The sequence below is a fragment of the Myotis myotis genome, unplaced genomic scaffold (assembly GCF_014108235.1).
Source record: "Myotis myotis isolate mMyoMyo1 unplaced genomic scaffold, mMyoMyo1.p scaffold_m19_p_8, whole genome shotgun sequence".
NCBI lineage: Eukaryota > Metazoa > Chordata > Mammalia > Chiroptera > Vespertilionidae > Myotis > Myotis myotis.
This window is the reverse complement of record NW_023416390.1, coordinates 42,306,885-42,378,973: the sequence shown is the minus strand read 5'-3', so window position 1 is coordinate 42,378,973 and position 72,089 is coordinate 42,306,885.

The window sequence follows — 72,089 nt, the reverse complement described above, 5'->3', positions numbered from 1 at the left end:
AGCTGGAGCCCTCCATTGTTCAGCTGTTACTCTAACATGTTTCAATCTTTAACCCCTTTCTGCCCACTTTGCTGGTTGCAGTGTTTGGACCCACATCTCCCCTGAGCATATATGCGGAGATCATGCTGTGAACTCTCTGGCTCTGCAGAATGAACTCAAAGAACTTCAGAGATGGAAGGAAATGTGAAGGAGTTAGATTTTTATTTGCAGATGAAAAATCAAGACCTACAGAAAGAGGATATCTTGTCCAAGACCATACAACTGCTTACTGGCAGATCTAAGATTACAGCCCAAGTTGCTTGCTTCCTTCAGAAAGGACCTTCAGAGCAGACAACAGCAGCTCTTGTCCTCATCAGCCCTTCCCTGTTCTGTTGGGGACACAGAAACCTTCTCCAGTAGAGCCATTGGTCCCTAAAAGTCGACAGTTTAGTATTTAAGAAACATCACTATTATTAGAGGTTCTCTGTAACTTAGTATAGTTATTTTCCTGAATAGATCTATAACATTAATATTCATATAGTAACCAGAGCTTTAAGTAAGGTTGATGCAGACAAAAGGTTACTTTAAAAAAAAATGACACCAATTCCTTCTCCTCATTTTAGTCTCTAAAAATCTTGAGAGGTAATGGTTCTTACCCTTTCAGTAGTCAGTTTCCTTTTCTGAAAATAAAGCTATGTGAGATGATGTCTAAGATCATCTTAGAACCTGGAAAACGGGTTTAGATTTTCTGAAGAGTTAAAATTTGGGAACTTTACCTTAGTTTTGAATACTTCATAATGAAGCCTTTCTAAAATGTATTATTCCTGGCCTGCTGTTATAAACAGTAGAGACAGAACACTCTGACTCTCCCCTCGCCAAGCCAGGATCAGGTGTGCAAACACAGCCCTGTGGCTGACATATATACCAACAGCAATATCTTAGGGCCTAAAACAACTGTCAGAACACTGGCATTTTGAGGGTTTTTTTTTGTTTGTTTGTTTTGTTTTATTTTGTTTTTTTGTCAGATGTGATACAATTTCAGAAGAAGAAGAAAAACAAAAGGAAGAGAAAAGAAGAAGGCTCAAAAGCCACTAATGAATGAGGAAATTGGCCAATGGCAGAAAGCCAAGTGCCTTTTTATAACCAAAATGTCTTCATTATTTTTTCTGTCTTTGGCATCACGACACTTAGCACCTGGGCAATTGCCTCACAGCCTGGTCTTAGTCTACATTTGACTGGTTTAGCCACAAAGAACAAAATAAAGCAGACACATGTGAAGCTTTTGGAATAGGGGCGATCAAGAGAATTGGGAGTTCTACAGGGTTAAGAAGAGGCACCTAAAAGTGAACAGCTTGTTATCCAGTTGTGTTGTCATCTGGGTTTTTGACTGCTTAGTTCTTTTATGTAGAATTGAATACATGATATTATTAGTAGGAAGGACTCTAAGTTCATAAATATCCTTTGACACAAAGAATAGAACCTAATCTATTCCATTGTAGGAGGTGCATGACCTTCTTCCGTCATTTCTGATGTCACTTGCATGAGGAAATGACTTAAATGTGCCCTCTGATTAGCCAAGGGGAGGGGAGGAAGGTAGGAGAAAACTGAGGACCAGGACAGCCAGAGATTGTCCTCTAGAATGTCAAAAACCTATCCAGGGCACAGTCAACCCATTCGTTCTAGTTACTGTCACAGTTGACATGGGCTCCAGTCATAGAAGCTTGAAAATATTAAAATATTCTTGACACTCAAGATTAGATATGCATAAAGGTAAAAGTAGATACAGATTCAAGAAGAACTACTTATTTTATATAGTAAAAATGGTTGGGAAGGATTAAGAAGGAGGGAAGGGCACAGAGGGTGGAGAAACATTTGATAGAAGTTTTAGAGAGAGAGGAGAATTTGGAGAAACTTCCATAGGTTGGGAGCCTTTGAGGCAACAAATGAGTGAGGGGAGGTAGAGGAAGTTTGGCAGTGTATTGCTCCATGTATCACCTTTTCCCTATTCCTCACAAATAACAATCTATATATCAACATGACTTGTCCTTGTTTTTGGAGTCAGAATTTAGAGACCCTCGCATGGGGAGGCTAACCTTAAGCTGAGCAGTTGTTATTGCGGCTGCTGATATTTTTATTAACAAGAACATAAAGGTACCCCACGTTTAACAACTGTTCTTTACTTTGCCCCTACCTGCCTTATGGCAATCATCTCTGTGACCACGGTACAATCTTCATAAGCGAACGAGTTTACTTAATAGCTGTAAAACCAGTCAAGTTGGTGCTGAATGCGAGGGCACGTCAAAGAAGAAAAGCCTAGAGAGAAAAGCAGAAGCGTTCTAGCCAGCTGTCTAATTTTGGAAAATCATTTAAGCTCTCTGGATCTTGTTCTCTGTGTCCGTAAAAGAAGGAGCTTAACATTTCTATGATTCTCAGCAGCTGAGCGGTAAGCTTATCAACTACCACATCTGTAGCAAAAATGCATTTTTGGAATCATAGTGGATTCTGGGTTTGTCAGAAATTGTTTGAATAAGAAATTGATAGATAAGGCAACTTCTGCTCGGCAACCCACAAAAGGTGTGTTGACCTCAGTCACTTCCGGAACCTGATTAGTGGATCAGAAACCAAGCATGCCATCCTGGCTTCGCCCTGGAATTTATCCTGTTCTGGGGCACAGTCCAGATTATCCCACGGAAATGGTAAGGGAGTAGGGCAACACGTTTGCCAAGGGAACCCAGAGCACGTCTGTGCTTCCCTGACTGGGGAGGTGGAAAATTCCATTCCCATGAGCAAGACTGTCCCATGGCTCAGGATGCTCCTTGCCTGTTAAATGTAAGACTTCCAGTTAACCCTCCTTTGTTTGACTCTGGGTTCATTAAGGAGCCCCTTCCTTATGATTTGGCTGGCTGGTTAGATCTGCCTACGGGGAGAGGATAAGCTGGAGTATTTTGGTTCCTGTGACAGTTATAGCTCATGATAAATGTTTTAAAAAGAGTAGGCAGTACTAATGTGAGAGGGAATTTAAAGGGATAGGACATACCAGAGAAACAGTGAAGGGAGGGGCAGGGAGATGGATCAAAAGGGCATCATTCTGTGGCCCTTAGAGACATGTAGTTGGAGGTTATGGATATGTCTGTGCTACTGGCCTGTTAGTTCACACGGTGCAAATATCAGGAGTGGATTTGCTTTATAATTAAGGTGGCATTTTGCAGTTCATCTCTAATAATGTGAATTGTTTATCAAAGGCTGATTTGCATTGTGAATGGTTCATTATAAATAAGTAGCATAGTGGTCACAGAATCAATGGGTAAGGATTAATTGTAACATTGCTCTAGCATGATATTGCTGGAAACATACCTTACCTTGCTTGAGCATTACAAAGTTTCTTCTATTTGGAAATAGCTTTGTGTTCACAGATTTATATAATTTCATATACTTCTAGTTAGACGAATATTAATGACAAAAAATGTGAACATTTAAAATAAAGATTTCTGTCAAGGTATGAAGTATTACTAATTTATGGGGATGTATACTTCTTATATGTCATTTGAAATGTATTACAACTATTAAATAAGTATTCAGATTTATATTTGTCTCTTAAACCTCAAACTAAAAAATCTTCAAGAAGCATAATCACAAATGGCCTCAATAAAAAAAAGGGGTGCTTAGCAGCCTAAGAAGAATATAATTAAAGAAGCCCATTTTAGGCATCTATGCAATTATTTTAAGATATGTTTAGAATTTGCATTTAGTGGTAGGATTGGGTTGTTAACCATACAGCTTATCACCCTTAGTAATTATATTAACAGAAACAAAATGTCCAGAAACTTTAGAAGTTGATTAGCAATCTATATTTTATACTAATTATGGAAGGCAGATTATAGATTATAAATAGATAAAAATCTCAGGTTACTGAGTGCAAAAACATAAACTTGCACATATTTTGACAAGCATTGCCTGGTCTGAACTATTTATAAGACTTTGGAGTGTACTAGCACTTTTTTTGTAATATAAAAAGTAATAGCATCTTAGTAATATGAGGTCCCACTAGAGATATTTGCCATTAAATTGTTGCTGAGTGTGCTGAGGCTTGGGGCAGAATTATTGAGTTTGCAGATTAGCAAAGCAGGTCCTGGCAATGTTTTAAAATTGAGTCAGTGGTGCTTTAAAGTGAGGCATATTGTCAGGATTCACAATCAGAATTTTAAACTAGATGAAAAGATTGGTTTGTTATCCTCAAGCCGTATATGTTAATCACTGTTTTTATGTAAACTAATTTTATGGTTGTTTACAGCTTTAAACATATACGACAGAGGTGTGGGAGTGAGGCAAAGTTCACAAGAGACTAATTAAAAATGAGGCATGACATTAATTTTAGATAAGTATTTTTACATTGTACTTCTGCTTTCTTCTTATTTATATTTTAAATCTTTCCCCTTTCAGTCATTGTAAGTGCTGCAAAGCCAGGATGGGCCATTGAAAGTAGTCTTTTGCTTCTGTCTCTAATTCCAAATTGGATAAACTTTAAATTCCACCCTGAATGTTGCCCCCTGGGAGTCCTCTTCTCTCCCGAGCACTGTCGGGTTTGAGGGACATTAGAGGGAAGAATACACTGCACTCATCTCTCTACCACTTGACATAGGGAAGCTTGCCTTTGTGTCCTTATAGGATTTCTTTTTGCTGTGAGCAAAATTGCCCAACATGATAAAGCTGCTTGGAGATGCCAGAACCGCTAAATCTACTCTCTTCTCCCTGTCCACCAGTCTAAGAATGAAAAGGTCGGCAGAATGGCCAGAAAGGAGTCCTTCATAGTTGCCAAATCGCTGATTTAATTATTTTTAAATGACTGAATGCCCCCCTAGAATTACCAATGGTGAGGAGGCAGTGACTGGCAGTTTAGAAGGAAATCCCAGTGGTTTGACAGCAGTACTTATCAACGGTCATCTTCACTTTTTTGAAACAATTATTTCAGCCAGAATTAGTTCTTAAGTCACATATAAGGTAGTTAACTTGCATGATATGGGGAGTCCAAGGACTTTGTAATTAACTACTGTGCAATAGCTGCACTAGACAAACAAGTCCTTTATAAATGTTACTAATTTTCATGCTCCTGCTAATAAGTATACCTATTAAAGGTGGAGCCTTAATTTACTATTAACTTTAATTTCTGTTAATAAATTCTATTCTTGGAATTCCAAGGATCCTGAGAAGTTATCCCATCCAGCTTCTTATCTTCAGAGAAGATTAGGCAAAAGCTCTGAGTCTTCCTTGAAAATGATTCATTCTGCCCCAATTCTTGGCGAAGCTTCCTTCCTTTGAATTCTGGGTAGTATCTGTGCTGGCCAGTTGGTGCTTAGCATGGGTTGCCCTCTATTGCAATTTACACATGTGTTCTATCTCCTGAACCAGAGTGTCAGACCATTCCAAAGCAGACTGATTTAAACCCTTGGGCCCACTTCCCCCAGATGTAGGGCTATGGTCTAGCATAGAAGGTAGTTATTATGCACTGAGGAGGAGGATGTAAATTTACCTTGAAAACCATGCTAGTCCTTAATAATAATCTCTTGATACTTGATCAGCAACTTGAATTAGAAAATGTTAGAGATGCTTGGAGGTATTCTACTCTAATCTTTGTGGTACATATATTGAAACTGAGTATGGCCCAAAGAGGCAAAATCACTTGCCTAAGACCTATTGCTAGTTAATGACAGAATTTGGATCAGAATTCCCATTTCATTAACTCCAGGTCCAGGGCTCTCTTTTTTAGCATGCCATCTGATGTTAACATCAGTGTATATGCCCCTCCTTAGGTTTGTTCGTGTGAGGTAGCAGCCTTGAGTTCTTTCCCTGTATTCATAGACTGGTGGCACTTTATGATGCCACCAATGTGTTCTGATGTCAGCCAGTGGTTCTGGAACTTAATTTATAAGATCCGGGTATTCTACATTCCCCTGAACACGTGATTTTAGGTTTCTTATAGAAGATCAAAGTGTATGGTTCGGGAAAGAAGTCTTTACCATTCTCTGCGACTCTAAAATGGGAAACCAGGTCAATGAATTGTGCATCTGTATCAGCCAGTTTGGAAGGACCATTTTAAGCATTCTCAGACACATCGTCAAGCAAGACTGGAGCCCTCTGACACGATCTAATGTTTCTGCTAAACCAAAGCTCTCATTGAGTTTGCTATAACAGCATGTGGTGTTGGGCTAGGGGTATATTGGCTCAAAGCTCAGTTGCATCGTTTGTCCGGCTCAGAATATTTCCCCAGATAGGGAAGCTGCCTTCCAGGCCTGACTGTTTTTTCTGAGCCTGCTGGGAGAGTTTGCAGTGAGCAAGTACAATATACAGTTTTCATTTGTGACAGATGTTATCTTTCTAATTTTTGTTCAAGTTATTTTAAGGAAAATCACCACTCATTTTTCTCTGAGCAACTTACAAAAAAAAAAAAAAAGATGAAACGATCCCCTCAGCACGAATAATAGCAAAAAGCACATGACAATCAAAGCTTTTGAACTCTGGGACAGCTGGGGTTCCCAGAATTGGCCTGATTTTTCTTTAATGACTTCAGAGCCCCATGTGTGCGCGATCGATCAGAAGAGACTGTGTGATCTTAAACAGTGCTGGTGTCACATGGGGAGTTTCCATTTCTTGGCTAACTCAACTTTCTGGTTTGAAATTAGCATCCCATCATGAAAAGCAGGACCCTGTATGGGAGGTTGGGGAGGCCTTTGCTGTCCTTTGAAACAATGTTGCTTCTGCTTCTCCTGACCGTGCATTGAACTGTTATTTGTAACTGGGGACAAGTGATTCTGAAATCACTTCAGAACACACCCAGAAAGAGTCAGACACCAGAAGGTGAGGGGTCGAGCACTGTGGTCTGGGTTTCACCACCTTTATTGCAGGCAGTCATGAGAGTGGTAGATGGTCATTGTGACTGTGGTCAGTTTCTATGTACCTCCACGAAAGTGGTCAGAGAGGCAAAGTTCTGTGGTCCATTGGTTAGCTTACCTTGGCATTTCATGAACTAGCAAAATTTCCAAAAATAATTCAAAGACTGACAGAATTGCTGACTTCCTGCCGCCCCCAGTCCACATTGAATACACCCAGTCTCCTTGTATTTTTGTTTCATACAAAAGGGAAATTTTAATACTACAATATGAGAAGACTATGATCTAAGAATGAAGTCCTTCAAATTAAATAAACTTAATTTTAGGAAAGAGTCCTTATATTGTCTTTACTTTTTTTAAGTCGCTCTCATTTTGCTGTGGACATCTGTCTGTGCACAGACCTGCCTCTGAGAAACCACTGTTGCCCTCTGAGCAACATCACGAAGCTCTCGCGGTTTATGACCATAGCATCGCTCTGTTCCTAGCTCAGGCTGGCTTTCTGTGTGCTTGATGGTCTTCTAAAAATCCCGAAGCCTTGTTCACTCGTTTTGGTGGGTGCTTCAGGTAGTAGACTTCATTCAGTCACAAATATATATGACTGTTCCCATTCAGAGAAATGCTTGCAAAGACCCAACTTCTGATTTGACACCCAAAGCCATATCACAAGAGTGGAATCCTGACTAGCTTGAAAGTTCCCACCTTCCGTTCAGTGCACAAGCGCTGAGCTTCTAAAGGCCGACATCTAGGCTGGCAAACTGGGGTGTCACAAAATGCTCTCTACAAAGAATTGGGTACGTGGGCTGGAATTGGATGTTCTGCCACTAACCAGCTGGGCAATTCTGAGACACTGATTCAAACTCTCTGGGTCTCAGTTTTCTGGTATGTAAAATGGAGACAACACCACCAGCCACATTCTGGAAACTGTAATTTACTGGGTACTCTTGGAGCCTCAGTGTTCTTACTCTGTGAATTGACTGAATGGGTGTGACTAAATGATAAAAGTCTTTTTTTGGTTTACAAAGGTTGCTGGCATTTGCCGTTGGAATTCACCACATTGAAAGTATAATGTGGGTCAAGCACTGTTCTGTGTCTCAAGACACAAGAAAACTACTACATTGTTATTATTTAAGTTGTGTTTAGAAGGTCATGCATTTTGTAGTTCCTGTGTTCATTCATTCATTCACCCATTTTTTTATTTAGCAAACACAAACAGACTAAGGCCATGTGTTAAAAGACAAAATAAACTCACTACTTTTAATGAGTTTAAACTCCATTTCAAGTGTCTGTTATTAAATATGTGTCATGAGGCACAAAAGGTACATTATATAGAACACAAACAGTTATGAATGGATATTTGTCTATAGATGCTGAATATAGGAGCCTTATTGGAGAACAGTTCTCTCTCTGCTCATCATCTCTCTGCCTCTCTTTTGTCCTCTATACTATTCAAAGAAACAGTTTTTGATAAAGTTGGGTAGAAGTTATTTAATTAGATAAAATCCTGACAATAAAACTCAAATAATGGAATCTATTCATTTGATCAATGCAGTTCACAAAAATGATTATTCAATACCCCTCCTCTCAAAGTACCCCACCCACTAAAAACAACAATAAATAAAAAGAACAGAAGAAGAGAAGCTATACGCATAAGTTACTCTATTTCACTGCAGATAGTAATGACAAAATTAAGTAAACACTTAACAAATAACTACATTACTTTGCACTTTGCTGACCCAGCCTTTCATTGCTAGGTAAAATTTCTTGCAACTGTTGAGGCTAAGAAATCACTCCTGCTTTGAATAAAATTGTATATATTCTAAGTCTTACTCAGTTAAGTTCAATTGTTTGCAAATATAAAATGGAAAGGCTTTACCTGTTATCCTTTTTATTTAGGAACAATTTCAAAGGTATATCACTCACTGGATAAGTTACTGTATACAGTTCTAAACCAAAAATCCACAGGGGTCTTTAGGCAGCTCTGGCATTATTTAACACAGCATAGTACTGCACCATGATGGACACTAAATAAGCATTTGTGTAATGGATGGATGTATGAATTCAGTTCATGAATTAAATAGGTGGTCTCATCATCTTGCATTTGTACATTGCCTTACAATTTGTAAAGTGCTGTCACATTTGTCTTCGCAATAACACTTTGAATAAAGAATAAATTAATTCAGCATGCTGTTTTCTACTTCAAAGCTTCGAAGTCACCAAGTATGTCCTTGACTTAAAATGAAAACTACAGTAGAAATGTGGTAGGAAGTGTGAATAATTAGCAAGAAAACAAAATAAAACAGAAACAATAAAGCATATGCAAAAAGCTCCATAAACAAAATAAAAATAAACTAGGAAGGAAAACTAATTTAAAAGATGATGCTACTATTATTTTTATACAATCTGGGACAGAGTTGACCCTTAAACAGAATTCCATCACCAAGTAATGTTTACTGTCATGTGGATGAGTATGGGTGAGAGCATTCACGTGCACAGGCATATATTTTGTAGCTTTTTCTTTCACCTTAGAAATATAACCAGAAAAACTAGAGAGTCGCCAATACTCTTGCCAGCAGGTAGCCAAGATGGCAGCCTTTCATGCAGCTGTACAGGAGAATCTTTTATTTTTTCCCCCTTGAAATCATGGCCTTGACCCAGCTGAATGTCAGTAAAAGTAGTGGTAGGCAATGCTCCCAGATCATCTATCAAGGAACCCAAACTTGCCCTTTTATGCAACCCTCCTTCCTTGCTAACCCTATGGAGGATAGAAAGTCTTCCTTGAGGAAAGAGAGGCAAAAAACACAGATGGCAGCTCACCTCAAGTTCCCAGGCCCTCTAGCACTCAATTTTGTCCCGAGAGCTCCGACATCAGCTCTGATTGTAGACTGCTGTGTGTTCTAATACATCCGTGGAGGAGAGCACTTCAGCTACGGGAGCTGATAGATGTTACTTGAGGAACGGTTAATGTTAAGTTAGTAGTAAGTGAATTGCTGAATTCCTTGTTTGTCTTTTGTCGCTGTTCTTATTTATTTGTTCTCTTGGACAGTTTTAGTTAATAAACAAAGTGAATTGAGATTAAAATTAATTCACAGGCAGGTAAAAAATAAAAGTGTGTGCATCAAGTGCCTAAGTCCCTGAAAATGTGTGCTTCTCACTCGTATGCGTGCACCTTGCCAGTCCTGCCTCAGGTTCCCCGAGTGTGGGCTTCCCAGCTCACAATCCTGAAGTGTCCTCAGGCCACAGACGAGCTCCTCAGGATCTTAATCTCTCAAAATTAAATGCAAAAGAGATTTCAAAGAGGAGACTAAAGGGAACTAGAAGCCAGGTGGTAGTTGGGGGGGGGGGGAGGGGAAAAGAACATTTGGGCTTCCCGGAGACCTGAGTTTATCAAGATGCTTGAAAAGTTCCGAAGAAAACCATTCTAAAGCTCACATCAAGGGGACTATGATTAAGTAGGAGAAACATTTAGAATCAGAGGACTTAGGTTTCAGGTTTCTGTTTTGCCGCTTAGTAGTGGCTGGGTATCTTTAAGCAAATCATTTCATCCCTCAGCCTCCTTTTCCTCATCTGAAAAACAGAGATACTAATACGATGTCACAGCTTTTGCGAGGGTATGATGAACAACAACCTGAAAGATCTTTATATTCTCAAGAATGTCAAAACAGATGGCATTATCAGTAGTAATATTTTTATAACATGTAGTATTTTTATTATAAAAATAATACACGTTCGGCGCAGCACGTTTGGCAATTCTGTGAGCTGCAATGTGCTGACAGCATGTCTGCTGGATTCTGGAATCGTGCAGATCCTGGTGAGTTGGAAGCATCTGCCTCGCATTATTGGGGTTTGCCTTCCTGCCTGTTGAGAAACTGCTTTGGAGCTCTGGGTGACTACAGGCTGCCCGTAACTCCTCAATTCTCAGGGCCACTTAATGAGTTTCCACCAGAAGACTCCTCAGAAGTAACCAACCAGCAAAACTGTAGGTGCCCATGGAAACTGTGGGGTGGCCTGTGTCCTGAAAAGAGACCCCTGGGATGGAAATCAGGGGCCAGAGCTCTAGCCCCAGTCCTCTGTTAACGCCTGCTTTCCTGGGCCGCAGTTCCTCACATGCCACATGACCTGGTTAACGAGCGATTCCTTGAGGTAGATTCCAGATATGGTCTTTATGAGTCTTTGCGCAATGTATTATTTTGGTGGTCCCTTCAGACACCAATCGGGACCAGTCAGGAAGGTGAGACCTGCGCGACGTCAGCTCAGGAGGGCACGACCCGCAATGTTTCCGGGTGGCTTCGGGAATCCTGACCACCACTGTCACTCCATGTCCCGCAGCAGATGGAGCAAGGGCTCCCAGTCTGTAAAGATGACGAGGAACGGTTTGTGGCCCACTTTAAAATCTCTCCATTTCCCTTTTGTTTTCTTCGGGAATGGGTAAAACCTCAACTAAGGCTAGAAAGCCTAGGAAGCCAAAAACGTGAATCGATTATGGATTCTTCCCCAGGGGAATAAGAAGCAGATAGAGTAAATGGAAAAAATGGGACTCAATGAGAGGAGGAAACAGAAGCAACTGCTGAGGAGGACCCGGATTCCTTTGGCCTTGAAAGAAAACAATAATACCTTGCACGGCACTTAAATGTTGCTCTAGAGTCAGTGGAGTTCAGCCTGGATGGGGCCTTCGGAGCGTTCTGGAATGGAAAGTTCTTAAAGAGAGTGTTTGAAGGCTAACATCCAGATTTCGTGTTGGGCTCTTTGACCGAAAATCAGCACCAGCCTCTGCCCTGATTAAAGCAGCTTCTATAGGGGACTTGGACCTCACCAGCGTTTGCCCATTCAAGGCAATTTACTGAAAATTTGGGTCAGATCTTATAAGAAGGACACAGTAAAGAATAGAGCGCTAGTCATCCTTTTAGGCCTGTCATCAAGAATATGGGCTGTCAGGAGGCTGTGTTAAATATTAAAATGCGGTTCGCCCATAAAATGGTTTTGCTTTCACTTTAGTGCAAGAACAGTCTACCTTAAGCTCTGAAGGAACTGGGGGCCAAAAAAACAAGCAATAATTAAAGATGAATTATTAAAAGCATAAGAGATATAAAAAGCAGGTTTCTTGAGCATAATGAAATATACGTTGACAAGGTAACTTGCCAAAGCGACACTGCCCTTGTAATATTCCTGGAATATTCCTGATTGAATCAGTAATATACCACTTTAAAAAAAATAGAGGGAGGCTGAGGTACTGACATTAAATTCTACATAAATATTCTGATTCTTTAACAGTAATTTATTGTACTTTTACTGGAAAATTTCTCCTGTTAGTTCTTAAAAGGTTTTACAGCTCCAATTAGCACTTTTACTCCTGATAATCAATACTGACTTGACTGGATTCGTGTTAGATTTTAAAATTTTTACCTAGAACTCAAATCTTAACTGTTTTTAAAGTAACAAATCTCATTTAAAAAAATCAGATTTATTGGGTAGACCTCCATTGCCATCTGGAAAATGATACATTTCCATTTACTTGAGGTAGGTTCTTTATTCAGAAAAGAAATAGTTCTGGATAATATGGATTTGGAATTGTGGACAAAATGTTCAGTAAGAACGTGTGCACTGTGTTCTATCTAATCCCTTCTCAAAATTCGGCAGCGGCGGTTATTTTTAATCATGCCGTGTGTTTTTTCAGCCTGGGTATTTGTCTCTGTATGAATGCATGACGTGTCCAGGCGTGGATTCTTCTGCTACAACTTACAGTAATTACAGGGCACGTTGCCCGACTGGAGCCAGCGAGGTGGCCCCCAGTGTGTTATGAGATGCCCTTGGGGGAACGGTGGACAGTTAGGGACGATTCCTGTCCACTCTGTTGTGACAGTGAACGGGAATTACTTGTTTGTTACGTGAATAGCTTTCCCCCCTCAGATCCAGGCTTTTTTTCTGATAACATGCCACACATTACATCTGGAACACAAACACCGCATGAAAGACCTTCCATTAAATCCTGCAAATTGTTTTGTTTAAATATGTCCTGTGACCTTCTTTGTGTTGTTCAATTTAACCTTCTTTCGGAAATTTAAAAGGCCAGGGTTTTGGTTGTGTTTAGCATCAGTGATGCTGGTAGAAAATAAGAAGGGTTTCTAAGGGTTCCCTTTTCCAGTCACACATTTCACAAACATTTGAGCTGCCTCGGGTTGGCCTGGAAATGTCTGCTGCCACAGTAGTGATGCGATAATGGGCTTCACATATCACCTGGACGTTAATAGGATGAAGTCACTTACTGCCCCTGAAAGCAGCTTTGTTCTCAGCCGGTGTCCTGAAGGCGCTGTGTGAGCACAATGGACATTCTATCACAGAGGTGAAAGTCAGAATTAAACCAAAGTCATCTTTATCGCTGGTGTGTGTGTGTGTGTGTGTGTGTGTGTGTGTGTGTGTGTGTGTGTTTCATCGTTTAACGGGTCCACTGATATTTGAAGGAAATGACCAAAATTGAGCTAGTTGCGTGAAGTATTTCTGGGTCTCCAATCTGCTCTGCTCTGTGACATGCAACACTTCTAATGACTGGGGACCTCTAACTCAGCTGCAATAGCCCATCAAAGGTGCAACTTTATTCTCTCATAACAGCCTTGCAATGTGATCAGCAGACATATCTGCAAACTTTTCCCTGAGCTGTGCAGATGTGGCCGTAAAAGAGGCACGTATGCCATCGTGTATTTCCTCCGAAAATGAATTTGGTTTGTGACTATAGCAATGCGGCTGCTGCCATATAAAACTTTCTACAGGTGCACAGACTCTTAAGCCCAATCTATGAAAATCAGGAACTAAAACTGCAAATGATTCAGGGCTATTATTAATTTTATAAAGCGCCCTTTGCTTTGTAAAGGCATTTACCATAGATGTCCAGAAATAATCAGCTTCTCTAGTGCATTCATGATATTCTTCAATTAATCCAAAGCAGATATATATGTGTTTTTCAGATAGACACTTGACACATACATTTAAACATGCACACAATTTAATAATCAGCTTTGTGAACTCTTTGTTGGGAAAAACTGCAAACCAGTAATTGATTAGCTGTGTGATATGTTTATTTAAAAATTGGGCACATATATTTTACCTGAAAAAAATCAGGCCTTGAATAATTGTTCCCTAAAATAAAAGACATGGTTTCTGAAACTTAATTTTGAGTGTTTAACCTATTTCTCCTCTGAGGAATATGGGCTTGTGAACAGCCTACATTCTTCATATCACATTCAAAATCTAATCTGGTTGTTCTAGCAATCACATGGATAGGTGTAGATAAATAGTCACCATATACCATTGACTGTCAGGGCTCATTTTTCATCTTTTGAAATAAAAGCCCAAGAGAATTTTTATCAAGATAAATTGGAGATAAAAAAAAGTTCTCTTGTGAAGTGTATGCTTTGAACGTGGCAGATTTGTAGGGAATTTTCTTTTGCCTTTGACTTCTTTTAAGATTTAGAAAGCTCTACAAAATTAGAATTTTGGTTACTACAAGCAGCGTTCATCTCAGCCTAAATTAAAGAATGGCTTTTCAGCTAGAACTGGAGTTGGTTTTGCTTTCTGTAATTTCAGATATATTATCAGGTTCAACATTAAATTTAAACATTATAAATTAGTTGAGTTTTCCCTTAATTAGTCACAGCTACATTCCTACATAAGAAATATGAATACTTACATTTCCCTCCAAGGGAGTCTAATTTCATTATCATCTGAAATAATATCTCCTGAGTGATTCTTTGAACAATGCTGCCTGTGTTTTCTTCCTCCATGCAGACCTCTCGTAAATAACAGTCTACATCAAGACAAACAGTACATTCAGCATGTTTTGCGATATGGAAAAAGGCAAGTTGGAAAAAGGAAATGAACCAAACCTCTGTATTTGTAACAAGTTTCTAGACTGCTTTAATGTAGAATTCACAGCAGATACGTACATTGTTCATTGGAATATTTTTTAAAAAAATTTTCATACAATGCCATCCATCAAATATCCAAAGAAGGCAAATTACTCACAGAAAAGAACCTGAAAAAGCCCAGAAAGGCTGAGCAATGTACAGTGACATCATGGGAATAAAAAACTCAGTGAATAATAACAATACTACGAATAAAGGAGACACAGTAGCTAACTTAGTGGTCATACTAAAAATGGCTTTGTTATTTAGGGTGAAAAAATACCCTATCAACTCCGATCCATCTTTCTTATTTAACACAAAATAAAACAACACTTCTAGCCATCCCTTAAGGCATCGTAAATCCCACATAAGATACGTGGGGATAAAAGAGCATTTCCAGGACTTTTGAATGACACTGCAGAATTATTATCCATTGAGTTATAAGGAACGGCCTCCCTTCTAGTTTAGAGTTTGTTTCTCCCCCCCCACCCCACACAGTCAGTTTTTAACCCATCTTAACAGTTTAGTAAGGCCAGATGCGTCAGTTTTACCTTTCCAAAGGAATTCTGTTTAGAGAATTTTGTTGCAGCGTGGCGGCACACATTGCTCTTTAATGCAAGGTTCTCTCTTTCCCAGAATCCAATTCCATGCTATATTTATTCATTTCTTGAGGGACTCCTTGTGTTCCCTAAAATAAATAAATAAATAAATAGAAAACCCTTATACGTGCTCCATGCCATGGGCCCACGGGCATAAATAACATGATGTGAATTCAAATACACATCCTTTTCCCATTCGTTTCCATTCTCAGTGCCAACTTTGCCTCAATAAACAATGACCTTCAGCTAAGTATGAAGGAAGCATCCAGTACATAATGCACAGAGCGGTGCCCCTTCAAAGAATGAAACCGTTCAGAATGGCCAAGCAAGGGCGAGAACAAAACAGAAACTTGTGCGAGCAGAATTCCAAAGGAGGACATTTCAGATTCACCTGTGATGGCAACAACGGTGGCTGAATCAGGGACAGTGTTGCTGATCACTTTAAAAAAAAAAAAAAAGACCCAGGAATAAGCCTAGAAGATAGTCATGAAACGAGGAGTTGACATGGTCACAGAATTGAAGAGGGTCTGATTCATTCCTTATTGCCCAAGTTCCTCAGCTTCTCCAGCAGGAAAGTGAAGGCATTAATCCCCTCCACATTTCTCAAAAGCAGGTTTCAAGGATTAAAGAACGCAAGGTGGCACCGGATCAAATTGCTATTCATCTAGGACCCTTTCTAACCAGTGGGCCATCACGCATCCACTGAGAGAGCTTATTTATTGAATCCCCAATTGAATTGGCCTGAGAGAGTTAATATAACATCACGGTGACAAATTTACTCACTACCTCACTAGGAATGAATTGCATTAGTTCCATTATTTGTAAAGCAGTTTCCCATCTGGGAAGAACGTTACAGCATAAATCCCATTCTTTTCAGTAGCAGGGCTAGAAGGTATCAGCCCTTTTATGAGGTAGGAGAGTCAGGATGTTCTTTTATTAAGTTGCTAAGCATTCTCTGCCTCATGAAGTTCAACACATCGAACACACGGCAGGTGCCAGAGGATGAGGAGAAGGGAAAGAGGTGGACTTCTGTCCACTGGGCTGCGTCACCTTTTTAATTCTATGGAAGCCGGTGTCACAGGATTTGGTGTTGACTTTGGCTCAAAAGAGGGGCCCTGAGTTTACAACCAGGAGAATCACTTTAGCTGAGACTTACTTTCAAATAAGTCTTAAAAATTTGAGCAGCTCAAAATTTTACTAGATTCAGCATGGTCTCAGGGGTTCCGAAATCTCAGGTTCCATTTCCCTACGCATTTCCACGAGGGCAGCTGTATATAATGTCAGGTATATATACTTGGGAGCCCAAGGATCTGAGTTCAAGGCCCTACTGCTATGATTGTTCGCTGCTTGAATTTAGTCAAGTTAATTTCACCTCTGTGAGTCTCAGTGACATCCTTTATAAAATGGGAATAGACTTGTAGCAAGTTAGAGAGCTATGATAAGATGAAATATGATAATGCACGTAAGGCTCCCAGCATGGTGGTTGGTACAATGTAAACGTTGCTAAATGTTTGCTCTTATTGTTGTCATTGGATGGGACTTTTCAGATGTGCTACCCAGAGTTCCTGTTGGCTCAGTCTGGTGCTTTCAGCGGTCTGGGAGAGTCTAACTAACATGTAAACATGGACTGTAGGCATTTTTTTCTCACCCCTGCTGACACATCCTGACAATTAATTCTGAAGCTCCTGTCCTGGATGTGTCCTGGGTGCTAATTTGGGTTCATTCGCCCGTTCATTCAGTTACGGCCTCTGTGGGCAGCTTGTGCCAGTCCCTTGAAGAACAAAAAGGGGAGAGCACCTCTCTTTTGGAAAGGCAAAAATACATGGAATTTCTTGAAAAACTATATGCAGCGTATTTGTACTACAGATGACCTAGTTTTGAGTCTTATACAATTTGTTTCTTTGATAATTGCTAACAATTATTGAAGGACCACCAAGGGAAAGTATTGTGCTAAGGACTTTCTGTAAATTTTCCTCAGATGGATCCTAAAAGGCACTATTATTATTCTAAACTTGAAACCAAGGATTCTAACTCTGTAGGCTAGACCTTTAATGACTACCCATCAGCATCTTAAGATAGTATTGATAGCTAGTCAATTAAAAAAAATACTAGATATTCTCCTAGTACAGCCTTTCCTCTTTGGAGACTGAATCTTTATACCTTGCCACCATGCTGTGTTGAATCACAGTTGCAATTGCATATATCAGCAGTCATAATCCACTTTTATTTGCAATTTATAGAGGTGTGTTAAATACTTTGTAATTACCAAAAGGACTGTAGGGTTCTCATAGAATCATTTATGTGATCCTCTCTGGGAGGGAGGGTCATGGTTATCTCCATTTTGCTGCGAAGGAAGCTGAACTTTGGATAGAGCCCATGACTAGGCCACTGCCACTCCATTATGTATTAATTGTGATGAGCACACTTAGTACATAAGGAGATCATTGTTAGCCATTTAAAATTGAAATAATGCATTTTACATGTCCAAAAGGAAAAGTGACTTTTAACTTGGTGAGTGAACCATTGCGTCATACCTCTATAGCCAGCTCCTTTCTAGCTCATTCAATCAACCTCACCGAGTTCCTCCCAAATGCTAGGCGTAGTCAGACTTCAACAAACATATTTGAAAGAGGAAATTAGAATCTTCAATCAAAGGTTAAACAATGATATAATATTGGCCATAAAAGAGGGATCAGAGTCAGGGGATTGAGGGGTTTTTGCAGATGGGCTTGCAATCCTATCAAAGGAGAGGGCTGTGTGGGAAGGGGAGGGAGTTCACGTCAAAGAAGTGCTGAGCTGGTGTACCCAGTAAAGAGCTGGCTAGATAACTGGGAGGTTAAAAAGCTGAATTTGGCACCAAAATGAAATAATGTTTTTCTCTGTCAATTTTTATCTTTTCTACCAATTGTTTTGCTCCCACAGATACAGTATGAAATGTTTTATGAGCTCATAAGAAAGAGATCACACACCAAATAAAAAAATTTGAAGTTAAAATTCAAAAAATGTTCAGTTATTTCATATTTTGCATTTTATGCCTTTTAATGGTATTCAGTGCTGTTCAACTCCTGACGTCTCCAACTCTGACACAATTTTCCTTTAAGAAAAGATTCTGGTCCTATTTTTTCAGATGGTCATTCAGTGATACAAACCTGTAGGACGGAGATAAATGGCTCCTGGAAACATTTTCCTCTTGGAAAATCACAGATGAGACTAAATGAGACATTTTATATATATAGTAGCAAACAGTCATAGGTACATTTCATTTTGAAAGTCCCATCTGTCTTGCAACCCAAACAGGTTTTGACATCACAGAGTGATTGCAGCACTTCGGGACGTGGGAAGAGCCGGGGATACATAACAGGACACGGAGGAAGTTGTTATATTTGTCCTGTTTGGGTCCTTTAAAAGAGCAGAGCTATAATTAGATCTGTAATTATGTCTCTTGATCTATGTGACCACTGTATTTTGCAAAGCATAACCTGCATATTCCAGCTCAGCATATAAATATAACTGCAGCTTTCATATAACGAAGGAGAACCAGGGAGGCTTTTGGCTGGGATTGGGGTTTTAATTGACATCATTGTAGCTCAAGTTTGCACATGATGGGAAGAGTGACTCTGGTGTTTTTCAGCACCTTTTTATTCATCTAGCGTCTTTATGTAAGCTATGTGCTCGAATCCGCAGAGTCCGTAATAGTTAAATTAATAATGTAAATTTAACTGTTGCCATTAAAGCAAAGAGCTAATTAGGTTCCCGCTTGCTGACTGGCGGTATGATGCAGTGAGTAAAATGGTGTGAATGGATAGCTAACACTGCCACGGGAAATATGAATTGAGTTCACTTGAGATTGAACACCCTCTAAGATTGCAAAGGAGGGGAAAATAAAAAGCGTCTCATCTCATTTTTCTAAAAAAAAAAAATCCTTGAAGAGACACAAATAGCTCATCAAGCAGCTCAAAGTAAGGTTTCCGATGTTACGTGACTATTTTGTGCCTTCCATTCCAGGGCTTTGCTTTCAAGCACCTGGAGATGCAATTTTTCTCTGGCATCAGTTATAACGTTGGCCTTTTCCCATCGTTTTTGCATTCTAAGCCAGAGAGGCCAACATGCTGAACTTTACCTGTTTTATATACACCTCTTCCAAACAAGCTGTAGCATAAGTGGGGGTGTGGTGGGGGGAGAGAGCAAATGAAGGGGAGAAGCAAAATAATGCTTATGTCAAATTCAGGTAAGGAGAGTCTGTCTCGGAACTTGTAAAAGTAGAAAGATGGTGCAGAAAGGCATAAGCACATACTCCATTTCATCCAGTCAAAGCCTTTATGATTGTCAGAAACAAAGCAAGAGCTTCCTCCCGCTGGGCTTTCCTCTGGAAATGCGTGTCGCGGGCTCTGCTGCAGACTGGCGCTGAGGGAGCTGCTTCCAGAACCCTGGGCAGCCCAGCCTCTCCCTCCTCTCTCTGGGCTCCAACACAACCCGTGGGCTTTCAAACAACTAATGGGAATAAGGCAGTCCTGCCTGAAAGTACAATGCAACAATCACTGCAGGTGAGGCAGAAAAAGAGGACTTGGCTCAACACACTTTTTAAAAATAAGCTTTGAAGGTAATAAAAGATGAATGTGATGTTCGTCGAAGGATAGCTCCATTATGCGGTGTGCAAAGACTGTTTTTAAGAACAATGCTCTTACTCCTAGAAAGCCAATTGTTTAATTGGATTGCTGCAGCCTAACATCATCATACATTTGCCTCATTTAGTTCCATCAAATGACAATTTATACATCTGTGCTGATGAATTCATTTGTTAAGAGTACTTTCTCATAGCAAATTTACTCTTGCGCTTCTGTATTCTCAACCTCTCTCTCCTTCCTCCCAGTTACTAAAGTGTCATAGCATGAGTCCCCAAGAATAACTCGTTCTGGTTGTCCATCGTCGCAGAAGGCTCTCTCATGACCAATAGTGAAGAAATCCATTTCCTGGAAGCCGAGTGTTCACCTTTACCTCCAGGTTGGCAAGAGACTGGCATTAAAGGGACAGACGGAATAGGAGTTTTCATTACTAAAAGGCTATGCCAGCTAACGGTATTGGCCAAATGATTCTTCTGGAACTTGTCCACGTAGCATCAGTGGTTTCTGCTTCAGACTAAAAATGACTTTTCAATTTTTTTAAAAAAAAATTGGAGTGTTTAACATTGCTAAGAGGCAATGTTGCATAGCTGTTTATAAAACTAACAGCTGCTACGCATTGATCTCATCCTCGGGACAATTTCATCACTGGCTTTCAAGTCAGACAGACTGGCCGCATTGCTTTGGAATTTAGGTTCCTTCTCTGTAATGATACCTGGTGGGATTCTTATGAGGATACAATGGATTCATACATGTAAGTGGAGTAGAAGCACAGTTCGTAGCCTTCAGGAAACAATGCCATTATAACCACTTCTCAGGAAGTATGAGGTTGTCATCCCTGTGCTGCTAGGGTTTGGTAGCTACATGCAAAAAGACACCACCCATTACGCTCACATTTGAAGAGCGAATTGGCTGGCCATTTTGAAAATAACCCCTTTCCAAAGGGGGCTCTATTAGAAAGGGCCCATTAAGTTAGTTCTTTGGAGCCTTCCTCCCAGGTGAATGTCACTGTAGAATCCTTCTGAAAGTTCCCAGAGATCCTCAGAATTGAGTAGTTAATATTCCATTGATTGGATACACCAATAGGAATTTAACCACAACTTTATGGATAGGTATTTGGCTGTTGCCAGTTTCAAAATACATTAAACAGTACTGTGGTTAATCAATTTATATTCATACTTTCCCCCTACATTCTGGATGATTTCCTCAGAAATGATTCCCAGAAATAAGATAGATGATTGAATTTAAAAAGCGAGCACATTTAAATAGATCTTAATATATATTGCCAAACTGCTTTCCAATTGACAATGCATCGTGTGGATAGAGTTTTACCAATCTCAGGCAGAGCTTGAGTTCTTTTCTCTTACAGAAAATCTCCAATTTGAAAATATTTGCTGAAAGATAACACTCTACTGAATGATACAAGTGCATGTTGGAGGATATAATAACGAAATATGTACTCAAACTCCCAAGCGTCCTTGGAAGTTGGCAGACAAGGAAGAGTTGCCATGTTCAACACAGGACCCTTAGACTAGCAAAACCAGGGGAAACTAGCAAAACCAGGCTGGCTCACAGGAACCCCGAGAAGACAAGTAGCAGCTAACATTTAAGGCCTTGTGATAAGCCAGGTCTATGCTCAGCTCTTTCCATGGACTGTGTCATCCGTTATTCCCCAATTCTCCATTTTACGGTTGAGAAAACATTACTAGCATCTAAAAGCAACATCTCCAAGGGTGAAGAGACAGTCCATAGCAATCAGCCCAATTTTCCTGTCTTGCATCCAGACTAGTAATCACAGTACTGTCCTCAAAAGCCATGTGAGATACAGGGGGTAGGGGAAGACTCCCTCTGTGGTTAAGCAAAAAAGAAAGGGAGGAAGAAGAAAGGCAGTTGACCTGGTCCCTTCCCATAAACCTGCAGAGGTGTTTATGCCACCACAGCCTGTGATCCTTTGGGCAAGCAAGTCCCCTTGAAGCTTTGTAGGATGGAAATAGCCAAGACTCTGCAACTATTGTCTGGCATCACAAAAGGCCAACAGTCTGGCCTTTCATGAAGCATTTCTCCACCTCTGATCCACGAACACATACACATTCCTGCCCAGATCAGCTTTCCAGTTCACTGCTTCTTTCCTGAACAATCATATTTATCATAGCCAATGTGTGAGAATTTCCATTTTTTGGTGAAGTTTCCATCTGTCCCTCTTCCCATGTCGTAGTCCATCCAAAAAGCACAAGACTCTGTGACATTTTGTAGGATCTACCTCTGAGACTGGTATCACAAAAACAGTTGGGAGTATGACTATGACCTGGTACTAGTCAGTGTCCTGGGGTCTTTCATTGATTTTTATTTTTATTGATTTCAGAGAGGAAGGGAGAGGGAGAGAAATAGAAACATCAATGATGACAGAGAAACATTGGCTGCCTCTTGCACGCCCCCTACTGGGGATCGAGCCCAGAACCCAGGAATGTGCCCTCAAGATCTCAGGACCCTTCAGTCCGCAGGCCGACGCTCTATCCACTGAGCCAAACAGGCTAGGACTCATTGATTTTCTTCTGAGTTCTCAGGAAGAACCAGTGTGCTTACTTTGGCTCAATGCTGAGAGGTAGCTTTTCTAAGATAGTCTGTGTGGGGGTAGGCTAGCTTCAAAAGTACTAGTATGAGGTGCTGAGCTGAAATATCTTACCTGCTGAATTTCAGAATAGAAACACTCCTATCCCATTAAAATACTTTGTGAAGCCCCATTGCTCTCAGGACAAAGCCCAAGCTCCTTAATGTGGTGCGCACAGCCCTTCAGGACCCTCCTTCTTCCTTTAGTGGCTGCTCTTTGTCTCTCAGGAGGGACAAATAGTCTTACTGGTCCATTTTCAGTTCCAGGATTGTGTAGCTCTCTCACCTGGAGGGCTCTGTACCTACTGATTCCTCTGCCTTTAGGGACTTTCTCCTCCTTCTTCCCTGGCTTGGTTACCTTAAATACTACCTCTTCCATGAAGCACTCCCTGACCACTGAGGCCTGGCCCTGCCCCTCTCCTTTGAGCGCCTATAAATACGCCTGTGTACTCTGTTCTTATCCAAGTGCTTTTCCTGCCGATTGAAATTCCCTTTTATCTATTTCCCCACTAGGCTGCAAGATGCTGGAGGATACACACTATGTCTTATTCAGTGTTTTCATGACTAGTCAGTGTTAGACTCAGAGAAGGCCTTTCATGAGTGTTTGTTATGGTGGCAGTCCTGACTTACCAGGAGGCTGCTTCTTTAGATGGACTGACCTGTGCTTACACTGAGGTGCACAACTGCGTAGAGATCAGTATCCCATTCCTATGTCCCTCCCACTGAATTGTAGGCTTTCTGAATACCTATGGCCACCACACAGCTCTCACTCTCTCTCTGTCTCCTCTCTCTTTCTCACAGGGTTGTTAAGCGACATTGTTGAGTTGGAATCTTGCCTGCAACATTGCTCTCTATCCACACTCCATTTGTTCAGAAAACACAGCTACTTACTCTACTAACTGTTCTACACAACCTTGTGAAGAACCGGTACAAGCTCAAAGGTGGGTGATCCTGCTCCATCCTCCTTCCATTCTTAACAGCTAGGTTTGGGTTCCCAACCTGGGCGTGGGAGCCAATGGAATGGCTCTTCACAACCACCTAGTTGGCTGGGGGCAGGTGCACATTTTTGTTGCACTTGTTGTTTCTAAAATTCGGCTAATGCCTGAATAGCGGTACACAAAATGTATTCTAGAAGCAGCCGAGTATTCTTGAAGTTCCTGCGATCACCTCGAGGACCTTGCAAATCGTGAATGAAAAACACGACATTCTTTCAAAGAATGGAAATGGCCGAACTTCAAAGAGTGGCTTCATTTAGAGCCGCCTGGTGATATTTCCTCAGTCCTCCCAGGATGGAGAGCGGGAGCCACTACTTATCACCCAGCTGCTACCCTCCTAGCCCATAGCTTGTTACATTAAGGTAAGAAAGTTTTATGTGCATAATTTGTGAAGTTCTCTTAAGCAGACAGTGCTATATAAATGTGAAATGCTGTTATTAATAATAAAGTTTGGCTCACCTAAGAATACTGTAGAATTAAAGTAATGAGATTCTATTTTTAGGCAGACTTGCCAATAACATGCAAGTATGATAAGGCTGTGATTTAAAGCTCACTTTAACCTTCCACTGCTCTAAAGAGTACATTTTCTGGGCCGCCTACACAGCAGCCCGCCGCCCAGAGCTCTATTAACGCTAATGGTGGAGCTACACTCGAATCCCAGCATGCCCTGCTAAAAATAGGCTCTGGTCTTTCAGACGTGGCAGCATATCTCAGACAACTGGCTTTCACAAATTATAGATGGGCCTCTTTAGTCACCTCACATACCCTGACCACTGCCTTCGAAACCATAAAAAAGCTCCTAGAGTATGTTTTGAAATTTGTGTACAATTATAATTACACAAAGATATAAAATGTGTACGGGGGCCTCAGATGTAAAAAGACATTTAATAAAGATCCAGGTTCAAAGTGATTCACAACTAGAAAAGAAGTCTCACTCCTCAGGAGAAAAAAAAATAATTAGCTCTTCCTCCACTAATGTTCAGGTCAATGCTTTGTCAATAACAGTAACTCTTCTCCACCAATTATTTAGTGCAGCCTATAAAGATCGTTATGACTCATAATTACACATGCAGATTTATGTCAAAATGCATGTATAAATCTCCAATTCTGGCTATGGGTCACCTCTTATCAGAAAAAAGATTTGTGTAAGGAGACACTCTCCTTGATCCCTGTGGGCATTTTTCCCTTTCTGATTTGGGGGTAGAATTATAAGGGTTTGCTACCAATGACACAAATATGACCCAAGGCACATTACAGATTCACAGCCAGAGGGAGTGAGGAGCTGGCTGGCTTTGGCGGGAGTGGATAGTGGAGGGAGGGGGAGGTGGCTGTGGAAATATACTTTCTGGGATTATTGCTCTCCGGCTAAATGAAGACCACCTTTTCAACACCTGCAGACCAACCACTATAAATCTGAGGAAAGATGATTATCTGAACAGGGGGAGATGGGATTTAAAATGACTGAGACTTCCTGAGGTTGAAGTCTTCTGCTTGATTCAAGGACCTAGGAAAGTCTTAGACCTGATGGGTTATCAAATTCTGTGGTAGCCTGAGTAGTCAGATGAGATGTCAGGTTGAACTTAGGCAGGATTCTCACATGCTAGGATTTGTTTTGTGATGTATTTCCTGCTAGGAAATCTGAATTATGAGATATCACCTATTCTCCAGAGAACAATTTCCCTGATTATCAAAGGGCAGAATTTCCTCAGCACCCATGAAGGAGGTGAAAGGTGCATGTACCCTCTGTGTGAATAGGTAAGTACTGAAAAATTGCTGGAACTTCTGTTTAGTAACTATCTGAATGCCTGATCTGGGAGATTGCTGAGCATGCCCAGAAATTCTATCTTTATACCTGCAGATCTCAACTATGTATACTTAGGTAATTTAAGATGGCAACTCTCAGACAATGTTCATAAAAATAGTAGAAAGTTAAATGCATACCTACCAAGTCAAATCTACTTCAGGATATACACCTAAAAGAAGCAAGTGCTTATGTCCCCAAGAAGACTTGCATAAGCATAGTCATCACATCTTTATTCATAAAAGCCCAGTTCTTGAGATAATTAAAAAATCTATCAACAGGTGAATGGATAAACAAACTGTCCTATACCCCTTCATTTGGCAATAAAAAGTGAATAAACTACTAATACCTACACAACATATGTTACATTAAGTGAAAAAAAAAGCCAGACACAAGTCCCTAGTGCGGGATTCCATTTATATGAATTGCAAGGACAGGCAGAACTAGTCTGCGAAAGTAGAAATCATAATATCAGCTACTTCAGTGGGGAAAGGATGCTATTGACTAGAAAGGGGCACAAGGGAATTCGCTGGGTGATGAAAATGTTTTATATCCTAATCTGGGCAGTGGTTAACATGGTACATAATATGTAAAAAATTCAATGGGCTGTATACTTTTGTGCATTTTACTGTTTGTCTATTATAGCTTAATAAATACAATATTTAAAAAGCTACCTGAAAGAAATACATGAAGAAACGTTCACTTTGTAAAAAATCATGAACAAAGATAAAATCTGAAGATATTCTAAAAAGTAACTGAAAAAAAGATGTGTGAAAAACATGAACCTTTCACCTCTTCTCACTTTTGTCATAAGACATAAAAATGCTGGGACTTAGGAAACGCACATCACTGTATGAGATGCTTAGGAATTCACAGACGTTCTTTTAAGGGTTTATTTTCAGAATGTTCCTTTTAAATGAGAAAGTGCTTCATTTGCAGGTTTCTCATTAGGAAATGGTGCTATTCAAACATAAACAGTCAGGAAATAGATATTTGGGGTTGATTCATCACTTGTCTTAGCCAGAGATCAGCTAGTTAATGCTTGTGTTGGCCTCAAGCATACATCAGTAAAATGTATTTCATTCTCTTGAATATTTAGATTAGTTTAGGTATGAGTCTACCAGTTCAGTGTTTTTATGACCAAAAAATTGATATTAAATACACATTTCCCATTTTTCATACAATACACCTCAGTTCTTTTTGCATTTGTCTTATGATGAAGACTTTCAAGTTGTAAAAGAAAGTCTTTGGAGTGCTTGTCTTCTGTGTTGCTAATGAAACAAAGAAGACTTATTTTTCAAGAATGATCGTGGCAGAACTTCCACATGGCGTCTGCTACTCATTCTTCAGTTGACATTTCCACTTCTGGAATTCTAAAGTTTGTCTGAAATTGTGAGTGACATTTATAAAATGCTTGCATAATTTTAAAAATGGCCCTAGAGATCACCAAATTCTTCCCCCTCATTTGAAATGAGGAAACTGAGATCAAGGAAGGTTAAGTGACTTGCCCGGGGTTCAACTTCTTTGGCTGACTTCTTGTGTAGAATTTGGACGCGTTCCTTGAACTCTGTGATAATATCAGATTCTATGATCAAAGAGATATCACCATTGCGCTGGTTGTGAGCACATGCTCATTTTATGGAATGCGGAATGCATTAAAGATCATCTTCAGGACCTAGAAGATTTCACAATCCCGGAAATCCTGTTTCCAATCTGTAGAGTTTCCCCACAGTGAAGCTTGCATCACTAACATTAGGCTAAGCCTGCCTATCTCCCTTTCCAGAAATACTGTATTTAGAACCATATACATCACTGTGATGTATAAAATGTGGCTTTGGAGCTGCACTGTCTGGGTTCACTTCTGATTTCACTACTGACGAGCTGTGTAGCAGTTACTTGCTCTCTAACTCTCAGGTTCCTAATCTGGAAGATCGGGATAATAATAGTACCTTACCTCATTTTTTTAAAGATATAACTTTAATGATGTAAGTCAAGGAAGCCTGGTCCTTAATAAATATTTAATAAATTTTAGCTAATATATCACTTTGGGCCCTAACCAGTTTGGCTCAGTGGATAGAGCGTCGGCCTGTGGACTCAAGGGTCCCAGGTTCGATTCCGGTCAAGGGCATGTACCTTGGTTGTGGGCACATCCCCGGTGGGGAGTGTGCAGGAGGCAGCTGATCCATGTTTCTCTTTCATTGATGTTTCTAACTCTCTATCCCTCTCCCTTCCTCTCTGTAAAAAAATCAATAAAAAATATAAAAAAATATATCACTTTGGAATTTCAAAAAAAACTATACTTCATTTTATTTTGATTTTCCCATGTCCACATTTTTGCATATACAACCAGTGCCCTGTATTCTCCTCTCTCCTCATCTTTCAGGCCCCATCTCAACTCCATCCCTCTTCATCATTATGTACTCTGTCCTGCACACACTCTCATCCAATGATATTTATTTCTTATAATGATATTTATTTAATCTGATGTAAACTTTCAGAAGACAAGGGCTACATAATGTATTTCTTTTACATCTTTAATAGGGCCTAGCACAGTTAGGGGTGTGTAGCAAATACTTGAAAATCATTGTATCAAAAATTTAAAGTAAAGAACATCATGTCCAGCCAGTGTAGCTCAGTGGTTGAGCATCAACCTATTAGCCAGGAGATCATAGTTCAATTCCAAGTCAGAGCACATGCCCAGGCTGTTGGCTAGATCCCCAGTGTGGGGCATGCAGGAGGCAGATGATCAATGATTCTCTCTCATCATTGATGTTACGATCTTTCTCTCTCTTTACCTTCCTCTCTGAAACCAGTAAAAATATATATTTTTTGAAAAAGAAACTTCAAAACACTAAGCCTTTATTCCAATAATGGCTGTTGAACTATGGAGATATTGTATAAAATCATATTTTAAAAATATTTTATATAGTAGGAGCACTGTAGACAAAACAAAACAAAGAAAAACAAAACAAGAAACAAAACAAAAACAAACAAACAAAAAAACCCTTGCCTGGAGAGGAATTACAACCTTCACTATGATCCAAATTTTGAAAATCTGGTGTTTCCTTTCAGTTCTGTTACAAGGCATGCAAAATAGTATCAAGACCCAAATCCTGTTTTTGCTTTATGTATCAAATAATTATCCAAGGCCAAGAAGAATATATGAAACTATATCTCTAACTCATGTTAATAATCATACATTTCTTTTTAAATTACAGCAAGTTATAGAGCCATCAAGAATATACAACAGTGCCCAGCCAGCGTGGCTCAGTGGTTGAATATCTATCTATAAACCAGGAGGTCACTGTTGGATTCCTGGTCAGAGCACATGCCCAGGTTGCAGGCTTGATCCCCAGTGTGGGGGGGGGGGGGTGCAGGAGGCAGGAGATCAATGATTCTCTCTCATTGATGTTTCTATCTCTTCCTCCCTCGCCCTTCCTCTCTGAAAGCAATTAAAATTTTTTTCTTAAAAATAAAAAAGGATACACAATAGCAATCATAACACTTACCATGAACATTTTACTTATTTATAAATGTGTATTTTGTATCTCTCAGAATAGTGATTGCTTTATCAAAAGCTTTCAGGAAAGCATCCCCAAATACTTGAGCTTTATGGAGAAACTGTATGGGAATCCTTTCATTTCCTTTTTGATGTTGTGATTCTCTTGTACCCATTTCATAAAAGATCTTTCTCAAGTACACTGAAGAATGGAGAATTATTTGGACAGTTGCCATTAGCACTGAAAATTCAGCCTGTTCAAGGCCTTAGCCCAATTTTGTGATTTATTTAAATAATAAATATTTTTTCCTGTTTACATAAATTCATTGCTAACTTAGGCATTAGAAATGTACTTTTTGTGTTAATTCCTAGGTTGTGGCCAAGATACCCGAAGTGCCAGAAGAAACAAAGCCAAGGAATACGTAGAACCTTCTGTTTCTGTTGCTAGTGATAGTGTTGGCAGAAATAAGACTTGGGATTCCACGCTTCAAAGAGTTTTGCTTCCCAAGTTTGCTAACTCAGGGGGCCAGTCTTCACCTGCAGTTGCTAGGAAAGTGCATGACTCACATAACTACACAAGTATAAGTAATATACAGGATGTTTATGGTATTATCTACCCATTTTTCTTCATTCATCCACCCTTCAACAAATATTGAATACCTACTATGTATCACATGGGACACAGCGGAAAACATTAGCACCCCTGCCCTGGTGGAGCCCAATTCCAAGAATAACTTTTCCTTGAGTCTCTTGGACCTTGGTAGGTTGCTCCTTTGCCTCTGTTTTGTCATTAGGTTTTTTTTTTGGTTTTTTTGGGTTTTTTTAATATATTTTATTGATTTTTTACAGAGAGGAAGGGAGAGAGATAGAGAGTTAGAAACATCAATGAGAGAGAAACATCGATCAGCTGCCTCCTGCACATCTCCTACTGGGGATGTGCACGCAACCCAGGTACGTGCCCTTGACCGGAATCAAACCTGGGACCTTTCAGTCCGCAGGCCTACGCTCCATCCACTGAGCCAAACCGGTTTTGGCATTGTCATTAGGTTTTAACAACAGTAGCAAATAACTCCCTGCATTCTTGTGGCTAGTAAGAGTTTTGCTTTTAACATTACTTGTTTTATGTTTTCATATTTTAGTAATCATGTTTAGTAATCATGTTTTATTTTGGATTTCACTTAAAATGTTAAGGTACAATGCATATTTCTATATGTATTGACTATATATATATCTTATCCTTAAAATATAGACCAAACATACAATAATTACTTTTAAAAATCTAATATCATTTCTTTCTTTAAAGCCTTTTCAGGAGAGGTGTTTTCTCAATAAAGTGTGTAATGAGAGCACTTTTTTGAATTAAGAAAATTGGAATTATTTCAGTGCAACTTATGTGCCTGAGCGACTGCAATACTAGAACAATTAGTTAATGGATTAATGGGAGCATTAATGTTTTGCAGAGGCTAGTTTTGTTCGTGCTAAATTGTCTTTTACTTTTCTCATGTTCAAAAATTGAATCTATTAATTGTGTTATTGGGCCCATTGATGCTTCTCTTTGCTGTTATCCTGTGAGCTCATAATAGTATTTGGAGTCTAACAGCCATGGCGTGGACTTACATGTGTAAGTGTGAGTGATGAGGGATGGGCATAATGTGAAGATCGCAGCTTCATTTTTGACCGTCAGCAAGGTAGTTAACAGGGTGTAGGGTTTAGTTTGCACAACAAAATTGTATCAGCTTATACTGTGCTCAGTGGAGCACAGCTCAGGACATCCTGAGGTGCTAATTGTTCCTTAGGCAATGGTGATTTGATGAAGTATTGGGAAAGGTGGGTATAGTGATTAAGATTAAGTAGGATTTCTCTGCCACCTAGAAGCTATTTTCAGAAATGTTAATGAATGATATGTTCATCCCTGTGACCACAGTGAGATGAACAGGAAATGGAAAAATCTTTGCTAATTGACTAGGTTCAAAAAATCGGGGAACACACAAGCTCTTTTCTGTTTTAAAGGGCAGTTTTTTTAAAGCCTGACTTATGACTGCCCCGCATTATCCCACTCTAAAGAGATAGTCAGTTGTTTCTACGATGTGGATGCATTCCAGGATAGAGAACTATGCAGGAATGTATTTTGAAGCAAAGAGGAGTTCCGAAGTTATGAATGACAATTATGAATGGAAGCTATGAATCACAGCCAAAAATCAGTTGGGTTCATATCTATGAATCTGAAATAGTTTTTGGATTATGCTTCTGTTTTCAAAACATTTCCAGAGAATTTCTTTTATTTCTTGGAAGTCATAACAAGACAAGTCCCTTCATTGATTATGGGACTGAATTAAATGAAAATAATACAATAAAAAATTTCAAAAGTAGAAACAGGAACATTTATAGATTTGTTTTCCATTTGTCAAAAGTAGGCAAAGTACAGACATTATTTTATTTAAGTTTTATTTAACCCTACAATTAGCACATTTTAATATCCTTTAACAGCTGAAGAAACTGAGGCAAAGAATGATCAAAAGCTTTCCCAAGCTCACGGAGCTAGTAGTATTTGGGCGGGAGCTCCATAGCCCATGTCCCTGATCCTCTTTTTACAAGGCCTATCAGGTTTTAGCAAGGGAAAATGAAATTCTGTATTTTTTTTTTCATCTCATGCTGTTTATTCAAAGGTCAAATTCACATCTCTTCTATATGGGCATTTTGTGGTTCTATCTAGAAAATTGTTCATGATTCTTTTCAAAGACCTCTTTGACTTAAGGGACTTATGTCCAATTTTATCAGTTGCGTGGTTTGAACAGCTTAAAATTATCTGGTGCTTACTTGCAACCTTTTTAGTAAATGCCCTTCTGGCTTGGGGTGGCTTTGGTATTTCATATTTAGTAAAAGTGTCTGCCACCTGCCCTTGGAAAATATCTTGGTTTTATGTCTCCCAGACTGCTTGTTGCTGAAGGCAAAATGTGGAATGGAGAGTGGTGGAATTTTACTGTGCTATAGAAATTAGGTGCAACCACTATATTAAAAAGGAACAGCAGGTGCTATAAATCTGAACTTTGTTTGGGGGAAGAAAGAGAATAAAAGTAAAACATGTGAATGGATAGGCTGCTAACTTGCCAAGTTAAAGACAGTTTTCCTAGAGAAACAATTAAGACTTTCTACAAAGAAATCATGTTTTATTTTGGATTTCACTTAAAATGTTAAGGTACAATGCATATTTCTAAATTATTAATCACTCAGTCAAATTCTATGAAGCTATTCCATTCATCTCCTTCAGAGCACTTCTATTTTCACAATATTTTAAAAATATGTTCTTGTTATTAAAGTAATTCATATTTATTCTAGAACATCTAGAAGTACACGAATAACCCAAAATATCACAACACAGAAATATATACTGCTAACATTTTAGTATAGCTCTTCCCAATATTTATTATAGATACACATAGTTCTTAATGTATTCTGTTATCATCTCTTATCAATATGTCACAGTTTTCCATCTTATTAAATATTCTTTTATAGCATCATTTTAATAGTGATTATATCATATCTTAACTAAACCATTATGCTAGAGATTAAAATTATTTCCAGTTTTATACTGTTATAAATAATGCTGCAATGAATAATTTGTAGCTAACTCTTGGCATACATTCATGATTATTTTTTCTTAGGATAAATTCTTATATCTGGACACGCTGACCCCAAATGTTTAGAAAATATACTGCCCAACTGCTCTTCCAGAAAGGCACCAGTTTGCATTCACAAACATGGAATTTCTTATCTTTCTTTTGAGTAGTTTTGGTGAGCTCTTATTTCTATACTAGAGGCCCAGTGCATGAAATTCATGCACGGAGGGGAGGGTTCCCTCAGCCCAGCCTGCACCCACTCCAATCGGGGAATCCTCGGGGGATGTCCAACTGCCGGGGTTGGGCCTAAACCAGTGGTCAGACAACCCTCTCACAATCTGGGACTGCTGGCTCCTAACAACTCACCTGCCTGCCTGCCTGCCTGATCACCCCTAACCTCTCTGTCTGCCTGCCTGATAGCCCCTAACTGCCCTCTCCTGCTGGCCTGATCCTACCCCAAACTGCCCTCCTCTGCCAGCCTGGTTGCCCCTAACTGCTCTCCCCTGTCAGCCTGATCGCCCCTAAATGTCTCTGCCTGCCTGATCGCCCCTAACTGCCCTCCTGCCAGTCTGATCTCGCCCCCAACTGCCCTCCCCTGCTGGCCTGATCGCACCCCTAACTGCTCTTCCCTGCTGGCCTGATCACCCCTGACTGCCTCTGCCTGCCTGATCACCTATAACTGCCCTCCCCTGCCGGCCTGATCTTGTTCCCAACTGTCCTCCCCTGCAGGCCTGATTTCACCCCCAACTGTCCTCTGCCGGCCAATTTGGTTCTGATTGGTCAGTTTCTATACCAGTCAGCGTCAAAAGCTCTGCCTCCGAGGCAGCCATTGGCTCCTTACATTCACCCAGATTTGGTTCTGATTGGTCAGTTTCTATACCAGTCAGCGTCTCTGGGCCTATCAACGGGGCCTGATCAGAAAGGCAGGGTTGAGCAGCAGCCCTCGTGGAGGCCTGGAGAGAAATGGAGGCACGGCTGTTGGCCAGGCCAGGAAAGAAAGAGAGGCAAGTTCTGATCAACAGCTGCCACAGATGCTATGGATCAGACCCTGCCTCTCTCTCTGCAGCCCTCTCTCTGGACCTGATCCGCAGCCCCCTAAGCAGTCAGTGCTGGGTCAGGGCACCTGCTTCCAGTCTGGTCGAGCCTTCGGTCAAAATGGTCTTTGCAACCCTGACTCTTTATTATATAGACACGAAAAGCAGCCCTCCTTTGATTTGTATGTCCAGTGGACACTGGATGAACTGAGATAGTTCATCAGTCACCTTTCCATTCATTTGCACTGCTACCACAGGCTTTATATTTTTCTCCACTGCATTTTGGTAGAGTTGCCATAAAGGAGAGAGAGATTGTGGAGCAGATGGGTGAGGAAAGAAGTCAACACACTCTCCTAAACTGGACTCTTTGGGGTATAGTGCTTTCCTGTGACAGATTTATGATAACAGGCAACAAGATGCTCCTTACTTTTTCATTTTATGCAGTAAACAACATTTGGAACACTATATTATAGTGTGTGAAAGAAAACTAACACATTAAAAAATCCTCTTGTGTTGTTTCATAATTCTGTCCTGCTCAGTGTGTCCTGCACACAGTGGTGGATTCCCCCTGTGATATTCTGCTCCTCATCTGTGGTCGCAAGTGGCTTGCTCCAATAATCTAGAATGACTCTGGTCCTTAAAGCCACAGAGAGTGTCTTTAGAGAGTGAGGTAGACTCCTGGAAGGATGATATCTGCCTTCCACTCTTGCAGGACTACTTCATTTTTAAACAGAAGTTTGGAAAAAAATAAAATTTCAGCTTTTTATTTCTTGGAAGGATCAATTATTATTTTCTTTTCCACATATATAATCTATAAGTAAAGTAGGAAAACATAAACTTACAGGGGTCTATCTCAAGTATGCTAAAAATAAAAAAAATCATTTATTCAAATAAAATGAGTCTATTATAGAAAAACTAGTGTTGTTTTAAACAAACAAAAAACTCATAGACACAGACATCAGTATGATGGTTACCGGAGGGAAGGGAGGTAGGACAGAGGGAGAAGAGAGTAAACAGGGTCAAATGGATGGTGACAAAAGGTGACTTGACTTTGGGTGGTGAACACACAGTGCAATATACAGATAGTGTATTACAGAATTGTATACTTGAAACCGGTATAATCTTATTAAGCAATGTCATCCCAATAAATTTAATAATTTTTTTTAAATAGTGTAATTTTATAGCACCAGCCCTTCATTATCCAATTATGTCTATGTAACTAACCACAGGGCAAACTGTTTTAATTCTACATAGTTTACTTGTAGAGTCATATGGAGCAGAAATTCTGTTTTCCTTTCTTTTCTTCTTATGAACAGGCAAAATAAGTGATTTAGTGTGAAAATTCCAGGGGATTAGATCATTTGAAGCTGATATGGCTCTTTAACCATAAAAAGGAGAGTGAAGCTCTGATAATAAAATGGGGATAGTTATAGTAAAAAATATATTTCATAACCCAAACATGAACCTAAATGTTGGCTATATGCCTTCAAAGTAGTTGGCAAAAATGGGCTTAGACTAAGGCATGTGTAAGCCGAAGTTGTCATTCATTAATCCTAGAGACAACTGGAAGTCATTTAGCCTACGGATTGAGTGTAAATGTACACACAGTGGATTGGTTGGATAAGCATTCCAAACTGAGTGATTCAAAGGAAGATTTTCTTCTATTACATCCATTCTTTATAAAAGAAATTGTTGCCACTAAATCATACTGTGTTCTAAAGGTAACCTTTTGCCCAAACTCCTCAATTCAAAATAGTCACTTTACTGCATGTCATATACCTCTTCTTAACCTAGACAAATAAAACTGTTCCAGCTTTCATAAGAAGATTTATTAATAAGTATTTTTAGTATTTGACTTGCTCACCATAATTAGCCTGGGTGTGTTCCCAATTCAATAGTCTTCACTGATGGCATATTTTTAGTGATGGAAGAGCTTTATCAAAACATCAAACTCACCACCCACACTCCTGGGAGATACAAAGACTTTGGAGCTGCAAAATACACTCTGGCAATGAGTTTGTTAATATCACTGGAACATGATTGCAGACTATAACCAGGCCATTGAACAACCTCACTCACCTGGAGTTAAGATAGTCTTAACAAGCCTGTGTATTTGAGAATGGTAGCCATTCAGGCCAAAGCAACATGGAGACCCAAAAGAAGCATCTTCCCCAACAAGGAAATGCAAGTTCGCATCCATTGTATCTCAAGGAAGCAGGCACAGTTATGGAAAGAAAGCAGTTTAAACTTTTTTTGGCTGAACTAAGCTTCTGTGGTGCCTTGAAATAATAGTAAATACTTCTACACTCTATCCAGAGATGAAACCCCTGATTAAGTGGAGTCCAAGAAAGAGAATCATGGTCCTCAAGCTCTGATACCATTAAAGCTCCAGGAGTTTGGCTGAGGTGACTTAGAGGTCTGGGTTGGGGTCCTCTCGCCTCATCCAGAGCTCTACCTTGGACCTCCTTCTAAGAGCCCACTTAAAGAAAGAACACCTTTGAAATAATAACAGTGATCACAGTTACAAAAACAGAAAAGTACCAGGATAACTATAAAACTGTGGTCTAGTAATGATTACATTATGACCAGCATATTGACTTGGCCATTGACATCAGCAATTGAAAGATGTTCTAATACTCTTAGACTAATTTTTGAAAAAAAGATAGGGACTAGCACAAAATAGATACTCAATAAATGTTTGTAGAATAAATAAATTAGTGAATAACAGACAGAGAAGAGTGTTGTATCAGAAGTTTATAGAGCTAGATTCAAATCTTGACTTCTTGAGGGCTGTTGGCTTCCTCTCTGGGCCTCTGTTTCTCAAACTGATGAACTTTGAGATGCCTTCCAAGTCAGCCTGGAATTATGATCTGAAAAATATGTGCTATGTTGGAAAGGAATTTGCAATGAAAAGAGGAAGTTACAAATGCTGAAGGTCAGAGAGGCCAATAAGGATTAAACCACCAGCAGCATCTGCAATCTCCAGCACAGCCTGCCTGGAAAGCTGTATATCACTGCTATTCCCAAGTCATTTCATACACCTTCGCAGAACATCTTCAGCCCACTTTATAACTGGCAACACGGAGGTGTGGCAGGGCAAGTAATTTCCTTAATGTTACCCAATGGAAGCTAAGTCTTAAGACTCTGTCACCTCAGGGACTCAAATATATAAAAAACTTTTATAACCTGATCACCCAGGTGGGAGGGAAACATAAAGTGGCAGAAGGATTCTGAAGAATTGGGGTGGCCTAGTTCTCTCCTGAGAAGGAAGCCTATAACCTAAATCTTGTAATTTCCGATCCAGAGTTTCATGCATGAAACTTTATGGCCTCTTGAAAGGTGAATGAGTAGGTTTGATTCATTGGAAGTCAGAACAGTTTTTTTAAACATTTGAGAATCAAGATAGGTAGTTAGTCTGCCTTATAAAATTTTCTTATGGATGTTGCCATCAGAAAAATTTATCTTAGCTTCGTACACTGCAAGCTTATTCAAATCCATTACATCTTCAGATTCAGTCATTGTTAGTTGAGGGTTTTAGCATTAATCCTAGCTGCATCTTAATTCATGTGATCTTGGAAGTAGTGATTTGTTTTGCTATCACCAAGTTCCATCCATTTAAAATAGGTCACCAAGATGTCACATTTTATGAGGTTATTTATACTACCTTACTCTTTTGGGGCTGCAGTTTTACAGGTTATTTTTCTTCTGTGTATTAATGAGAGGCGTTAAGAGTACTGAATTTTGTTTATTGAAGAAATTGGCAACTGTGACTCCTGAGTAAATAAAAAATATATAAAGTGTAAAATAATGAAATACCTTATCTGGCCAAGAAATGGAAAAATTCTAATTGTATAATATTAGCCAAGAAAATCTTTTAAAAATATTCTTTATTTCCTAGTTTATTTGTTAATTGATATAATCTATACATGTAACTTTCAAAAAATCACCCAAAGATATTTTAATAATCCTTTATATCTTTATGTATCTGTATATATAAATAAGTATACATATTTCACACATATTCTAGCATAAAATGAATTACTGATGAATGTTTTTAAAAGATCTTGTTCAATAACTAGTTTTTAGATATATGAACAAGATAATTTTCTACATATGAAAGATAGTTAACAAATAGCAACTATATTTCCATTAACAAATAACTGTAAGTTCTAACTTGTCCTAATTATTTCTAATAATATCTGTGGAGACTAATGTCTCAAAAGTATGGATGTGTTGATGATAGAAAGCAGGTTGAAGAGTACTGATTTATTACAACCCTTCATTAAGGTTAAAAGCATTCCAGTGAGATGAAGACATCTGCCTTGTATTTTCACATTTCAGAAGAAAAGTTAAGGATAGGAAGAACAAAAAAGAAGAAAAAACAATGTTTCAAGTTGAAGTTAGGCCAGGTTTGGAAAAAAAAACCAACACAATGCTAGCTTTATATCTATAAAAGTTTTCAAAAAAGAGACTTCTTCATGCCCATAACTTTCATTAATTATTGTGCTACCAAATATATTTAATACTGTAAATTAACAATGAAAATTATTCCCTGTGTCCCTAAATTATTTTTCAAATTCTTATATACAGTTAATCAACACATGCATCTTTCGAACATTTTATTTATTTTTTTGTTTTTAAAAAACTGACAAAACTAATATTAGAAAGAATTAAGGTAGGTTAATTATGCCATGTACTGGAAAAAACATTTTTTAAATGGGCCATTTTACCTCCTCTTCTTTTAGGGGTGGGACTGGGTAAGGTTGGCAATTACAGGGTTTAGTGAATAGTCACTTGATATCTTGGAAATCAAAGGAGAGGGCCACTGGAGAGAGGCTGAACTTAGCTGTTGCAGGATTTTTATCTCTCTAAATGAGTGCTACTGACAGGAACCATATGTGTTACCCACCATGGCTGAGGAAGAGAACACGGGTGGTTTTCCAAGGAGCCGTGACCTGCCTGCATGTGCATGTCTATCTGTGAGCTCATGTACAAGTCTGATGTATTTATGATGTTTAATAAACACTGGAACCACATGTGAGCTTGGGGTCTAAATCTCTCACTTAAAAGATTATATGTGAATATTCAGGTTGATTTTGCCTTACAATTAAAATCAGTCTTTGTACTTCATGGTGTTTGTCATGACACAAAAACATTTGTGGAAGTGTGAGGCTCTCTTTGAAATGACAGAAGAAACATTAATTTGTTCCTAGTTAAGCTTGTATTTAGCCCACTTGAAAATAAGAAACAGCTTAGGCAGAGCTGATGATTACTCAAGACAATTTCACTTAAATAATCAAATGAATTTACTTCATACTGTAGTGTCAGGGTTTTTGAATGGCAGATATTTTCCCAGGAAAAGCAGATGGAAGTGACATTTTATTTTGTGTTTTTGTGATAGATCTTTTGCCATTTACTACTTTATTTTTTCATTTATTATTTATGTGTGGCATATCCTTTTTCTTTCAACCTCTCTACATCATTATGTATGAAGTGAGTTTCTTGTGGAAAGTGCATAGTGGAGGGAATGATTTTCTTGAACCTATTTTGATAATCTCTGTTTTTTGATTGGTATGTGTAGACCACTTACGCTTAATGTAATTATTGGTATGTTTAGATTTAGATCTATCATGTTATCTTTTTATTTTCTGATTTTCATTCTTCTGTTTTCTCTTTCTTGGCTTCTTTTGGATTAGTTAAACCATTTTTTTTTTTTAGTACTTGATCTTAATTGTTTATGTTTTTGACAATATCTCTTTGCCTTGATTTTTAGTGTTTGCTCTAAGGATTGTAGTGTATATATCTAATGTTTTACAATCTGCTTAGACTTAATACTTTACCATTTCCAGAGGAATGTAGAAAACCTACCACCATATTGATCCTTTCATATGACCCTCCTGAGATATTATAATGGTCATATATTATATATGCCCATATGGAAACTCTATCAGATTATGCTATAATAGCTCCCTTTCAACCATCGAACATTTTTTTAAAGAGCTCAAGAAGAAAACAGCCTATTTATATTTACCCAGATATTTACCATTTCTGTTGCATTTCTTTCATTCCTGATGTTCCAAGTTTCTTTCTAATATCATTTCCCTTCTTTCTGAAAAACTTCTTTAACAATACATTGTCTTAGCTCTCCATCTATAAATGTTTATTTTACTTTCATTCCTAAAGAATATTATTTCTAATATAGAATTCTGTGTTGATAGTTTTTTTTTCCCCCAGCACTTAAAAGCTGTTACACCACTTCCCTTTGGTCTTCAGGGTTTCTCATGAGAAATCTGAAGTCATTAAAATCTTTATTCTCCTATAGATAACATTCTGTTTTCCTCTGGCTGCTTTCAAGATTTTTTTCTTTGCCTATAGTTTTCAGCAGTTTGATTATAATATGTCTAGCTAGGCATGGATTTCTTTGAGTTCATCTTGTTGGAGGTTCACTGAACTTCCTGAGTCTTTAGGTTATGTCTTTCTCCAAATTTGGGAAGTTTTCCATCATTATTTCTTCTTCTTTTTTTTTTTTTTTTTTTTTTTTTTTTTGGTACTACACTCTTCTGGGACTCAATTGACATGAATATTAGGCCTTTTACTGTTATCCCACTGGTACCTGAGTCTTCATTAATTTTTTACATCTTGTTTTCTCTTTGTTACTTAAGTTTTCATTATTTCTATTGATCAATTTTTTACACCCAGAGACTCTTTTCTTTGCCTTCTCCACTCTGCTATTCAGTGAGCATTTTTATTTAAGTTATTGTATTTTTAGTGCAAAAAAATTCCATTTGATTCTTCTTTATATTTTCTTTTCAGAGTTTCTATTTTTCTCTTTGCTTTAAGAGAGTTTGTCATTGTTTGTAGGAGCATTTTATAATAGCTGCTTTGAATTCTATTAGATAATTTGACCATGTATGTTATCTTGGCATCCATTGTTTTTTTCCCATGTGAGTTGAATTTTCCTGGTTCTTCATATGCTGAGTAATTCTAGACTGTAGCCTGAAAATTTTGAATATTGTATTATGAGAATCTTGTATTATGAGGGTCTTGATTAAATCCTATGGCAAATATTGATACTTTTGTTTTACCAGGCAATTGACCTAATTATGTTCAGAGTACAAATTCCAACCGCCTTTTCCATGGACTAGAATCCCAATGTCAGTTCAGGTTTTAAAGCCCAGTGTCATTCGGATCTGTGCCATGAGTACACCACTAAATGGTAAATCTGAGACCTAGGTAAGAGTTCAGCTATTCACTTTTCAAAGTCTTATATATGATAATTCAGATGAGGTTCATTCATGTATAAATTTTGGAATCTCAGACTTGATAAATAACTTTATGGTGTCCTCATGAAATCTTCCTTTTCCACAATCTCCCTAGTGCTTTCTTGTTCCCTGGGACTCACCTTTTGAGGCCTCCAGTCAGAAAATTGGGGCTCTGCCATGCATTTCTGCAGCTCTGCCTGTCTCCAGGGCCAGGTGACAAAGAAAAAAATTAATGGTAAACTCAGACCAGTTCGGTGGAACTTTGAATTTTGATACTTTTCCTCAATTTTTTATTCACTATTTACTTTTCAGAGTCTCAAATCACTGACCTACACATTTTGTCCAGGTTTTGTAGCTGCATTCAGATGAACAGCAGGAAGGAGTATATTTTCTCCCTCATACTCAGAAAGTGAATCTTGAAAGTGACATTTTAAAATGAAACATTTTGTTAAAGTAAACTTGTCAAATTTTCAGGTCTAGTGTCCTCAAAATTGAGGTCATTCAATTTAAGAAGAAGTTTTCAGATGTGTTTAAGTCTTAAATCCCTACTGTTATAAAGAATGGCATCCTTAGGTACTGAAACCAGAAAATAGATGTGACAAAATCAATACAGTGTCATATAAAAATATAGGCCTGACAATATAGTTTTGTTCATAGATATGCATAAAATACATAGGCAACCCTGAAATTTGCTCTTTCTGATTCTTCTGGCTTGTCTACATGGTGGTTCCATATTACAGTCTCATTATGTGAGGTATTTTTAGTTTAAAAATAATCCTTGTGTTCATACGTATAAATGTGTGCATGTGGACATACACTTACACATACAGATCTTTGTTCTGAAAAAATAATTTGTATAGAACTACATTTCCCTAAAACAGTGGTTCTCATACTTTAGTATACTTCCCCTCCAGAGTTTTTGACTCATATTTCTGTTGTAGCGTCCAAGACTTTCCATTTTTAACAAGACAATGCCAGATGGTCCCAATGTTTCTGGTTTCAGAACCACTCTTTGAGAACTGCTACCATGATGGCATGGCCAGAGCACACCAGAATTTTATGTGGCTCATGAAAAGGCATAAATTGATGATTTAATTGAAATTTATCACTTTCTATTGACTCTATGAGATTTGCCAAGAAAAAATTCATTTTGGCCTTGAGTTAGCTTCTTATCATAATGATTTTAAATTTAAATTTTAATGAAAAGATAAATATTTTCAGTCAGTTCAATTGCTGTTATATATAAATATGTATACAGACACGTGATATGCAGTATATTCATAATACTCACATTGCAAGTTGAAATGATAATGATTTGCTTAATCAAACAAATTCTTTTATTTCTATAGTGTTAAAAACTTTTAAAAATTAATTATCTTAATTGCTATTCATGCAATTAGTTTTAAGTCACTTTTAATCTAAAGAAGAACTTGGCTTATGGGCCAGATCCACCCCATGTCCTGTTTTGGTATGATGGGTAAACTAAGAATGACTTTTACATTTTTAAAAACTTAAAAAAGATGCAAATCAAAACAACAGTGAGGTACCACCTGACACCTGTCAGAATGGCTACCATCAACAAATCAACAAACGACAAGTGCTGGAGAGGATGTGGAGAAAAAGGAATCCTCTTGCACTGATGGGAATGCAGACTGGTGCAGCCACTGTGGAAAACAATATGGCGTTTCCTCAAAAAATTAAAAATGAAACTTCCATCTGACCCAGTAATCCCACTTCTAGGAATATATCCCAAGAAAACAGAAACACCAATCAGAAAGGCTATATGCACCCCTATGTTCGTAGCAGCACAATTTACAATAGCTAAGATTTGGAAACAGCCTAAGTGCCCATCAGCAGATGAGTGGATTAGAAAACAGTGGTATATCTACACAATGGAATACTACGCTGCTGTAAAAAAGGAGGAATTCTTACCATTTGCAACGGCATGGATGGAACTGGAGAGCATAATGTTAAACAAAATAAGCCAGTCAGAGAAAGATAAATATCACATGATCTCACTCATTTGTGGAATATAATGAACAACATAAACTGATGAACAAAGATAGAACCAGAGTCATAGAAACATCGAACAGACTGTCCAACCTATGAGGGAAAGCGGGGGGTGAGGGAGTAAGAGATCAACCAAAGGACTTGTATGCATGCATATGAGCATAACCAATGGACACAGAAGGGGAGCGGGGGAGAGGTGAGGGCATGTGCTGGAGGGTGGGGGCGGGTGGGGAGAGGTCAAGGGGGGAAAAGGGAGACATATGTAATACTTTAAACAATAAATAATTTAATTTTAAAAAAGAGAAACAAAGAAGAATATGCCACAAAAACTATATGTAACCCAGGAAGCCTAGGATATTTACAATTTGACCCTTTACGGAGAAAGTTTACTAACTGATCTAGAGCACTGTCTGGTTAGTCGAGGTAGTGCATTTAGAGATGACATAATAGTAACTAGAAACAGAATTTTTGTTATCAGATTGCTCTTGTTCAAATCCTTCCTCTACTAACCACTTTATGTAGTCTGGGGCAAATTAACTCATCTTTCTGTGCATCAGTATCCACATCTACATAAAATGCAGATGATGAAAGTCCCTAACTCATAGAGCTATTGTCGATTTAATTACTTAACACATGTAAAACCCTTAGACTATTACCTGACAGATAGTAAGTACAAGGTCAATATTACCTTCTTGATGAAATACTGCCTAGACATTAAAGCTGATATTTGTCCTAAGCATTAACAATATATATTAATATTAATATTTAATATTATGTGAAAAAACACAAGATAATCTGCAACAATTTGTTAATAAGTGAAACAAAATATATGCATTGGAAAAAAGAAAATATAGGAAGGAAATACTTTGACTTATTAGTAATGGCCCCAATTTATTAGCAATGGGGCTATGAATGATTTTCCATGTTCTACTTTCCTGTATTTCCCAAATTTTCTAAAATTTACTATGAATCTCAGATGTGCCTCAGAGGTAGCTGATGCCTCTGCCAAGATGCTTATCCCCAAGACAGGATAAGATGAGCTGAGGCTGTGGTGGTCACCATATTTCTGCCAGTATTTATTTTGGTCTCTGTAAGTCAGGCTGTTCACATTCTTTGTACATAGTTGTATTTAATTAGGAGCTAGAGTTGGCCATAAAATATGCATTAATTGTCTGTTATTTCATAAATGATGGCCAAAATAACAACCCTTGATAGGAACAGTTTGGGGGTGAGCACCATTTGGTCTGTTCATCTTCCAAAGCTCCCTGCCCCAAGCAAGAGATTTCTATTCGTTATCTCCTTTTATCCTGGAGAATTACTAATCCTGCACCACCATATTAAGTACCAATTAAGCAGAGATTTGTCATTCCTGCTCGAGAACATTGAGCTGGGCTGTGGCTGCATATTTCACAGACTTCTGACAGAAATTATTTTAATTAGACTGCTGCTAGCAGCATTTAAAATAGTCTGTAGGGCCAGAGAGAGGAAGAATGGCTCCTCAGTCAGATAATTTACTTATTTTTCTTTTTCACTCACCATAAATCTTAGGGTTGTGGTTATTAAGCCTTTGGTAGGGGGAAGGGGATAGTCAGGGAGAGAAGTCAGCTCAACTTTATCTTACTTTAAATACCAGAGAATAAAAACCTCCCACAACTTTACTAAAAGAAAAATGTGTTCAAGCAAAAACTGACACCAATAGAATATTTTTATGCCACAAATATCTAACGTTTTAAGCAATAAAAAAGGATCCAGGTACCTTTTACATATAACTAAGGTGGTTGGAACCTTTCCTTTTCGTCTTTGCTATGCCCCCAAATTGAAGTCATTATTTGGCAATGACACTTAAAAGCAAACTACATAAGTACCAACTAAACCGAACTCCACATTTAAGAGACTTTGATTAATCAGAACACAAGTTTAACAATTATAAAGGATACATTTTAGTTTATCAACCCCATTTACTAAGATGAGAAAATGGAATAGTACAATTTTTTTCTCTTTGAAGAAATTTCAAGTGAAGATTTCTCCTCTCCATTTTGATCAATACTCAGTTAATTGGAATATTAATCAAAGTGCTTATTTCCAAGCACACTGATTTATTTAATCAGTTGAAATATATTTGAGTACATATTCTAAAAATATTCCATAATATTTAACTATCAAAAAATGCATATTTTTCTTTGTGCTCCTCATTCACACATGTGGCCTAATCTTTCCTCTATGAAGCACCCACAATCCCATCATTTTACTTTCAATTGCAGTTTTCATGCTTTATAGCTTAAAGCATTAAAAGGGTTTCCCACATGAAAGCCAACAAACTTCCAAAATAGAAGATGAATCCAAAGACTGTAGGTACCACAAGCTAAAAGATTCTCTATATGCCCACTATTGAAAGTGAAAAACATTAGTATCCCATGATAGATTTTAATGGGAAGACTGGAAGAATAGATAGAGCTACTTTGGATGTAACACTAGGAGAGATCTGCCCATGGGCCCCAAGTTGTCATGAATGGGCTTTCAATCTCCCTTCAGACTGACTGGCTACTACACTATTTTTACTGTTCATTAAAAAATATTTTTAAAAGACAGGACATGAAGACGTGATTGCATTTCTTACTGTAGAGCTTTAGAAATGGTAGCCTGTGGTAATCTGTTGGAGAATTTGTATTTTTAAAAAATGAGATTAGAATTGTTATGGAATTGTGAGAACCCAGAAATTAGTAGAAGTGAATGGAAAGTATGAGTGAAGAAGAGATGGTGGCCATATCCACTGAACACCAGAGGTGGTTACACCTGCCATGCGTATGTGATTCTACTTCCTGAATCTGTCCCTGGTGGCAGTGAGAAGAAGGGCATGCAGCCGGGAGAGATGGAGATGGAAGTGAAACCTCAGCTCTTCCTAGAAACAGTTATTGGCTAGGAATTAACAATAATTAGTATGGCAATTAATTCATAGTCTCTTTGACTTTCTAACTCTTCAGAACCAAATTCTTCAAGTCTTATTTTCTCTCAAGTAATTCTGAATGTTTTTCATATTTCTACTTATAGTGCCTATCCCAATTTTAGTATTACAGACACAACAAATTTGCATTGGCTAATATAGACATTCTAAATGAGTGCTTATAAATTCACTTCCTGGCAAAACCCAGTGAAGGAAACCCCAAGTGAATGTCTGCCATGTTTTAAATCCAGCCACCTTCTCCTTGCTGATATATCTTTTATTTGATGCCTTCCTCTAAAACAGACCAATTCTTTCTGCATTGAGGCTGATCACATTCCTTGATGATTTACCCAAGTGTCTAGGAAACAATTTAGCAGTACAGAATCTCACACTCCACTCTAGCACGTACTTGCATCACATGTAGATTTGCAAAGCCCTTGAAACTAAAAAACCATCCGTAGTCAGGAACAACCATTAGGATAATAGGAGCCAAGAGGTTGAGCTTATAGTCCAGTGGTTCTCAAAGTGTGATTCCCAAACAATAGCAGCAGCAGCAGCAGCAGCAGCAGCAGCAACTAGAAACTTGTCAGAAATGCAATTTCCTTAGCCTTCATGCCAAACCTGGTGATCCAGAAATGCTGGGGTTTGGTCCCAATAGAGGTAGTTTCATAAGCCCTCCAGGTGATTCAGCTGACAAATCCTGAGCACCATTGCTGCGGCCCACTTTGACTACACATAGGAATCACGTGGAGAGCTTGACAAATTCCTGATGCCTGTGCTTCTGCACCAGTAGTTCTGTTTTAAATTGGGCTGCAGTATGGCCTTGGAATCTGTATGTTGTAAGAGGTCCTTGGTGATTCCAATGTGTAGTGAGTGCTGAAAACCACTGTGATAGCCCAGACAAAAAGTCTCCTAATTCATCAATCACTTGTCAATAATTGTCTACTACCTAGGCACACACATTTCCATAAGTTAGAAGATTAGTACTCTTTGTCCTTCTGAGTTATTCTTACTGTCAAAGTATCATCCCATATCTATGAGCAAGGTTTGTTTTTCCTCGGCATTTTTACTATTTTTAGCCTTTTTGCTTATTTAAAACTTTTTTATCATTTCCATCCTTATCATATACTTAGCATCTTTAAGATTCTCAGTGCTTTTGTGGTTAGAAACTGTGAAGGGATTAATAATGTTTGTCAAATACTCAAAATGAAGTACAAACACACCAGACAAAACTTTTCCTGCCATGTATTAGTGGCAGACATGTTGACCTGTTTCCAATTTGGAGGATCATTTTGTTCTCATCTCTAAAATTTTCCACTAGATGAGCTACTTCACATGACTTATTTCTATATTCCCACTGGGAATTAAATGTAGGCAGGACTATCAGACATTTGGGCAGATCTATACACACGGACCAATTCTCACCCTAAAACCACCACACAATGCCCTGACCAGTCTGGCTCAGTGGATAAAGTGTCAGCCTGTGGACTGAAGGGTCCCAGGTTCGATTCCGGTCAAGGGCATGTACCTTGGTTGTGGGCACATCCCCAGTAGGGGGTGTGCAGGAGGCAGCTGATGGATGTTTCTCTCTCATCGATGTTTCTAACTCTCTATCCCTCTCCCTTCCTCTCTGTAAAAAATCAATAAAATATATTTAAAAAACAAAAACAAACACCACACAAAATCATTTGGTGTTTATACCAGCATCACAGTTATTCACTGATATATTTAACAAATACTCATTGAGAAGATACTACACATTGAATTAAATAAATATTGAATAATATTACTATGCTAGAGGCCTCGTGCACAACATTCTTGCACTGCTGGGGAGTCTTTGAGGGCGGGGCAGTCAACTAGCACATTCTTTCCTTATTGGCTGTGGGTGCCACCATCTTTGAGGGTGGGGCAGTCAATTAGCATACTTCCTCCTTATTAGATAGGATTAGCTATGCCATTTGACTAGTTTAACAGATATTAGAATATAACTATCCATTTAAACCAGTCTGGTAGAAATTTCATCAAGGAAGAGTTGCCCAAAGGACTCTTATTATTTAGTGATGTTAATATATGATGTTGACCCCAAAGCTAGTGGCAATGTATGGGGACTCAGCATGAAGGCACCCACTTCCCATTGCCATCAAACTGGGGGGGTGGGGGTAATTAGCTTTCCACACTCTGACATATACTCACAATTTAATTCGTCAGATATTTATTGAATAATCTACCAAATGTTTATTAAGCACTTTCTGTGTGGAGGGCACAGTACCGTTTCCAAGTTGCCAAACTGAAACAACAGGAAAGAGCCGTTACTGATGACCTACCACAGACAGGCATTGGCGGCCCTGCTGAGGTTTGATCTAGTGGCCATATCTGCTTGACCGTGCCTGGGTTATTTGGTGCTGGAGGTGGCTAAGGACCATGTGAATAAATGCATTGTCTATTATGTCCAGGTTTCACCTTGTGTGGAATAAAAAAATGGAGACATTTTTTACTGAAAGGAGTTATTCATTTGCTAATGGTCCAGTGAAATTTGGGGAATGTCTGCTTTCTAACTCTCCTTTCTGGTGAAAAGTCAAGAAAATGCATGTGGGAAGATGACAGTCTGCATTAATATTCTAACTCGTTTCAGCACCTGCCCCACAAACCCACTGGTTTCCCAGAGAAGTGGGTGTCCTTGGCCTTGGGAGAGTAGGGTCCACTCATGGTTCTGACCTATTTCTCAGCTTTCAGAGGTTACAGGTTGATTGGGTTTGGTGGCCGGAATTTCCAGAACTCCCCTCACCCTAAAACACAGCATTTTGAAGTCAATTCAGTTTTACCAGGGAGCATGTGGCCAATGCTGAGCTGGTGTTGGGAGTGGGGGTGGGGGTGCGGGAAGTGGCTGGGAGGAAATAAGAGCAAATTCCTCTGAAATGATCTGACAGGAAATGACACGGTATCAGCCTCATACCACCCGATGGCCAGCCCTCGGAGAGGGAGCAAGCCGGCATGAGGGAGAAGTCCTTCCTAATCACAGAGCCGTGCCAGAGCGCAGTAGGTGAGGATGATGAAATAATAAAGCATTTCCCGTGTGTGTTTTTCATTAGGCCTATTTTGTTTTGCTTCCAAGTGCTGGGGAAACAGAACAGAAGCCCCGCTTCAACCAGCACCACAGTGGCCGCCTCCCCTGGGAGTAGCAGCTGCCCAAATAGGAGGGGAGCCCTCGGTGGAATTGATTCTAACACCTTCCTAATGGAAATAATGATTTGTAAAGCCCTCTTTATACCCTTTGCTACATAATTAGTAGCCCAAAGAGCAAAAGATTAAAAATGCTGTTTCTACTCCCAGCATTTTTTGAAAATTTAGCAAAACATTAAATGTTCCGTTCTTAGAGCCAAACAGGTAGAAGTCTTTGTATAAACCCAGCCTCGGCTGGTCCGCCTGAACCTCGAATCACTCAACACTTATTACATAGAAATTAACTGGCTTGATGTCAATTAGTGAGAATTTGTTAGCAGACATACCCAATGGAACCTCCACCTCCCACTCCCCCGACTTGGTGGGTTTGTGGAAAATATCTACATACCCTTCATTCAAGCTCACTTAGATAGTGTTAGATGCCACAAGTTGTACGGCCTCCTGTGTGTGTGTGTGTGTGTGTGTGTGTGTGTGTGTGTGTGTGTGTGTTTATGGCCAGGGCTGAACATCAATTTTCACCTATCTCTCAGAGAAGATAATTAAGGGGAAGCTCAAAAGGCGGCTGGCTGGAAAATTTTCTCCAGCCCCAAGAAATAACCAATCCAAAACGCCTGTTGTTAAATGGGTCATAAAAGCACTGGGAAATCAATATTTGACTTTCTGTTTCAGGAATGGTGGCTGCTACATGCAGTTTTAGATCAATCTGCTATCGTCATTGTGCCCTGAGACTCAAATAATTCCTCCCTTAACTCTGGACACTTTGAGGTGGAAATCTCGCTTGTTTTTCTTTTTAAACGTAATCGTCCCCCTTCACTCCATCCCAGTCCTACAGAGCTCACATAAAACAAACCATGTGATAAATAAAATAAGGACTCATTTTATTAAATATCTAGGAGAAGCGCTTGGGTGACCTGAAAATGTAATTAAAACTCTAAATAAGCAGGTTACTGGCTGAAAAGCGAGATTGATAGATGAACCCCTTCAGCTAAAAGGGATTGCTTAATGGAGTGAGCAACAATCTTGGACTCTCTCCACCTTGGAATCGCAGGTCCAGAATCAGGCGGGCTCCACTCCACCATCGCCCCTCCTGAGATCAATGAAGCTCCACTAGGCTGCTGTGAGGAGAGCTCAGAGGTGAGACCCAGATGTGCAGATGTGCCACACGCTTCATACAGATAGCCAAAGATGCCCAGAGCCGTGTTTCTAAGGGCTCCTCCTGACTGATCATTCAAAAGACCTGAAGAACTTGTCCATCTCAGAAGGTTAAATTTATTTCTGAATTTTTAAAAAGAAGCTATTAATTGTAAAATGAAGAGCTGAAAATGAAATGAAAGCCCCGGTAGGACAAAATAAGCTAAAATAATAAAAATGACCTGTTGTAATTGTATGCCTACCATTACCCATCCTCCCACCACCTCCCCCCTTCTCCCGCCCCCCCCCCCCCCCAATAAAAAGAGGCCAAAACAACTTCTTGGTGAAGTTTTGATAGTATAAATTTTGGGCCCAATTCTCTGAAGTTGATATATTTCAAGTTTAAATATTTGGAACATTTTGGATTTATCATCTTGGTTTTCTGCTTTGTTTAATTTATAAACTGAAATTAAATGAGCCATTCCTCTGAGCACTGTGTGACACTTCCAGAAATTGACAATGTCAAAACCTAATGTCTTTTCTTTGATAATGATAGGGGTTCTGTAACCTGCATGATCAATGCAATTTATCATAAGATGGAAGCAGCAGCCCTGACTGCAGAGCAGACTGACCAAGTTGCAGCTTTCTTACTCAGTTTGTTGCTGCTGGTCACCCAGGACTCTTTGCTCTCATGACTAAAGATCAGTCCTTCAGGCAACAGCTCACTGGTCAGTTCACTCCCAGTATGATTTGGTCAACCCAGAGAAGATAACCTAATAGATAGCCCTTCATGAAACCCAATCTTCTAATCTAGTTTTATAGAACAAATCATCACTGTCTCTCAAACTCTGAAAGGTAGAACTCTGTCTTCTTCTTACTTTTGGGAGAGAGCAAGGGTAGAGTCCTTATCCCTACTTAATCACTGAAAGGCACATCCTGCTGGTCATGACCATGAGGGAGCTTTGCTAGCAAATAAACTATAGTTTCCTTTTTTTCCCATAATTTTTATTGATTTCAGAGAGGAAGGGAAAGGGAGAAAGAGATAGAAACATCAGTAATGAGAGAGAATCATTGAGTGGCTGCCTTCTGCACACCCCACACTGGGGATCGAGCCCACAACCCAGGCATGTGCCCTTGACTGGAATCGAACGCTGGGACCCTTCAGTCCACTGAGCCAAACCAGCTAGGGCAAACTATAGTTTTCTTCTTTTTGATGAACCATAATGTGAAAAACTATAGATCTCAGACATTGTATAGTCATGTTCTCCACCTGGACTAGAGCAAAATATTACTTTGATTCTAAAATCAATTTACCCTCTCAGAGCTTATTATCAGTTAGATTAGTATTTCCCAGAGCATCCTGGCCTCTTTGATATGGAGTAACTCACCACTTCATTTAGCTCACTAGATACCCATCTTATTCGTCTTGGTTCCATGTTTTTTATCTTCCCAAAGTTTAGCAAATAGCATATGAACAACTTGGCATTTTGGCACCTACAGTTACATGCTCTTCTATTAAAAGGTGATTATCAATAGAGTACTCTATGTGAAGGGGTGCAATGTTGCTTCAGAGTTTAGTCCAGATTTTGAATTGCCCTTATTACATAGGCTAATGTGTTGGCTAGACCGACTCTTCAACAGGATGAGAAGTGCTAGAGTATCATGGTCCAGACCATAGACCCTGGAGCCAGACTGCCTGGGCCTGAATCCAGCTCTACTATTTATTATTCGATATATACGTACACAGTTACATAGCGTTTCTGTGCCTCCACTGTAAACAGTAGTGTTACCTCATAAAGTTTTACGGATTAAAAGAGTTAATATAGGTCATCAGCTTAGCTTGATAGTTGGCACATGGGAAGTGTGTTTTTGTAAGCATTAGCTGTTACTAGGTCAATCTTCTAGGCATTATTCGCAGTGAACGCTAGCTGTGGAGGGAGTTCAGGAGAGGTTCTCTCCAGCAATGATGGCTATGATGGCTAATTGTGCATAGCACAAAATGATACTTCTGAATGCTCCTCTTTACGTAAACTCTTATCTCTACAGCCCTCCCCCCACCCCCCTTCCTCGTAGGAGCTGCTCTGTTCAGCTTCCAAAAAGCCCTCAGTTCTTCCCTTTCTGGCCAAGATCCTCTCACTTCCTCCCTACTCTCAACTCTTTTGGTTTTCCCCAGGTAGCTTCATAATCATGCCTATGTAGAGGCAGTAAGTCTCTCAGTTTCTCCAGGTCTATTTCTACCCATTATCCTATCCTATCTATTAGTAGTGGTACAAAAGGATCCCCCTTGGGAGGTAGGAGGGGGACAAAGACTGTAAATATACTTTTAATATTTTTATCTCTATCAGAGTAAATATTTTTTAAAGTACATGAATATGATGCTATGAATCTTTTTAATCTAAAGGCAATGCCTAGAGTCTAGTCATTGGAATATATTGCAGTGGCAAATCTATATTTTCAAGTACACTATTTGCTGTCTAGTACACTGGCAGCATGATAGAATCATTACTTTATTATTATTTGTTGTTTTTAAATTACTATAGCAATCTGCATTAAGAGACCTATGGAAGTCTATATTTTTCTTTTTACTGAACCATCAGAATGGATTAAAATTAATTTTAAATCATTTCTTAAAAAGAACATTTAGTGTTTCCTTGTTCACTACTTGGCTGACAAAGATAAATTCTGTTTTGAAATATTATGTGACATTACCTGGTACTGTTTTCCTATAAAGAAAAAAATACACTTATTTTTCTATTTAATGAACTAAGATAACTGAAGGCTATGGTACTTGGTACATCTTGTGACTTAAGATCTTGTTCAAATTTGCATGATTCATAATTTACAACTCAAATGAAAAGGGCATGAGTAGAAATTGCAAAGCGGTTGGGTAATACTTTTGATGTAGGGGTCCAAGCTGTGTTCCAAGTATGTATCAAACTGGCAACAAGACATGTTTGTTCCACCTACATCTCTACTAAAGAGGAAAAGCCTGCAAAACCCTCTAAAGATGGCAAAGTTGGCATTTGCTGCCCTCTCCCCACTCTTCTTTTCCATCTCCACCCTTCTGTAATTGGAAGCCCAGCTTCCCATCTCCCATCTCTTCCAGGGCCCCTTATTTTCTCAAAACAGCTGTGATGGTTAGCTGCCCACCAAAAATTTGTGCTCCACTTTCAATAGTGCTGTGGGAAATGTCTGCCCTGGGTCTACATTTCCCAACCCACTTGCATCTGGAATAGTTCTTATCAATGGCCATTCTTGGCCAGTTTAAGAAGCCTGCCTCATGCGTTCTCTTTCCTCTTCTGCCACTGAAAACAGAGGACTTGAGCCCTTAGGATGCCGGAGCCACAATGTGGAAGGAGTTTGGGTCTCTGAAGTTCCACATGAAGCAAAGCTGTTCACTCACCAAGACACCTATCCTGGATGTTATATGATCAAAAAAGCAGTCATTGTGATAAACCACTGAAATTTTATAGTTTGAGCAGCAAGCATTACCCTACCTTATGTAATAAACTCTGGCCCCTATTTCATTCTCACTTGGCTAAACACTAATGGCCAGCAGTGTCAGGAGATCTTTATTAACCTTCCTCCTGCCAGAAGGATTTGAATTGTACCTGGGGTAACCATCCACTCTTCTCCCCCAAAGAGGACTGTACATGGTGTGTGTGTGTGGCTGTACATGGTGAACACATAGGGTTGACCCTGCCACCCATCAGTATGACAAGGAGAAGATACTGTTGGTCAGAGTCAGTTACTGGATCTGAGTTCTAATAACTTACTAGTGGGTCTTGAGCAAGTTACTTACATTTCTGAGCCATAATTTTCTCATCAGGAAAATGAGGGGTGTGGTTTAGCCTCAGAGTTCTCAGTTTGTGATCTACAAGATCTTGGCAAATTCCTTAACCTTTTCAAACCTTGGATTTGTCATCTGCAAAACACAAATAAGAACACCTTTCTCAAAGGCCTGTTGACTCCTTCATTCACTCATTTGTTTATGCATTAATTCAAAAGTATTTGCTGAGAACTTATTCTGTATCAAGCTTCTCAGTGTGTTTACAGAAGATACAGTTGTGGAAAAGACAAGGTCCTGTCCTTACAAAGCTTGCATTTGAGGGGACATGGTGGGCACTAAGCAATAAATGACCTGCATTCAGCTAGCTAGTATGGTGAGGATGAAACAGGCTAATATCTATACATTTCTTATGCCGTGCCTGATACAGGGTAAACACTAAGAAATGGGAGCTATCATTAAAATCAACTATAAATATGAAAATGTGTAGAATAGTAATTGCAACAGCAACCAAACGGGCTATAGTGAGGATTAGATGAAGTATGTGTTCATGAGTTATTTGTTATCTACTTACTTGATGATTAGCTGAAGAAGTATAAAGAATGATATGTTAAGGTCCCCCTCACCATTTCAATGAGGTTGGGGCATTTTCTGTTGGCAGTGACTGTTTTCATCTTGGGAAACGTCACAGTCCGTCCTCGATCCTCCAGTGCCAATCTGAGTAATTTTGTTGAAAAGCCTTGGAGGGGTTGTATCTGCCCTCAAGCTGAAATCATTTAGCGTTGGTTAAATTGAATGAGAGAAACTAGGGACCCTTAAACAGCCTCCACATTCTGCCTTTGGCACAAAAGAGAAGACCAGTCCCTGGGCCCTACACAGAGGATCTGACTTGGCTGGCACCAATGTCCACCTGCTGAAAACTGTTCCTCAAAACCCTGGTGTGAAATACTCTGTGCACTGACCCTTAGTGAAAAATTCAGGAAGAGGAATGTGTGAAAGCATGTGGGTAAAAATAATGCAAGGCATATCTCTTTGTGAAATTCTTACTGTGTGATTTTCCTACAAGCAGGTAAGCAGAGCACACTATTAACTGATGTTTGAGTTACATAAGTAGGATGACTATAAAACTTATCAGCCAATCTGGGACACTTTTGAGAGTGAAAGGGGACAATATAAATAATTATACCAGAACTGCAGGAGTAAATTGGGACTCTCCTACGGGGCAGAACAGTACACATGTTTACCCTGGGCACAGATTCTTAAGAATATAGTTTTTATTGAGTTTTAATGTTCATGTTTCTTTTGGAGAAGGACAGGACTGTGTTTATAAAAATGTCTCAGAAGTAACAATATATTAGTATTTCTCTGTAACTGTTATAGCAATATACTAAATATTTTAGATCCTCACTGCATTATGTGAAAGCACTTGTAGTAGGCTTTATGGGGTCTACAATGTTGTACAAGACATGAACCCTGGTCTCAGGAAACTTGTAATTTAGCAGAAGAAAACAGTCATGCACTGTCAACCTTAGAGCAGAGTGTCATGATGCTGTGAGAACTGTCAGGGGCTCAGAGCTGGCAGATGTTACTTCTCATGTGGGAATCTAAGAAGGCTTCATGGAAGAAATGGCACTTGAGTTGGCCTTTTCAGTTTAGGTGAATGAAGCTTGTGCAGAATGAGGTGACTGATGGTTCATGTGGTGGGAGATTTGGACAAAGGCTTGGTTTATAAACCAAAAGTCATGGTTGGGATTAGGGAGTGATGTACAGCTGAGTGTTGTTGGATTAGGTGTTTGTGGATGAGAATGAAGGTGGGGTGTGGGTCAAGGCAAGATGGTGAAGAGTTGTGAATGCCACAACTTGGTATGTGAAGGGTTTGGCCTATGTTTTGTTCCTGTGATCTCAGAAGCGGGTTGAGTAAAGTTCTGCTATAGGGCCCAAGGCAGGTCTTATGCACAAACAGACTAAGTGGCCAGGTTTTCAGGAGGGGACTATTTCAGTAGGACTAAGGATTAATTTTTAGTCCAGACATGACATTGAAAGCAGATCCTTTCTACTCTAAGTGAGCCAGTCTTTAAAAGGGATGCAAACATAAGTGGGAAAAAGTACAAGAAAGCCTTTCGATGCTTTGGATTCTTCAAAGACTTAGTGGGGGAGAAGGGAAAATTCTAACTTAAGAGGGGAGTTAACGGCCACAATTTATAATTCCTCACCATTAGCACATTATGTTGGAAGAGAAAAGGTGTGCATTGAATGTTCCCAACCCTGAAAGCCAAGTTGGAAGAAGTACAGAACTTTCATCAGTGGGCCTCAAAGAGAGGAGCAGAAACAGCAAAGAAGTCATAGTGTCCTTGTGCCTTGGGCCCTTGCAAAGTGGTGGCTATAGCGCCCTCTTTCTTATGGGACTGGCTGTGAATGGTCTTAACTCACCAGGAGGGGCCAGGTGTCTTAGGTTGGTTGTCCTGGAAACAGGCTCAGAGATGGTGACTTGCATGCAGGAAGTTTATTGGGGTGTGGCCTTAATCTACATCTGTGAAGGAGCAAGAACAGCAGGATTGGGTAGAGGGAAGAGTTGAACATTTTTGCAGTCATGCCAAGACTCATATATGTCTTCATTTATAATATTCTCAGCATTTAAAAATATTAAAACTCCATCTATTTGAAAAGTATTTTTAATAATTGAAGCTTTTTTCCAAGTAACAAAAGCTTTTTCACGATCAATGAGTTTGTAAAACGTCCCTCTATGTTACTTTACTGATGTATTGAAATCAGTTTGGAAATAAGTTTTGCCTGAATTAGCTCTGTAAGTGTTTCCTTAACTTGCCTTGTTAGAAGATTTTCTGAGATTCCGATTCAGCCGGTCTTGGTTAGAACCTGGGAATCTGTATTTTCAATAAGTATCTCGGGATTCTAATATAGGGTGTCCACAGGCCCCACTTTGAAAAACACCAAATTATATGATGCTGAAGTTCTTTCTTTCCCTTTGACATGAGTATGAATTAGGCCCAAAGAATACAGCATAAGTAGAACTGTGCATCTACACCAGTGATGGCGAACCATTTTTTTGGTTGATTTTTGTTAAATGGCATTTAAATATATAAAATAAATATCAAAAATATAAATCTTTGTTTTACTATGGTTGCAAATATCAAAAAAATTCTATATGTGACATGGCACCAGAGTTAAGTTAGGGTTTTTCAAAATGCTGACACACCGAGCGCAAAAGTTTCGCCATCACTGATCTACACCAACCCGTATGTGAACATATGTGTAGTTGACATGTGTCATATACTACAAGTAGAAGCTTAGAGAAAAATTGCTTTGTAAAAAAGGTACAATTCCCTTACACAGAATTTATGGTGATTTTTCTTTCTTACTCATTTCCTTCAAGGTGAGATTTAATTTTCCATGACAATCATTTCATCAAATGATACACACTTACAAACACATAATTTTCTTTTGAAAAATTCAATAATACTGTTCACCTCCAGGGTCTTTTCTCTGTAGTGGAATGATTTGTATAATTTCATGCCTTAGCTGCATTCTTTGAATTTGTATTGATAATTGTGCATGATTTGTTGAGGACAAACACACATCAATAGGAGCATTAAGTTCTACATATTATAAACATAAACAAAATAAATAAATTGTCTGTGGTAGCTTGTCTTGCAAACACATTTTATATATTACTTCTTTGACCTTGAAAATGAGAATAGTTTTTAATCAATTATTTAATCATTTTGAAACAGATTTGAATATGGCCTGTGTTCAACTTATTCATTTTGAAATTATGATATATCAATTGAATAAAAATATTTTAAAAGACCACTGAATCTTGCTTTATAATTTTCAAAGTATACAATTGCTACAGTAGGAGGTTATTAATGAGTCTTTACTAATTCACAAATGTTCTCATCTTCCCCTGACAGTCAATAACCTCTCGGTGTGTAACGAAGTCTTAATGAACAAATTTGGGAGTGTTGTGGTATACTAAGATGAAAAGTTTACAAAAGTACTCCACAAGCCATTTACTACTGGGCAATATATATTATCATTAGTAATTAAAACTGCATTACCCTTGTCAAAAGGAATGAAAAAGTGAGTCTTATGGTGTGATACTCTTGTATTTATCATGTTTGTTTCTCATCTGCCTATCGGGTGTTCACAAATCTCCCACTGCAGTTTCTGAAAAGCCTGGTAGCAACATTAGAGAGCAACCTGAAAGAGTATGATAAATTCATCCCTTGTTCATGCACCAGGGATCCACTGTACAAACCTTATAATTTGAAGTGGGCCTCCCCATTGTCATTAATGAATAAGCAAAGTTCTGCTTCCCGTATCACTTTAGAAAAATGTTTTAATTCCCACTCTTTGCTTTCACCTTCAGTTTATGGTATATATATACTTCCATGGTTCATAAAATATTTTCCTGAAATAGATGGTGATGAAAGGGAGGCAAAGACTATGATGACTAGTCTTTCCTTCCTATAATCATTCTGCCTATTTATTCAACACTTATTGATTACCTACCATGTGCCAAATGCTGGGTAGGAAGTAAGGAGAGAGGATTAAAATCCAAGGATAATTCCTGCCCTTAGGAATTCACATTCTATTTGGAGAGATCACTGCCTAAACAAACTAATTAACCCCTAGAGTGCCGGGAGTGCGATCGTGCTCCTCTTGTCTTTCGCCAAAAGTGCCCGGAGCGCTATCGCGCTCCTCCTGCAGTGTCACTATTAGATGCTAGTAGTTCACTCTTTATTGACAAAGTTTACTCAGATTTTCTAGCCCTAAAGCTTCGAAATGGCGTCCAGTTCTAAGTCTGCTTTTATTAGCGATGATGATATTGCTAAGTATGTCTATTCTTGCTGTGAAGATGATGATTTTGTGGAAGATATTGGAGAAGGGTGTTCCTCTATTTTAACATTATATGTTTTGTTCAAATTTTTTTCTACTAGTATTTTATAATACAATCAGCAAACAATATATGTCAAAGATGAAAACAAATGTAGTAAAGGTTTCCTTAAGTTTTTGAATATGTAACTTCATTTACTTGCGATTCATAATTTTTTTCCTAAATTGCTGTAAAATCAGCAAAAATGCCTTGGCAATTTTAGCATAGTTCTTAGGATATTGGTTGGCACTCAAAGGGTTAAAATAGAATGTGGCAAATGTAATGATATTTACACGTGGCTCATACATAGGGGCACATGCAACACACATGCATAACAATGTTAAAGGAGCACATGGGGACCATCTAATTCAGAGGATGTCTGTCCATGTCTGCCCTTGAGTTGGGACTTCAAGTACAGGGATGCTGGTAATAATGAAGGAGTCCAAATGGTGCTGGAGGTGGGGAAGGCCACACTAGCAGTGAAACCACCTGCTACACACTTCACCATATAATTGTGGGTCAACCCCAGGCCTGTAAGAAGTTCTGTGGGAGTCTGGCGTGGGTCTTCTCCATGTCCACTCCATGAGTAGGGGGCCCCTCCAGAAAGCCTCACTGAAAAGGTTCTGGGCAGAGTCTTGGAAAGGACATGTGCTTCAGGTCAGAGACTCATGTCCCAAGGCTCGTTCTACCACTTGATGACCCTGTGGCTTTAGCCAAGCCACTTACGCTCTCGAACTTCAGTTCCATTTCTTATTTGACAGGGTGGCTATGAGCAGAAATTAAGGTGACATATAGAGAAATGTTACTCATGTTCACATCGAAAGAAAAGAAAAAAATCTATAGCTACTAAACTGAAATGTTTTTCACAGGCAGAAACCCTTTGTCAAGATGCTGTTTAATGACTACAAATTAAGAAATTTGTTTATCACAGAGTCGTTAGATTTTACGTTTTGCTCCAAACTGGGAATAGGCATAATTTCTCAGAAGACTTTTTGTAAGGCTACATTATTATTTTTACTTCTCTGCCTATTTTAGCAAGGTGGCTTTAACTAGAAACCCAGAGCGTGTGTTAGAATTCTTCACCTGCTGTGTACCCTGAAGCAGATGGTTGACCTCTCTGTGCTATAGCTTTTTCTTCACATCTGAAAACAAACTCAAGCTTGGGAAATAATAAGAGTGATAAACAAGCACTCTTCTGCCAATCCAGGGCAAAGTAACTCCATTATATACACATATTCACTATATAGTATTTTTAACCAACCTGAGAAATAGACACCTCCTCATCCAAGAGGATTAAAATGGATGCTAACAGAACAGAAACACATGCTTGCTTTGTTCATTTTATCCATTCACTTGGTGCCACAAGAAAGAGAGTAGACTGTTTACAAACACATGTGAGTTCATTGGTGTAGACATGTAGCTTTATTTAAAAATAAATACAGTGTGTACAGTACACTATCATGGTCAACCTTGTGCTTTGGATTGACAATTTTGTATAATTTTTAGGTATTTAAGGAAGAATTCACTGACAAAAATGGGAGTGGTTTAGCCTGGCTGGTGTGGGTCAGTGGTTGAGCATCAACCTATGAACCAAGAGGTCATGGTTCAATTCCCGGTCAGAGCACAAGTCCGGGTTGCAAACTCAATCCCAGTGAGGGGTGTGCAGGATGCAGCCAATCAATGATTCTCTCTCCTCATTGATATTTCTATCTCTCTCTCCCTCTCCCTTCCTCTCTGAAATCAATAAAAATATATTTTAAAAAATGGGAGTCATTTATCTGTGAAATGCCCATCAGCACCCAGTACCCTCTCACTCAGATTGACAAAGGCCTGTTCATACAGCGGCTTCACCTGCCCTTGTATTGGTCAGAAACATTAATGGCAACAACCATCCAGGCTTTTCAGGGCTGCTGAGTTGGCCCATGGTTCCTGTCCCAGTCCTAACAAAGCCCTCAAGCACACCCAACACCTCAGGTGTTCACGTTCACAGAGGTGGGTATTGACCCCGGGCAGCACTTCGTGTGTCTCCTTAAAACAGAGAGACAGCCCAAGTAATTCAGATCACACCAGGATACAGAGGCAGTTAGGGTTCGGTACTTCTGTGTCTCTAGTAATTCTGGTAGAGTCCAGTAGAAAAAGCTGGGGCTCACTTCTCAAGTGGACCGGAGTGCAAGTCCTCTCTCCACTGATTTGTTCCCTAATCATAAGTTAATTGCTCCATTTCTCTGAGCCTCAGTTTCTTCACCAGTAAGATGGATAGATAGTTGGAAATGAGGTTGTAATAGAAAAAATGCCTGGCCCAAATTAAGGGACTCAAAAAATGTTTGCTTTCTCCCTAATTATAAAACCATTAGATTTATTCAGGGTTAGGTATAAGTTGCTAAGTTAGTTCTTTCCATGAAACAAGTGACATTGACCACAATACATTCTCCTTTATTGACCGGACAAAGGTTCAGTAACAATGAAAGCTTATTCGGGGGATGATCCTTGCCAAATCCACTATTATGTTTTTGTCATAAAAGAGCAAAGCCAGCTGGAAGTGATGAAATGGCTAAGCTAGACACAAAAATGTGAGACGGAGGTATGTTTTCCACTGGTTTTTACTCACTGACATATTCTGTACCTCCCACAAGTTACAGAAGAGTGCTTCCACTCAGTCTACAGATCACAGCCCCTCTTCAGACCCCAAACATCCTTTAGCAAAATCTGACTTTGACTTAAAAAGAGAAACAGGTTCTGAGCATCTGCTTTGGAGGCCTCAGATAACACTCCTACTTATCAAGCCCTGATCAGAGAGGAGGCCAGAAACCCACGGACAGGTCTCACCCCTTTGACCTTCCCCCATAATATCTGGAAATGAGAGGACTCAGGGCACTTTAGGAGGGGCCTGGAAGAGAGGGGAGTGGGCCTAAGTTCAGTTCCACACACATTTATCAAACCCGGCCCTAACGCCAGACGTGCCTGGAGCTGGGATGGAATTAGGAACGTCAGAGAGGCCAGCAGGCCCTCGGCCCCTGGAGCCAGGATTGCTCCCGAGTACCAGCACCCTGGCCATCACACTCACCATTTGACGTGCACATTATATTCTCTTTATATGTTGTAACACTGACCCTGCAACAACATGGGCATTATAATTACTTGTTGTGTCACAGGCATAAGTTCACAGTGTTGTGAGACATTGTACAGAATACAATCACAGCAGCTCCAAATTCAGCACTGTCTTAGATCTGAGACTTCAGTGGCCCAATTTTAAAATGGCCCACATTATGCCATAATCCATGCCGGGAGGATGATACATAGTCGAAACTCAGAACATCTGAATCCAGACACTGATTGGAGGAACAAATGGAACAATTGAGGAAAAGCACCTCATTCAGTGCCTGGCCCAGTGTGTGTCCCTTGATTCACATTTGGCATCATGGAGATTCCTATCAAATCAGCTTATTGTTGCTCAAACAGGCTAGCGAGATCATGAGCATAATTGGGCAATACTCAATAAAATTATAGAAGGGATTTTGAAAGGTCGTCCAATCTCTCCTTATAACTAACCTAAACCTCTCAGCCTTTCTTGTAAGCCCAGTTTTCTTGCCCTGTCAAACCATGTTTGGGATGAATAACCTTTTGATTTTACTATTCACAAGAACCTTAAAGCAGAATGACACCTAATATTTTTAATTTATTTTTTAAAGAAGCTGCATGTGCTAGTGAGGGAGAGATGTTTTTCCTCTAACTTCACAGTCAAACTTCAAACAGCAAGTGTTCTTATTGAAAGACCGGCCAGATGCAGGTATATATCTCTGCGAGTTGCCCTGGTTTCTTTTTCAATTAGGCAGTGAATATACTTCTTGACATGCACACACAAGATTTGTGGCAAAAACACCTTTCTTTCATGTAACTGATTTTCCTTTAATCCCAACCTTAATGTATATCATTCTTGATGCATAATCTCAAATGGGCTTTGAACTGGCGAACACTAACTTTGAATAATGAAGAAATAAATGACAGTTTACTTTATAGCTGGGCTCAGGATACGAGGGGTTGAGGGGCAATGGCGGTATAACTGTTCACCTTTCACCTTGCACAAGCAGGTAAAGCACTAAAGGGAAGTGATTAGTAAGAGGTGACAATAAGTTAAAACCCAGAGGCCCCAGCATTCCCAATGCATTTGTATTCTTTGGTATGTACGGCAATATTTAAAGTAAAAAACCATCACCAAGACAGAAAAACTGCTCTAGTTATATCACAGCACACTGAGTTGCAAACCTTTTAATGAAAGACATAATTCTTGGATTGTCTACATCATACTCTATTCTCATGCAAAACACTTTAATGCCTGGCATAAATTACTTTAGACTTTCTTAGTATGTATTGCATTTTTTTAAACATGGGTGTTCAGTTCTATTTTCCATTTGGAGGCCAGGAGAGCAATATCCCAATAAAGCTAGATGAGTTCCACACCTGCAGCCTCCCCTTCCCTGGTCCCTGTGTTTCTCCTCACCCATCCACTATCCCATCCCCCCACCTCTAGGACAACTACAGTTCCAGGTACATCCTCAGTTGGAGAGTATAATCTGGTGCTGGGCCAGAAAAATGAAGAAATGCAGCTTTTCCCAGGACCAGATGCCAGACCACGGGTCATCAGAAATGCTCTGGCCCACCCTGCACCAGTTCCATCTGCAGACAGTGAGGTTTACCCACAGAGCTCTACCCAGTTTGTGAAGGGATATGCTAGGAAGGTAAAAAAAGAACCTCCTCATATCCATCTACATTCCAAGAAGACATGGCTAAAGGAAGTTTTAAATATGCCAGAGGCAGAGTAGGTACACAGAGTGTACGCGCTGCTTTCCTAAATCTGCACTGTTGTTGTGGTCATCTCTATAAAGCACCAAGTAGTCCGAACTTTTCTTGGCACATCCTCATTTTCTACTTCTCCCTCTAAGGCAGAATTCATTATTCATATGTACCCCCAAAACACCGTCCATATGCCTTTATTACATGGTCACAGTGGGCCATAGTTGGTGAACAAGGTCTTCCTTGACAATCTGTAAGCCAGTCTGGGGCCCAGACTCATTCATCTAAGAACCGCGGGGGATAGCACAGCACTGGTATGTAATATAGTAGGTGCTCCGTCAAAGTTTGCTGAATAAATAAATGATATGTCCTATGGAGAAAGATGTCATATTTATACACAGCCATTTGAATCATGTATATTTTCATTTCACAGTCTCCAAATTGTGTAATGAAAGCAGGAAAGACTCTGTGATGGTGACAGAATTCTGGGTTCTGTAGTCTGGAAAATATTTACATAATGACAGTAAAACACTGACCATGTTCATCCATTTTTTAATCCAGGAGACTGGCAACATGGCTGCATCTGAATTTTTTTTTTTTTTTTTGGAGGAGTTGTGGGGAGTGAAAATGTATTATGTCCTCTGCAGGATTCCCCTTTTTTCCCTGATGGAAAAAAATGCAGCTTTTTCTTATTTATCTATCACCATTGCAGGGCTCTATTTTTTCAGCTGGTTCTTCCTATCCAGGTTCAGGGCCTACACAGGGGGTTGGTCCAAGGTTAGCTGAAGCCCTGGATGAGATGAGTGTTGGCATCTATCCCTGTAACTATTGATTCTGGGGCTATGCCAGGTCCCTGGGGATTGGAAAGATTCCCTATCTGAGGCTACTTGGCTCCAGAAACCCTTCCTCCAGCCCCTGCCAAGTAAAACAGTAGGAGCAAATGTTGTGTGGCAACTGGGTATAAACACAGCAGTTGGAATGCTTCAGAGAGAAGTTTGGATTTCCTGGTTAAGTGTATTCAATGTTAAAACAACAATAACAGTGTTAAAAACACATTTGGGGATTGTTAGAATGCCTTACTCACTGATTCTCATTATTACTCTCAGAGACTCATTGGCTACACTGGTATCTCCGAGAAGTATTTTCTTAGGGATTGTCTTAGAAGCTCTGTCTACACAGACTAGGTAAGGTGAAGAAAGGGATTAAAATAGGCCACCAAATAAAGCATATGCAATGTTTATTAAACCATCACCTGGCCTGTAAGAGTAAATTACTGAAAGGGAAATAAAGAGACACGGGTTCCACTCTTGCCTGTGACTCTTACAAGCACTGAGAGATTAGGTAAGCCTTGTCCCTGGCCCTCAGTTTGTTTATCTATAAAGTGGACATGTCATTCATAGAAATCTCTAAAGTGCCTTCTAGAACTGAAGCTTGGTGAGCATTGCCATCCTCTGGAATTGACCACATGTCCTGAGACCAGCATGCTATATGCTTGAGTAGAGAACAAAGGCACTTCGTTTTTAAATCATGACTTGGTGTTGGCTTAAGGAAAGAGAACCTCATGAATTCTTCACCCAGGGACTACCTAGTGGGGGAGGATCCCTGGCATGGGTTAAATTGTGTCTCCTCAAAAAAAAAATATGTTGAAGACCTAACCCCGTTTCTGAGGAATGTCACCTTATTGGGAAATCAGGTTTTGTCATGATGAGGTCATTAGGGTATGCCCTAACCCAATATTCCTGGTGTCCTCAGATAAGGGGAAACTTGAACAGAGATAGATATATAGGGAAGATCAGTGAAGAGACAAAAGAAGAATACTATGTGAAGATGGAGGCAGAGATTATGCTGCCACAAGCCAAAAAATGTCTAGGGCTTCCAAAAGCTGGCAGAGATAGGGAAAGACCCTTCCCCTATAGTGGTTCTCAACCTGTGGGTCGCAACCCCTTTGGCGGTCAAACGACCCTTTCACAGGGGTCGCCTAAGACCATCCTGCATATCAGATATTTACATTACGATTCATAACAGTAGCAACATTAGTTATGAAGTAGCAACGAAAATAATTTTATGGTTGGGTCACAACATGAGGAACTGTATTTAAAGGGCCAGAAGGTTGAGAACCACTGCCCTATAGGTTTCAGAGGGCACACGGCCCTGCCAAAACTTCGATCTTGAACTTCCAGCTTCTAGAACTGTGAAACAGTACATTTGTGTTGTTCTAAGCCACCCATTGTGGTGTTTTCTTATGGCTGCCATAGCAAACTAATACATAGGGTGTCCCCCCAAAATATTAACACACATTTTGAATGACTATAACAGCAGTGTTTATTAAAGTACATTTGATTTTCAAAATTGAGCTATCAGCTATTAAAGTGTGTATATATTTTGGGGGGATACTCATAGACCTACATCAGACCTCCTGAGCTCAGGATCCACCGGCTTCTCTACAGAAAGGAATGGATATGTTGCCCAGGGTGTGTGTATTCAACATTTTCCAGATGAAAGAGTGGACAAGAGACAAGAAGAGAAGAGAAAAATGAAAATAGAAAAATTAAAGGGTAGCTTTATAATAATGTATGGCATCTTTGAAAGTTGCTAAGAAAGTAGATCTTAAAAGTTCTCATAACAAGAAAAACAAATGTAACTATGTGTGGTGATGGATGTTAACTAGATGTACTGTGGTGATCATTCTGCAGTATATACAAATATTGAATCATGTTGCACACCTGAAGCTAATATAATATACTAGTGGTCTGGCACACGAATTTGTGCACACTGAAAGGAAATTAATTAGAAGAAATATTTTAATTCGCTATTCGCCCTTTCTCTATAATAGAAGTGTTAACCAAATTCATGATCAACAATGACAGATTGAAACACATGCATGCGCTTGGTGCCAGCAAGAGCTTTATATATAAAAATAAACTTGCTTAATTAGACCTCCTTTCTTGATTTAGCTAAACTTTTTCCAGCCCAGTGAAACCCCTCAACTTCTCTTTCAGGTAATTGTCAGCAACACAGCAGTAAATATCAACACGAAGCAGATTATTATTATAGGTCATGCAGGGAGAACAAAGGGTAAAATATTTAACTGCAGCAGTGTTTGACTATATTCTGCACAGTGAGAAAACCTGGTCATTTTCAAGGTCTACCATTTCTTCTTTTCAGACAGGTCAAGTTTCTAAGCTTTCTAAATCTCCATTTTCCAGTTAATGAAAAGAAAATAGGATTCCACCTCATCTCCTATGTACCTACTCCAGGACTTCTGTGAGGATCAAATGAGATGAGGCATGGGAAAATGCTTCACAGACATTTGGTTAAAGTGTAAAATGTTTGCACCTGGCTATAAAGCAAGTTGTGTTCCGGGCTGAAGAAACTGCAAAGAGGCTATTCACTAGGGAGAGGAAGTGAGCGTTGCTACGTGACATCATTACCTGATGCCCACAGCCACCATTTCAGGGCTGGGCTGGGCTGTGGGCTGCATTTTGCGCCATGGGGTCTTGGTAGCGTCAGCTGCACTTTAGTGGGCTGTCACTCTGGGGTGGTGGCAGGGCCTGTGCCCCACTTGGGGGAAGCTGAGTGTTGCTTTTTTGGTGCCAGGTCCACAGTGCTGTTTCTCTGTAAATGGCCAGTGTGCATCATGGCAGCTCCTGTGTTGAGTGCTTGCCCCCTGGTGGTCAGTGCATGTCATAGCGACCAGTCAGATGGTCAGACACTTAGCTTATTATCCTTTTATATATATAGATGTGAATTATCCTATATAATAAAAGCCTAATATGCTAAGTGTCTGGTTGTCCAATGACCAGTTGACTGTTCAACCAATCAAAGCATAATATACTAATGATATGCTAAGGCTGCTCAACCTCTCACTATGATGTGCACTGACCACCAGGGGGCAGATGCTCTGACCAGTAGGTTATATTGCTGCTGGGGTCCGGCCTATCGGGACTGAACGAGATGGGCCGGACATGCCCTGGAGCCCTCCTGCAGTCCTTCCCCAGCTGGCCAACCTCCTGTGTCTCTCCCCAGCTGGCAAGCCTCGATCGGGACTGGGCGAGATGGGGTGAGACATGTCCCGGAGCCCTCCTGCAGTCCCTCCCCAGCCCTGTACCCTCTCGCAATCCAGGACCCCTTAGGGGATGTCAGAGAGCCAGTTTCAGCCTGATCCCACAGGCCACTCCCCTCAGGAGGGCACCAGATGCAGGGCTCACGGCTGGTAAACACTGCTGCAGCAGCACTAGCATCTCCAGATCGGGACTGATTGGGCGTGAGCCTGCGGCAGGTGCAGTGGGGCCAGGATGAGCAGGAGCAGCAGGAAGCATTGGACTGCAGGTTTCAGCCCGATCCCTGCAGGCCACCCAGAGGGGCCCCACCCATGCATGAATTCGTGCACCAGGCCTCTAGTACTTCAATAAAATTGTTGTTGTTGTTGTTAATCCTCAACTGAGGGCATTTTTTCCCCATTGCTTTCCAGAGAGAATGGAAGGGAAGGAGGGGAAGGGAGAGTGAGAAATAAATATTAATGCAAGCGCCACACATTGACTGGTTGCCTTCCGCATGCTCTCAACCAGGGACGGGGAGCAAACCTGAAACTGAGGTAGGTGCCCTTGACAGGGAATCAAACCCATAAATCTTCAGTGTGTGGGCTGACACTTTAACCACTGAGCAACACTGGCTACGGCTAAAATAATTTTTAATTTAAAATACTTTTTAAAAACAACAACACGTTATGAAAATGGAGAAGGCTGGGATCATGGCTATTTAACTGGAACACATAGGTACAGCCTAATAACTACAGTATTTACATGTCAATAGCCATTCTCAGAGCCCCCTCAGTTTTCCATTGCCAGGCTGGCTGCCTCTACCACATGGTTGCTCTGTCCCTTCCAAAGGGGGCCCTCTAGGATTCCCCCAGAATCCAGCAAATGAAGGGTTGACTCTTGACCCTACAGGAAGCCTCTGGATTTCGCCCCAGGGTTACCTCTGCCACAGTCCCTTATGATTGGCCAGAACCAGTTGCCAATAATATTATTTCTAATTGAGAGCCTTATGCATTTGAGTTATGTTCAAGGCTTCTGCAGATGATAGGAGGACATTCCACGGACACAGGTGAAACCAGAGGCTGCTGGAGGGAGGGGAAGAGAAACAGACATCCAGGGATCAGAGCAGTAGGAGAGAAAACAGCCAGGAAGAGGGGGACCTAACTTCAAACTTGTCACTGGGCCAGAACAGATGCCAGGGTAAGTGATCACCTGCTGATGCTAACCGTGGATACAGGTGGGCTGACCAAGCTTGGATACGGGAAACTCTTGTGTCAGTCAGTCTAGTGGGCAGGGGGTGGGTATAGGAAGCAGTCACAGCAGCTATAACCCTTCCCATCTCTACATGCCTCATCTCACTTCACCCTCACAAGACCTCTAAAAAGCAGATATGGCCCTAAGCCAGGTTGGCTCAGTGGATAGAGCATCGGCTTGCGGACTGAAGGGTCCAGGGTTCAATTCTGGTCAAAGGCATGTACCTCAGTTGCAGGCTGGCTTAATCCCCAGCCATAGTCAGGGCGCGTGCAGGAAGCAATCAATGGATGTGTCTCTCTCACACTGATGCATCTCTCTCTATGTTTCTCCCCCTCCCTCCTACTTTCTCAAACAAACAAACAAACAACAATCAACAGAAAAACATCCTCAGGTGAGGACTAACAGAAAAAAGAGTAGATATGATAACTAATTTTTATTTTACGGGTGAGGAATCTGAAATGCAGTGAAATTAAATAATTCATCTAAAGGCCAGTAAGAAATGGAGCCAAGATTTAAACTCAGGGATATTTGCCTCCAACTCCTAAGCCCTTAGCCATTAGTCCATAGGCCTCCTAAGGTTATCTGTCCATGTGTTATTCAGAGGCCACTCGAATCTAAGAGTCTATCATATGTGAATCACCAATCCAGACTTCAAACCAAGTAAAATCCTTTGGCCAAGTCAAGATGACTCATGTATGTAGAGATAAAACCTTACAATAGTGAACATTAATGGGCTGTCTTCCCACATTGTCAGAGACTCTGTCCAAGTTACATCATTTAATGCTTACTGAGTCCATTGTGAATGAGCATAGGATGCACCACAGTCACACACACTGCCATTTCTCAGGGTTTCTGTATTGGACACAAACCAGGAACTATTTCTCATGGTCAAGCAGTGACTTTGAGAGATTCTATATTATTTTTACTTTAAACCTACACATACACTAGTTGGATATAAAGGAGCATTTCTCAGATACAATTCAGATGTATGGGTAGCATAAGTCCAATTATTCTTAAATAAGATTTGGTTTTATCATCTGGCTGCCTCTGGAGCATTCTTAACTTTTTATCTGTTTACCTCCCCCCTGCACCCCCCGTCCCCGCCTGTCAACCCTGTTTGGTAAACACCACCCAAGCATGCTCTCAAATACACCGCCCTTTAGAAATCAATGTAAATGTAATTCTACCAACTGAAACTAAGCTAATAAGATCTGAGAGGTCATAATAGTACCAGACATGCCATGAATAATAGCTGTAAATGCAGCTCAATGATTGATTCAATTGATGACAATAAAGGTCCTGGGCAAGATGAGCTATTTAATCTTCTCATATACCCTGGTATGTTCTAAAGCACCTTTAAATTGGGACTGGCTCTCAGGCTCATTGTGTTATCACTACATGCATTATTGGAGCCTGAAGAAGGAAACAAAACCATAAAAGTAGAAGAACCTGATTTTATTGCTGGGTCCAGTATGGCCTCACTCTGTCATAGAAAGACCCTAAATCACCCATGTGTATGTTTTGTCTATTCCCCTTAAACAGATCTGTATTGCTTTCCTAAGGCTGCCATAACAAAGTTCACAAGCTGGGTGGCTTTAAGCAACAGAAGTTCATTGTCTCACAATTCTGGAGGTCAGAAGTCCAAAATCAAAGTACTGGTAGGATTAATTCCTTCTGAGGGCTATAGGATAGAATCAGTTATATGCCTCTCTCCTCGAATCTGGTAGAGCCAGGCTTTCCTTGGTTCATAGATGCATTAGTTTGATCTTCCTGTGTGTCTGTCTTCACACGGCCATCTTCTTATAAGGACATTAGTCATATTGCATTAGGGACCCTCCCTACTCAAGTATGACCTCACCTTCATTAATTACATCTGCAATAACCCTACTTCCAAATAAGGTCACATTCTGAGATGTTGTGGGGTTAAGGCTTCTATATATCATTTTTTGGGGGAAACATTTCAATCCATAGCAACATCCAATTCAAAAACTTTAGAGCTCATAGCACTACAGCTAAGTTACAAGTCAAATAAAATATACACCAAAACTATAATACAGAATAGGGAAGGTTTATTCATAAGAAGGTAATTTTATTATATTTCTACTTTTCAAATTATAAAATAGTTAACATAAAAAGAATACATATAATTATGTATAAGGTAGGTAAAAAAAATAATATCAGTGTACCTGTCAATTTAAGACATTGCCAATTAAATTAAAGTCACCATATGTCTTTATCTAATGGCATCCCATTTCTTTCTTGATGAGCAAGACAGACTAGGTCCCTGCTCTCATGGAATTTACATTTCAATTGAGAAAGACAGATAATAAACACAAAAATGAGAAACAAAATATCAGACAAAAAGAATGCTAATGCAAAGCATTAAAATAACTGACCACAGAAATTAACTAGATGGTGACTTTGGATTGGCAAATCAGATAAAGCTTCTTTGGGGTGGTGACATTTAGGATGAGATCTGGTTGCAAAGCATCCAGGATGCTTTGAGACAGTGCAAAAAGGCCATAAGACAAAACAAGCAAATAAAAGGCAGGTGGCTGGGACTTTGTAGGTGAGGATGAGATAAAATCACAGTTAAGAATGTGCTTTAAAAACTGGAGTAAAAAGTTTAGATTTTGTTCTAGGAGCAATGAGATGTTATCAGAAGGTTTTAGGCAAGAATGTAACATGACCTGATTTATGTTTCAAAAGATAACTGTGGTTGCTGTGTGGCGGGGCAGACTAGATGCAGAGAAACTATCAGGACTGGATTGATATAGTCGTGGAGATGGTCACAGTTCAGATTTGGCATGTGCTTTAGAGATGGAGTCTATAGTACTTATTGTTCTGGATCTGGGGAACAAGGGAAAGAGAAAATGATGCTAATATATTTGGCTTGAGCAACTGAAATGGGTGTGTTTTAATGGGATGAAAAAGATTTGTGGAGGAGCAAATTTTAGGGATGTGTAAATTACAAGTTTTCTTCTGTTCAGTTTGAAAGATGAACTAGTAAGATAATCATGTGACGATTTTACTGGGCAGTTTGTCCTTAAAGTTCTTGAATCTTTGTTAAGAACTAGTCTCATTCCTTATGAAATACTACCAACTCTACATTAGTCAAGACACGTTCTCTCTTTGCTAAATTTCCTGAGCCACGTTCTTATGGCATACTTTCTTTCTCTTTATTTTCTGCGAATTAACTATTCAACCATTCACCAAATATTTTGTAGTTTGCATCATGTGGAGGAGCACAATGCTGGTATCTACCATATCTTAGAT